Source organism: Myxocyprinus asiaticus, chromosome 30, assembly GCF_019703515.2.
Source record: "Myxocyprinus asiaticus isolate MX2 ecotype Aquarium Trade chromosome 30, UBuf_Myxa_2, whole genome shotgun sequence".
NCBI lineage: Eukaryota > Metazoa > Chordata > Actinopteri > Cypriniformes > Catostomidae > Myxocyprinus > Myxocyprinus asiaticus.
The window spans coordinates 39,632,863-39,697,047 of record NC_059373.1 but is presented as its reverse complement, the minus strand read 5'-3'; the positions used below and the strand labels follow the sequence as shown (position 1 = coordinate 39,697,047).

Genomic DNA, 64,185 nt, shown 5'->3' with positions numbered 1-64,185 from the left:
GTGGAAGGAGCACAAGATCAGGTGTTCAGCTTCAGGTGTTTCTGTTGAAAAGCAAATTAGACATGTTAAGATGCACCTTAAACCACTGAAACATTAGTGAAATCACAAATCCGTGAAAAAGTAACAACTATGGGGACTAGGACGAATGGCATCCTGTTGGTCACTGCAACTGGAGAGGGAGTTGCTTATGCTTATTTGTGGGGTAAAGCATACGGTAAAAGCTTCAGGGGCATGTGGCTAGAGAAGAGAAAAAAAAACATAAATTGCTGGATGACATGTTAAAGGTATGGCATACCTTAAACTCAGGCAACCACTTCTGTGAAAATCTATTAATTGAGACTCTTAGCATTAGTCATAAAACTCTGGAGATTTAAAAAAGATTGCTTTTAAAGATCTGACCACTGTAGACAGAATGCATGAAAAGTAAAAGCAATCAATCAAGGAGATAAACTTGGACGTGACGCCATGCGAGAGACAGACGTGTGAGACACGAGCTCTGCGAACTTTGCTAGTTTTTTAATTATTTTCATGTTGTGATCCGGTGAGATTAGATACACCCAGTTACATACTTGCTCTTTGAGGTAAACATGGCAAAGAAGTCAAAATTCTCAGACTCTGGAGACATTAAAAGACACTTACGTGTTCAAGCTGAGGCCTCTGATGGGACTGCGAGCCGGGGACTCGATTTGGATGGCGCGTCAGGAGAAGATATTCAGCGTCAGTTGTCCAACATGTCGGTGGCGTTGACGAAGGTTCTTGCTGACTTGGAGGATCTCGCTGTAATACGTCGATTGATTATGGTGATGGAAACAAATTATCTGAGTTGTTTACAAGAGTGACAGAAGTTGAAAAACGAATCGATTATCTTGAGTCATCAGAAAGGGAATTATCCGCTAATCTGTCCCCATCCAAAAAAGATTTGGAATTAATTTAGGAAAAACTGGAATATTTCGAAAATATGAGCCAAAGGAATAATATACGAATTGTTGGAATTCCTGAGCATGAAGAGGGCAGAGATATGGTGAAATTCCTGGACGAGCTTTTCTCGAGTCTGCTCGACATAACAGGCCACAAGCTGGAAATCGAGCAAGCTCACAGAGTCCCTGCTCGCAGATCTGCTGAGGGAGACAGGCCCCGATCCATTCTGGCCAAATTTCTGAAATCATCCGATAAAGATCTCGTGTTGCACCAGGCAGGGAGTAAAGGGAATCTTTCTTGGAAGAACCATAATATTTTCTTGTTCCCGGACTTTGCGAATTCGACAAGAGAGAAATGCGATCAGTTCAAGGAATGTAAGAAACTCTTACACCAACAGAAGATCACCTTTGTATTGATGTTCCCGGCCAAACTGAGAATAGAAACGAAGAATGGTCGCAAAGTATTTACTTGTCCAAAACAGGCACTCTCCTTTATAAATACATTGGAGTAAGCCATTTGATGTTTCTTATATTAGTGGACTGACTCGAGTTCAGGTACTCTATTATCTGAGGAAGCTGAGTGCCATTTTTGTTGCTTTTTGCGTTGACTCCGCCTAGCGGCTGGAGTTTGTTTTATGGCATGATTCCAAGAAACTTTTGCATTGACGGAAGATTTTTTTTACACTGAAGTTCCCGGCCAGATCAAGAATGGACACTTTGGACGACCACAAAATATCTACATGCTCACATAAATGACGTCTTTTATAAAGTTGACAGGCTGAGTAAGTTATGGTGTTTTTTTTTTTGTTTTTTTGCGCAGCCTCCGAGTTAGTTTGGCTCTTGATCATCCGAGGAACCGGGATGCCGGTTTTGTTTTTCGTGCTGGCTCTGCCTAGCGACTGGAGCTTGTTTTGTGGAATTACACTACTTCGGGACGGTTGTGGTTAAATATGTTTGTTCTTTGTGCTTATGCCTCCTAGTAGAATGATTACCTCATCTGCTGCACTCATAACAGTCAGCTCACTGAACAATTGTTTGTCTGTCCGAGGAAACTGAACAGCTTTATATCAGCTGGAGTTTATTTTGTGGAGGAACACACCTTCGAGACAGTTCTGTGAATGAATCTACATGTTTTTTCTGTTATTCTGCCTGTTGGCTGGGGTCTGTTTTACAAAGTATTTTCTGTTATGTAATTGTGCCTCACAAAATTTGTGCAGAAGCACCGGACTTGAATAATCCAATGGCAAAGTTGTCGCGGGGGTTCTCGCATGCGTGCATGGACTCTTTGAGTTTAGAGGGATTGTCGCCGGTTGGTGCTGTCGTGCACGGGGTTAATGTGCACATTTTTCTTTTTTATGTTTGTTTTGTTCGGGGTTTGATTGTTTCACTAATGGGGAATGTGGTCTGTGTAATCTTGTTTTTGACACACTCATTTTTTTTATTTTTTTTATTATATCAATATGTCAAATTTTAATATGAATAAGTTGTCTCTCTCCACATGGAATGTGAATGGGTTGGGGAACCCTATAAAAAGAAGGAAGGTTATTTCTCTTCTTAAGTGTAAGAAATATGATATAGTCTTTCTTCAAGAAACGCAACTTTCCCCGCAGAAAGCTGAATAATTTGGTAAGATATGGGGTGGACATGTTTTCTTTAGTGCTGGCTCAAGTAAGAGCAGGGGAGTTATTATATTGATAAATAAGCATCTACAATTCAAATGTTTCAAACAGATTAAAGATAAATTAGGAAAAGTCATTGTTGTTATAGGAGAAATTCAGGGGCAAAGGTTGATTTTGGCTAATATTTATGCACCTAACGCTGATGATCAGGGCTTTTTTATAGATCTTGATGGGATGTTGCAAGCCGCTGGCATCTCTCATGACATAATATTGGGAGGAGACTTTAATCTTTTGATGGACTCAGTCCTTGATCATAGTGAAGCAAAAGTGTGTAAGCCCCCTAGAGCAACACTGACGCTTCACAAGATCTGTAAAAATCTTGGTCTTGTAGATATCTGGCAACTTCTGAACCCATCTGGTAGGGATTATACATTTTTTTCATCAGTTCATAAGATTTACTCTAGAATAGATTTTTTTTTATATCTAAGTCCCATTTCATCTGTTGTTGATTGCTCAATTGGAAATATCTTAGCCTCAGATCACACCCTGGTGAACTTAGAGATGTTGCCACATACAGAGAAAAAGAAATCATATAGTTGGTGCTTTAATGTATCCCTTTTGCAAAATCCTGATTTCCAACAAATGTTAAAGACTGAAATCAATGTTTATATGGAGACCAACTGGTCCAAAGTATCCTCTGTGGGCATGGCTTGGGAGGCACTTAAGGCGGTTCTTAGGGATCGGATCATACAGTATGCCTCATTCACCAAAAAATCCAAAGCACGAGAACTTGTGGAGATGGAAGGAAATATTAAAAGTGCCGAGGCAGAGCTGAAGCACCGAATGTCATCTGATGGTCTCAGAGAATTGACCTGACTGAAATACAGATATAATACTATTTTTTGTGGAGTGGAGTTTTGGTTGTTCATGGCAAGACAGTTATACTTTGAGTCAGGGGACAAAGCAGGGAAGCTTTTGGCTAGATATATAAAGCAGAGAGTCTTTTTCTACCATTCCCTCAGTGAAATCTGCTGGTGGTGAAATATTTACCTCAGCCATTGATATTAATAATGCCTTTAAAGAATTCTATCTTGATCTCTATAGTTCCATGTCTTCGTCTACTGATGAAGATATTAGAACATTTGTGGAACCATTAGAACTCACTAAACTGACGATTGAGCAAAAAAACTCTCTTGATTCTGAGATAACCCTGGAGGAACTTGACAAGGTAATTAAGTCCTTACCTACAGGCAAGGCTCCGGGGCCAGATGGTTTTGCCGATGAATTTTTCAAATCTTATGCTACAGAACTGGCTCCACTTTTGTTAGAAGTTTATACAGAATCATTAAAGAATGGAAAGCTTCCTCCAACCATGACACAAGCCCGGAACAGTCTGATTCTTAAAAAGGACAAAGATCCAAGCGAGTGTAAAAGTTACCGTCCAATTTCCCTGATCCAGCTAGATGTAACAATTTTGGCTAAAATTTTGGCTAACTGATTAAGTAAAGTTATGACACCTCTTATACATATAGATCAGGTGGGGTTTATTCAGGGTCGTAGCTCTTCTGATAATATTAGGCGTTTCATCAATATCATGTGGTCGCTGCCATCTCACTTGATGCCGAAAATGCGTTTGATATGGTAGAATGGGATTATCTTTTTAAGATTTTGGAAATGTATGGGTTCGGGAGTACATTTATTGGTTGGATCAAGTTACTTTATAGACACCCTGTAGCAGCAGTACAAACAAATGGATTAATTTCAGATTATTTTACTCTGGTTAGGGGCACTAGTCATGGTTGCCCTCTTTCCCCATTATTGTTCTGTCTTGCCCTGGAACCATTAGCAGCCACGATAAGTAAGGAGGATGATTTTCCAGGGGTGATGGCAGGAGGCGTGGCGCATAAGCTTCTGCTTTATGCAGACAATATTTTATTATTCGTCTCTGACCCCACTAGATCTATGCCTTGCCTCCACAGAATTATTCATTCCTTTTCCAAGTTCTCAGGATACAAAGTCAACTGGTCTAAATCCAAAGCTTTGGCTTTGACAGCGTACTGTCCAGTAACGGCCTTCCAGCCAGGTGTCTTCCAGTGGCCCAAACAGGGCATTAAGTATTTGGGCATTTTATTCCCAGTTTTCGGGCGATTTCGGTTTTCGGGTGATGTGGACAGGTGGGCTTCATTGCATTTATCGATGATTGGGAAGGTTAATGTTATTGGGGTGAACTGTATTCCAGAATTTAACTGCTTGCTGCGGTCTCTCCCGGTAGATGTCCCCTCTCTTATTTCGAGCAGTTTGATGGCATGGCGGGGTCCTTCATTTGGAGTGGTGGGCGTGCCAGGTTGGATTTCTGTGGGTTGCATGGATCGGTTGGCGGAGGTGGGCTGGGCCTACCCAGGATTTTTTTTATTATTATGCATTCGGTCTCTGACGTTTGGCTCGTTGGTCGCTTCCGCCTGGGGGAGCCCTCCCCTGTTCTGCATTGAGCGGGAGCTTCTTGCCCCTATTTTGCCGTTGCGGGGCCTTTCCCTTGGACTGAGTAGAGGGGTTGGATTGCACCCCGTTGTTTCGCATTTGCACTCGGTGTGGGCAGGGGTGTCCAGAGTGTTTGATTCAAATGTTTGTCTGGATGTTGCCTCGAGCCTGTGGCTGGGCCCCGGGCTATGCATTGATGAGTCCCCTTTTTGTTGGTCAGAGTGGATTACGAGAGGGGTTAATTCACTCGGTGATCTTTGTGAGAGCGGTGTGATGAGATCCTTTGAAAATCTGGTTCAATATTTTGGGATCCCCAGATCTCAGTTTTTTGAGTATCTTCAGTTACGCCATTTGCTCTGTACTATTTTTGGGAGTGGCATGCACCCCCCTAGAGCGGCAGATGCTCTGGGAGAGGTGATTTCTGCTTTTGGAAGGGGCCATGGGGCATCAGTGTATTACTCCTTATTGGTTCGGAGTCTGGGGGACGGAGTCTCAGCCACTCTCAAGAGATTATGGGAGAAAGATTTGGGCCTGGGGTTGGAGGAGGGAGAATGGGCTAAGATTTTGAAGAACATGGGAACTGCGTCGGGAGATGCAGGGGTGCGCATTGTACGGTTCGGGATTTTGCATGGGTTCTGTTGGACCCCCTCTGAATTGTGTGGGCTTGGTCTTGAGGGCGCGCCCCCTGCTGGCGAAGCCAATCGGAGGAAGGAGACTTGGCCCATGTTTTTTGGTGGTGCGCTGAGATTCGGGAATTTTGGTTGAAGGTGCAGAGTGTTCTGTGTGACGTGTTGGGCATTCGGATTTCGTTTTGCCCCAGACTCTGTGTTTTGGGTGATGGGGCGGTCATCGATGTAGGTGACAAATACATAAACAATTGGGTCCTCACCAGTGCGATGATAGGCAGGCAGATTGTTTTAAGGGGTTGGAAGTCGGTGGGAGCACCCTCAATTCGGGAGTGGTGCGAGGAGATGGGAAGGGTGGCAGCCTTCGAAGAGGTAACATGTAGAAGGCTGGGGATATGGGATTCTTTTATTGGGAAATGGGGTAGATATTTGATGTTTTGGGGGGGCTCCCACAGTGGGTCTGTGGAGAGAGAGGTATAGTTTAGAGTTGTATGTTTATTATAGGTGTATGTGTATGTATGTATGTATATGTGTATGTAAATATATGTGTGTGTGTATGTATGTGTGTATGTATATGTGTATGTATGTGTATGTGTATTTATATATATATATATATATATATATATATATATATATATATATATATATATTTATTTATTTATTTATTATTATTTTATTCTATGTATATGTGTGTACTTATGTAAGACCACTGGGATGTTCGTTTGGGGTCGGGTGGGGTTCTTGATTGGGGAGGGGAAGTAGTGGGAGTTAATGTTGAATCATTGTATATATGTTTTGTTTTTCTTTGTTTTGAAAATTAATAAAAAATATTAATCACAAAAAAAGAGATAAACTTGGCTGGTATCTGAAGACTGAATTAAAATAATGATTTAAAATCTGTCCAGGAACTATTCTGAGTAAAAGGAAGTGTGTTCTGGAAAATAAATTAAGTCTGAGATGACTAATTTTGTCATCTCAGACTTCTGCAGGAATTCTGCACATTTTATTAGGTGTAACTTTCATTGTAACTCAGCGCAAGTGTTTGTGGTTATAAAGTGCGTGAAACGAGATCATAAAGGTCCTTATGGCTGGGTAACGTAACAGACATGGAAATAAACCAAATCATCTTCATATGAAATACTGCATCACATAGGTCATGTCAAGTATGCAACTTATTGTAATGTAATTTGGTGACCTTGTGTGCTTTTTCTTTTTGTATGAACTCTTATTTTGAATATACATGTACAGGAAGAATTGTCTGTGTGAGCAGAATTGAGATGGATTCGAAAGGTGTGTGCTTTAAGGGTTTGTTCAGAGCTGCGATGGGAGAGTTAAGTTTGTATTGTAAGAGGATATAAAATAGTTTGGAGAAAGAGACCCCAATGTATCTGAGTGGCATTTGTGTGGGAGAACCGGGTTTAGATTCAGGAATGTAAGGTTTTAGAATTACCAGAAATCTAAATTAGAATTCCATAATCATTGATATCCTTGTGTTAAAATAAGGACTGCCTGAGACCTCGGCTGCCTGACACTGCCTGAGTCCCCTAGTGCTTGGACCTCCGAGTCGCCTAGTGCCTTGGCCTCTGAGTCCCCAGCTGCTCTGGCCTCCGAGTCCCCAGCTGCCCTGACCTCTGAGTCCCCAGCAACCCTGACCTCACCCTCTGAGTCCTCCAGTGCCTGACCTCCAAGTCCCCTAGTGCCTCGCCATCTAAGTCCCCAGCTGCTCTGACCTTGCCCTCTGAGGCCCCAGCGTCTCTGCCCTCCAAGTCCCCAATGGCTCCAACCCTGCCAGAGCCCACTGTTTCCTCGATCTGGCCAGAGTCCCCTGTTGCCTTGCCTGGCCTGCTGGGGTCTCTCGGCCACCCACCGGAACCCAGTGGTCTCTTGTTAACTTGCCTGGTCTGCCCTGGTCTCCTTTATGGCTGTATTGTTAGTGATTGAATGTTCATTCTTGTTTAGTTTGTTATATTGTTGTTTCTTGGCTCTGTTTAATAAAATCTACTGCATTTGGATCCTAACGCCCTTCTCTCTGAGTACCCACATTACATATATATTATTTTAATAACATATTTATGTAAACATACAGTACTTGAGAGTGTTAAACACATTTATTTACAGTATGTGTACGTTTGGACATTTATATTTATTCCATAATGGCTATTTCACCTGAACACCAATCTGCATGACTCAAGTGTCTACAGGTGCATCTCAATAAATTAGAATGTCGTGGAAAAGTTCATTTATTTCAGTAATTCAACTCAAATTGTGAAACTCGTGAATTAAATAAATTCAATGCACACAGACTGAAGTAGTTTAAGTCTTTGGTTCTTTTAATTGTGATGATTTTGGCTCACATTTAACAAAAACCCACCAATTCAAATCTCAAAAAATTACAATATGGTGACATGCCAATCAGCTAATCAACTCAAAACACCTGCAAAGGTTTCCTGAGCCTTCAAAATGGTCTCTCAGTTTGGTTCACTAGGCTACACAATCATGGGGAAGACTGCTGATCTGACAGTTGTCCAGAAGACAGTCACTGACACCCTTCACAAGGAGGGTAAGCCACAAACATTCATTGCCAAAGAAGCTGGCTGTTCACAGAGTGCTGTATCCAAGCATGTTAACAGAAAGTTGAGTGGAAGGAAAAAGTGTGGAAGAAAAAGATGCACAACCAACCGAGAGAACCGCAGCCTTATGAGGATTGTCAAGCAAAATCGATTCAAGAATTTGGGTGAACTTCACAAGGAATGGACTGAGGCTGGGGTCAAGGCATCAAGAGCCACCACACACAGACATGTCAAGGAATTTGGCTACAGTTGTCGTATTCCTCTTGTTAAGCCACTCCTGAACCACAGACAACATCAGAGGCATCTTACCTGGGCTAAGGAGAAGAAGAACTGGACTGTTGCCCAGTGGTCCAAAGTCCTCTTTTCAGATGAGAGCAAGTTGAATACACATACAGGTGCATCTCAATAAATTAGAATGTCGTGGAAAAGTTCATTTATTTCAGTAATTCAACTCAAATTGTGAAACTCGTGTATTAAATAAATTCAGTGCACACAGACTGAAGTAGTTTAAGTCTTTGGTTCTTTTAATTGTGATGATTTCGGCTCACATTTAACAAAAACCCACCAATTCACTATCTCAAAAAATTAGAATACATCATAAGACCAATAAAAAAAACATTTTTAGTGAATTGTTGGCCTTCTGGAAAGTATGTTAATTTACTGTATATGTACTCAATACTTGGTAGGGGCTCCTTTTGCTTTAATTACTGCCTCAATTTGGCGTGGCATGGAGGTGATCAGTTTGTGGCACTGCTGAGGTGGTATGGAAGCCCAGGTTTCTTTGACAGTGGCCTTCAGCTCATCTGCATTTTTTGGTCTTTGTTTCTCATTTTCCTCTTGACAATACCCCATAGATTCTCTATGGGGTTCAGGTCTGGTGAGTTTGCTGGCCAGTCAAGCACACCAACACCATGGTCATTTAACCAACTTTTGGTGCTTTTGGCAGTGTGGGCAGGTGCCAAATCCTGCTGGAAAATGAAATCAGCATCTTTAAAAAGCTGGTCAGCAGAAGGAAGCATGAAGTGCTCCAAAATTTCTTGGTAAACGGGTGCAGTGACTTTGGTTTTCAAAAAACACAATGGACCAACACCAGCAGATGACATTGCACCCCAAATCATCACAGACTGTGGAAACTTAACACTGGACTTCAAGCAACTTGGGCTATGAGCTTCTCCACCCTTCCTCCAGACTCTAGGACCTTGGTTTCCAAATGAAATACAAAACTTGCTCTCATCTGAAAAGAGGACTTTGGACCACTGGGCAACAGTCCAGTTCTTCTTCTCCTTAGCCCAGGTAAGACACCTCTGACATTGTCTGTGGTTCAGGAGTGGCTTAACAAGAGGAATACGACAACTGTAGCCAAATTCCTTGACATGTCTGTATGTGGTGGCTCTTGATGCCTTGACCCCAGCCTCAGTCCATTCCTTGTGAGGTTCTCCCAAATTCTTGAATCGATTTTGCTTGACAATCATAAGGCTGCGGTTCTCTCAGTTGGTTGTGCATCTTTTTCTTCCACACTTTTTCCTTCCACTCAACTTTCTGTTAACATGCTTGGATACAGCACTCTGTGAACAGCCAGCTTCTTTGGCAATGAATGTTTGTGGCTTACCCTCCTTGTGAAGGGTGTCAATGATTGTCTTCTGGACAACTGTCAGATCAGCAGTCTTCCCCATGATTGTGTAGCCTAGTGAACCAAACTGAGAGACCATTTTGAAGGCTCAGGAAACCTTTGCAGGTGTTTTGAGTTGATTAGCTGATTGGCATGTCACCATATTGTAATTTTTTGAGATAGTGAATTGGTGGGTTTTTGTTAAATGTGAGCCAAAATCATCACAATTAAAAGAACCAAAGACTTAAACTACTTCAGTCTGTGTGCATTGAATTTATTTAATACACGAGTTTCACAATTTGAGTTGAATTACTGAAATAAATGAACTTTTCCACGACATTCTAATTTATTGAGATGCACCTGTACATTCATACCCACGCACTCCTATATTTTTACTAGGGTTTTAATACTCTCATATCCTAATTACCTATATCCTACCAATTAGGCCTGTACACTCCAGAAACTTGAACAATACTGTTATTATATTCCCTCCTATCTTCGGATTTAAATGATTTTTTAATGAAATATCTTGTTCCGCATTTCTCATCTCCTCTACTAGAATTACTCTTTCCTCAGTATATCTTCCACAATGCATAATGACATGTTCTACTGTTTAATTGATTCCACACCATTCACAAAGCCCTTCTGGATGCTTGGATATTAATTGCATTGTCTTATTTAGCCCTGTATGCCCCAGTCTGACAAAATAAAATATTTTCATATTTTAAAATATTAAAATATTTAAAGATAAAATATTTTCTTCTCTTTTATTTCTGCCAAAATGCCTTCCTTTCCCCACTTTTGGCTGTATTGAATACAAATGTCTTCCTTTAGTTTCAGTATCCCAATACTGCTGCCATCTTTGATACATTTCCTTTTTAACTATTGCTTTGATTACTGATCTACAATATGATATATCCATTTCCAATTTTGTATCCTGTACTGCTTGTTTTGCCAGCTTATCTGCTACCTCATTCCCTTTCACACCCACATGTGCTGGAACCCATAAGAACTGTACCCTCACCCTTATTTGTTACAACAAATATAATTCCTGGAGAATCTCAATTACTAAATCTTGTCTTGTGTCAGACTATTGAGCATTGATACTTCAGAGAGCCTCACTGGAATCTGAACATACTGTTACATCTTTTACGTCTGTATCATTAATCCATCTTAATGCCATCACAATTGCCATCATTTCCCCCGTGAACCCTGATAACTTATCTGATATCCTTACCTTCCGTGAAATTTGCAATTTTGGTATAACAAATGCTATACCTACTTGTCCACTACTTGGATTCTTTGATGCATCCGTAAATATTTGAGTAATATATCCATACTTTCTCCACAAATACTCCCTCACTCAGATTACCTCATGTTCACTCTGATTTTCTTTTTGTCTACATTCCAGTAGTGTTAAATCAACTAGTGGTTGAGGCAAAATCCACAACGGAACAGCTGGCAGGATCACTTTTGGTGTAATTCTAAAATCCTTTATACCCATCTCCTTTACTAGATCCCCTACCACCCATCCGAAACAATTTTTTTCTTCCATACTCCCAACACTGATCTAATAATTTTAAAGTGGGATGTGATTTGTCCTGTCCCTTAAGATTTTCCCAGTAGACCACTATCAACTGTTGTCTTCTTATTTGATGAGGCATTTCACCTACTTCTACTTGTAACGCTGAAACTGGAGATGATGGATATGCTCCACAACAAATCCTTAATGCTTGTGCTTGAATTCTATCTAATTTAGCTGTGTGATTAGTGAGTTTTAGCTGCAGATCCATAAACTATGCTTCCATAATCCATCACTGATCTAATTAGTGTTATGTACATGGTTTCTAATGTCAAACTGTCTGTCCCCCAGTCTTGACCTGACACACATCTCATTATATTCAAAACTATTTTACATTTACCTTCCATCTTCTCTATATGCCCCTTCCATGTGAGTCTGCTGTCTAACCATACTCCAAGAAACCTTACCTTATTTACCATTTCTAATGTCTGATTGTACAAATGTAATTTTAAATCGTTATCTATTCTTTTATCAGTGAAGAAAACTGACTGGGTCATTTTCCACTGAGAACTTAAATGACCATTTCTCCACTTAATTTAATGCCCTTTGCATTTTCTGGACAACAAACCTTATATTGGCACCTCTGTATCATAGAGGTCCATCATTCACAAACAATGATCTGCAAATACTTTTATCCACCCCCGAGAATACAACATTGATCATGATTATAAAAAGCAACGGACTTATTAACACTTCCCTGTGGGGTTCCATTTTCTAATACTCCATTAGATGACATACATTCTCCCACTCTCACCTTAATCTTTCTTTCTACCAGGAAATTTTTAACCCAATTAAACATTCACCCTCCTATTCCCAACTGTCCCAATTCCACCAGCAATCCTTCTTTCCATAACAAATCATAAGCTTTCTCTATATCAAAAAATACTGCCACTACTGTTTCTTTATTCATCAATGCTTTCCTTATGTCCAACTCTAGACATAATACCAGATCCATCGTTCCTCTACCCCACTAAATCCACTCTGATTTGGTGTAAAATTCTTCCCTTTTTCCAAATAATACATTAATCTGTCAGTTATCATTTTTTCCATTACCTTACATACAGTGCATCCGGAAAGTATTCACAGCGCTTCACTTTTTCCACATTTTGTTATGTTACAGCCTTATTCCAAAATGGATTAAATTCATCATTTTCCTCAATTCTACAAACAATACCCCATAATGACAACGTGAAAGAAGTTTGTTTGAAATCTTTGCAAATTTATTAAAAATAAAAAACGAAGAAAAATCACATGTACATAAGTATTCACAGCCTTTGCTCAATACTTTGTTGAAGCACCTTTGGCACCAATTACAGCCTCAAGTCTTTTTGAGTATGATGCTACAAGCTTGGCACACCTATTTTTGGGCAGTTTCTCCCATTCTTCTTTGCAGGACCTCTCAAGCTGGTTGGATGGGGAGCGTCGGTGCACAGCCATTTTCAGATCTCTCCAGAGATGTTAAATCGGGTTCAAGTCTGGGCTCTGGCTGGGCCACTCAAGGACATTCACAGAGTTGTCCCGGAGTCACTCCTTTGTTATCTTGGCTGTGTGCTTAGGGTTGTTGTCCTGTTGGAAGATGAACCTTTGCCCCAGTCTGAGGTCCAGAGCGCTCTGGAGCAGGTTTTCATCAAGGATGTCTCTGTACATTGCTGCATTCATCTTTCCCTCGATCCTGACTAGTTTCCCAGTTCCTCTTGCTGAAAAACATCCCCACAGCATGATGCTGCCACCACCATGCTTCACTGTAGGGATGGTATTGGCCAGGTGATGAGCGGTGCCTGCTTTCCTCCAGACATGACGCTTGCCATTCAGGCCAAAGAGTTCAATCTTTGTTTCTCATGGTCTGAGAGTCCTTCAGGTGCCTTTTGGCAAACTCCAGGTGGGCTGTCATGTGCCTTTTACTAAGGAGTGGCTTCCATCTGGCCACTCTACTATACAGGCCTGATTGGTGGAGTGCTGCAGAGATGGTTGTTCTTCTGGAAGGTTCTCCTCTCTCCACAGAGAAATGCTGGAGCTCTGTCAGAGTGACCATCGGGTTCTTGGTCACCTCCCTGACTAAGGGCCTTCTCCCCTGATCGCTCAGTTTGGCCGGGTGGCCAGCTCTAGGAAGAGTCCTGGTGGTTCCAAACTTCTTCCATTTACGGATGATGGAGGCCACTGTGCTCATTGGGACCTTCAATGCTGCAGAAATTTTTCTGTACCCTTCCCCAGATCTGTGCCTCGATACAATCCTGTCTCAGAGGTCTACAGACAATTCCTTGGACTTCATGGCTTGGTTTGTGCTCTGACATGCACTGTTAACTGTGGGACCTTATATAGACAGGTGTGCGCCTTTCCAAATCATGTCCAATCAACTGAATTTACCACAGGTGGACTCCAATCAAGTTGTAGAAACATCTCAAGGATGATCAGTGGAAACAGGATGCACCTGAGCTCAATTTTGAGTGTCATGGCAAAGGCTGTGAATACTTATGTACATGTGATTTTTTTGTTTTTTATTTGTAATAAATTTGCAAAGATTTCAAACAAACTTCTTTCACGTTGTCATTATGGGGTATTGTTTGTAGAATTTTGAGGAAAATAATGAATTTTAATCCATTTTGGAATAAGGCTGTAACATAACAAAATGTGGAAAAAGTGAAGCGCTGTGAATACTTTCCGGATGCACTGTAGATAAGATGTAAGAGATATTAGCCTATAGTTTAATGGAACACTTGGATCTTTCCCTGGTTTCCTTATAGGAAGTACCATTGCTTCTTTCCAGTTCTTAGGCAAAATCCCCTCTATCCAAATTCTATTTAAAAAATCTAAGACCACACCCAATGCATTTTCACTTAAATGTTTCATCATACTATAGCTTACTCCATCTTCTCCAGTTGCTGATTCATTCATTCTACTTAATGCTCGCTTTAATTCATTAACTCAAAAGGAACATACATCAAATTGTCCATAACCTCCCTTCTATCTTTTAACTGCGGATATGTTTTAAGAGTTTCTTCCCTTAATCTCCTACTCTCTTCTGACACATTTTCAGAGCAGTTTACCTTTACAAATGCCCCTCGAAACATTGCTGCCTTTTCTAATTCTTCTCTCATCTTTAAGACTGGATATTCAAACTCCTTTCGTATACCTTTCATCTTTTTAATCATACTCCATACCTCTTCTACTGGAATGTTTTTCCCTATTTCACTACAAAAAGATCTCCAAAAATATCATTTAGCACTTATTATAACCCTTCTAACTTCTGCTTGAGCCTTTTATATTCAATCAAATGTTGAAAATGATGTGTTCTTCTTACTGTTCTCATCACAATTTTTATTCCACCATGGGACTATTTTCATCTTCCTACTTATATATTTTCCTGCTGCTTCCTTTATAACAGAAATAATCTCACTATTTGTTTCCTCAATATTACCCCTATTTATATTCTCAATCCGACTCAATCCTTCTTCACTTTCTCTCATAAACTCTGCCCAATTGGCCTTTTCATAAACCCACTTCCCTGTACCTCCCCAATTTTTCCCCCTTTCCTCTCCACTACTCATAATATATATTTATATAGGATAATGATCACTTCCCACTGTGCATTTACTTAATATTTCCCACACAGATACTCCTCCTAACAATCTCGACACCAATGTTAAATCTAAGGCTAATCCTAATCCTGATGCCATATCCACCCTCATGCACCCTCCATCATTGAGACATACTAACTTCTTTTCGTCTATCAATTCTTCAATTATCTGACCATATCTATCTACTGTTGCCCCACACCAAAGAGTGCTATGCGCATTAAAGTCCCCACACCAAATTATTTTCTCATCTCCTTGACCTTATAGCTTCTAATTCACTTAACTCCAGTCTCTTACATGGATTATAAAAATGTATTATAACATATTTCTTACCTTGGTCCTATATCTCAACTACAACATATTCCATTGCTTTCCCTATTCCCACCAATCTATACGGAATTCCTGATCTTATGAAAGTAACACATCCCCCTCCATTACCCTCTACTCTATCCCTTCTTACTGCTGAATATCCCTTCAAAACAAAATCAAATCTAAGTTTAAGCCATGATTCTTGTATACATATCACATGTGGTTTAGCCTTCATTCAATTTACATACCCTTTGAACTCCAATCCATTTGCAAAAAGACTCCTGGCATTCCACTGTAATATTAGTATCATCATAATTAATGACCAGACCATATTTCCTGACTTGGCTGTAATTCTGTTAGGCCATCCTTAACTATCTCCCATGCCATTCCTTTCACGTCTAAAAATCTCTCAGCTGCCCTCATAATAATTTGTATCCTGTCTGTTCTTTTTTCAGTCTGAGCTGTGCAATTAATAACTTCCACCACAAACAGCACAACGTTTTTCTTACTTACACTTAACTCATTTTCCCTGATCTTACATTCTTCTCCCACTCTTATTGGCGCTCTTGTTGCCCTTATGTTCTGCCCTCTATCATTACCATCTTCTGACTTCTCCTTGCTCCTTAATTCTACTACTTTCACTGCCTCAACATATGACAATCTACTTTTGTCTACCCTCTCTTTCTGTACCTCCACTTCTTTCTTCCTAACTTCATAGCCCCCATATGTGACATTATGTGCTCCACCACAATTGCAGCACCTAACCTCAGCACCTGCTTCACACCTACCATAATCATGCTCACCTCCACAACAAACACATCTCTTTTTTGCTTTACAGACTTTAGCGATGTGTCCATATCTCTGGCAATTGTAACATCTTACTGGTGCTTTCATGTATGCTCTTACTGGATAACTAATATAACCTACTTTTACCCGATCTGGTAATATCCCATCTTCAAACTTTAGCATTACAGAAAAACTATCCACTCTACTTCCCTCTCTATTCACCTGCAAACGTCTGGCATCACCAACTTTCCCTTCCTCAATATTCCTCTTTATCTCTTCCATTGATACCTCCAAGGGTACTCCAGTAATTACACCACTAACCCATAGCTTTCCTCCTACTGGCCAACAACTCATTACCTCTTGCTTACACACCATTTTTAATCTCATCACTTTATTCCTCTGTTCATCATTGCTGCATGTCACCAACATTGCTCCATCTTGCATCATTCTAACACTCATAATTTCCCTTATTAACCTTCTCAACTCTTTTGTCAAAGCAATAGGACTAATCCCTATCATACCACTATTATCTTTAAACCTGACCATAATTTTAAACTCACCCCTTCTCCCCTCTACCACACCCTCTCCTCCACTCTCCCCTGTGCTTCTTGCTAACCCTTCCCTACTATTCTTTTTCCTCTACTTTGTCCCATTATTTGTAGATTTACCTCTTCCTTCTCCTACCTGTGCCCATCCTACCTCCATCTCATCTCCTTCTCCTTCCTCCGACTTCTCTACACCGCCCTTAATCTCTGGTTCAGCCACACTCTTCTTTATTTGTGATCGAGTCATCTCTCCCCTTCCCGAACTGATCTCCGAGCCGACGTTTTCACCACCAATGCCCTATACTTCCTCTCTTGTCATGTCCGAACTGTCATCCTGATTCTACCGGCACAAAATGAACACAACCGAAAAGAGATCGTCACAACCGGTCACAAGACACGAGAGAGCCAATGGTAAAATCTCAATTTGATGTCAAACCAACGCTTGAGGCAGCAATTTTTGAATGTATTAGAACGAAACTTGTGCAGGATATGTTATGGTGATCGGTGACTAAAAACTTACATTTGGGTTTGTTTTTCACATAATATGAATGTAAGACTCGGAATACACATGGAATGAAACAGGCCACTTCAGCAGTGCAGGATGTTTAAAGACAGGTTAAATATTAACCACTGTGAATAAATTTTGCTGATTTAAAATAAAATGAAAATCATTCCCCCAACATATATCACGGTAAGAAAATTGTACCCCAACGTATAATTAAACAATGCTAAAATTCTGATGCCCTTCGCGTCAGTCAGTTGACATCAAAGGTTTCTCATTGAAAAGAACTCACTTGCCGGTTGTGCTGGAAACTGATGCCAGAGGGCACTTTTTGTGTCTGTAGATTGATGCGCTGGGCTCTTGCATAAGCATCAGTTTTTGATGCCTTGGGAGTAAGAATGGGTTGGAATAAGGCAATGCAAAGGAGATAAAAATTGCAAAGTTATTACTTGAATTGCATTAATTTTAATTGTGAAAGGAAAACATTTATGCAATGGAGTAGGAATAACGGCTGCAAACTTCTTTTGATTAATGTCTTGTACGCAGTCACGAGGAGTAAAAACATTTCTGTAAATGACATGCAAGCTCAATGCCGAGCCGCCTGGAGGTAGATTAGTATGTAAATTAAGAGAACAGTTACGACGGCCTGATTAGACATCACTTACAAATTCAGCAATTTGTCTCTCAGCTCCACTAATTTGAAATACCTGCCAATAATAATTCAGCTGAGGGAGTGCGTTTTCCTCTGGCTGTACAATACATGATAAAGCCAATTTTATTTAGCTATATACAAGTACAGGAAGAATTGTCTGTGCAAGCAGAATTGAGATGGATTCGAAAGGCATGTCCTTCAAGGGTTTGTTCAGAGCTGCGATGGGAGAGTTAAGTTATATGGATTGAGTGGAGTCAAGCTGGAGCAGAAACCGTTGAAGAGGCAGCCTCATTGAGCTTAAGACTGCTCTGGGAAAAGATATGAGGAGAGAAGCTGAACAAAGAAAAGTAACTGTAGCACAGGTAGAAAGCCCAGAGGAGCTGGCAGGTGCAGAGGAAGCCTGAACTATGGGCTGCTCTGGGATAAGAAAGACTGAGATGTCAAAATCAGTGGTCGCTAAAACTGAAATAATTTTAACTGTGAGCTGCTTCAACAGCAATGTTACTTGAGATAAGGAACAGCTTGAGTGTTGAGTAGAGAGCCATGAAAGCGTGCAGCAAGTAAGTGGGCGGGGGAAGAATTGTCAGTGGAAGAAATAGCAGAAGATTCATCGCTGATGCGAGGGAAGCAGCTGCTTAATATATTCTTGAAATATGATTGGCAAGCCTATATGAACAAACTCCTCCCAAACATATGTTTCGAATTTTATAATGTTTAATTCTTTTGGCTATACTTTAAAAACATTGCGCATAATCAATGACGAGCGCGATTCTGAGGTTAAATGTTTGTTTTTTCAAGAAGATTATATTTTTAATCCACTAACGGTTAGGTTTAGGGTTGGAATTTGGGTTTTGGGGTAGAGTTATTAAAATATGCATTCCTCTTCACTGTATTAAATAATTTACAACTATTTCAACTCAGTTTACAACTCGCTATTGGTGCCACACTGTAGACATTTCACGTGGAAACTGGTTAAAATAAAAAAGTAAGGAGTTAAGCACTTGAATAAGTAATGTTATGCAGCCGATATTAGGCTATATTAATTTTACGTAAATTGAAAATGTATTAAAATATAAGCGGTAAAAAGGAAAGATTGCTAATGGATGTGCTGCTTTTATAAGACTTTTAATGACAGCAATAATTCCTTGGCTCGTGATATTTTTATGATTCCCAAAGGCCATCCACTTGAAATTGTGTTCTACAACCCCAATTCCAAAAAAGTTAGGAGAGTATGAAAAATGCTAATAAAAACAAAATGAGGGATTTGTAAATTGTATTCACCCTTTGCTGTATTGAAAGCACTACAGCTACACATTATATGATGTTTTTTTTTTTTTTTTTTTTTTAAATATACAGTAATTTCAAATCAGATGATTGCAACACACTCCAAAAAAGTTGGCACAGTCGAGTGTTTACCACTGTGAAACATCACTTAATAACACTTATTAAGCATTTGGGCACTAGAAAGTGGAATTTTCCCCTATTCATCCATTATGCAGGTCTTCAGCTGCACAATTGTACGGGTCTTCGTTGCCGTATGGTGTGCTTCATAATGCACCACACATTCTCAACTGGAGAGAGGTCAGGACTGTAGGCAGGACAATCTAGCACCCACATCCTCTGCTTACACAGCCATGCACTTGAAATCTGGACAGATGTGCGAGTTACCCATACCATGGTCACTGATACACCCCTGGTCCATGCAGACACTGGCTTTTGGACCTGACGCTAATAACATCTTGGATGGCCCTTTTCATCTTTGACCCAGAGAACACGACGGCTTTGTTTTTCAAAACTTTTTTAAATGTGGACGAAAACATGGTTCCACTGTTCTACTTTCCACCTAAGATGAGATCGAGCCCAGAGAAGTCAGCAGCACTTCTTGATGTATGGCTTCTGCTTTGAATAGTAAAGTTTTAACTTGCATCTGTGGATGCAGTGGTGAGTGATGTTGACTAACAAAGGTTTACTAAAGTTATCCCAAGCCCATGTTCATGATATCCATTACAGATGAATGCCATTTTTCAAGACAGTGACGTCTGAGGTATCAGAGATCACGTGCATTCAGAAATGGTTTTCGTCTTGCCCTTTACGTACCGAGATTTGACCAGATTCCTTGAATCTTTTAACTATATTGTACAATGTAGAGGGTGAAATGTCCAAAATCCTTCCAACTTGTCTTTGGGGAACATTGTTTTCAAAGTGCTGGATTATTTGCTGAAGTATCTGTTGGCAAATTGATAAGTCTTGAATGATCTTTGCTCTTGAAGGACTAGGCTGTTTTTGGAGGTTTCTTATATAATATGACACAATTGCCTCACCTGTTTAACATCTCCTGTTTCACATCGCCTTGCTATTTCAACTCGTCAAATTGTTATTAGTCTTAAATTGCCCCGTCTCAATGTTTTTGGAGTGTGTTGTAATCATCTGATTTGAAATTACTGTACATTAAAAAAAAAAAAAAAAAATGGAATTCACAAGGTAAATCATATAATGTTTAGTTGTAGTGCTTTCAATGTAACAAAGGGTGAATATAATTTACAAATCACTCCTTTTTGTTTTTATTGTCATTTTGCATTCTGTCCCAACTTTTTTTGGAATTGGGGTTTTATTACAGAAATCACTTTTTGAGGTAAAATACAACATTCAGATAAGATGATCTTTGATGCGCACTTGACTCTGACTCAGGTAGAATGGCCTAGTAAAACAGATGTATTCAGAAGTCAAACTGACCATTGCAAAGACTGGTGGTCAGCTTGACTGGCGCTGTACAGCCGTACACAGGTGCAGCACTGGACAACATTGGCATAGCATGTCCTGCCTTTCCCACTAACTGGGGCAGCATTTACTAGTAATCCCAATGCGAAACAAAATGACAACCCCATCTGTGGTGAAAAACTTTATGATAAGATTACACATTGCACATTTTATTTATTTAAAAAAGGCTGTGATCTGATGATGTCCGATTGTGTTACACTGCAAAAATATTTTTCTAAATGACTATCTTTATTTTGCTTCCAGAAAAAAAACAAAAATCTAACTTTTAAGGATCTATAAAAATATCCAAAAAAAGATTTATTTTTTTAAATGACATGACAAGCAAAGTTGCATAAGTACCCTAAGGTTTTATGCTTAATACAATAAAAAAATAATTTCCCAATGGTGTGAGAATAAGACACTTAAATAATAATAATAATATATAAGATATATTCTCTACAAACATGCTTCACAGGTAAATCTATTTTGCTTAAAGGACGTTTTAACGTATTTTTACAATAAAACAAGACAAAGATTAAAAAAAAATATATTTTTAACACCAGTGTCTTTACATGCAACATGTACCCATCAGTGTGTATTCTTTCTCTTAATAAACGAGCCAGTATCATGTGTCTGGATGGCAATATGCAAATGGTAACTATATGTAGATGAGGTTATGCATAGTAAAAACAGGTGTATGCTCCATATATGGTTATATAAGGGAGGAGACGGGGTGGGGAATAAAGCATGTGCATGTACGCACAATATTCCGCTAAGCTATTTATAAAGGGATTTTGCGCAGTTTCTGGTGTACGTATGTTTTTATACATCTGAAAGCTTTTGTGCGTATGCAAAATCTGAATTTTGTGTGTACGCACACTTTTAGAATTAAATCTATGCCAAATTTTATATATGATGATGAGGCCCCTGGACTTTCTTTTTGGCACAGAAATGTTCTCTTTCAAATCAAAAGCTCTTTTTAAAGAAAGCAGTTGATTTTTTTCTACAAGAAAAGGAGAAAACTAATTGAAGGATTTTTTCATGAGTCACATTCTACCTGCATTGATTTCACAGACACCCACACATAGTGAAGGCCAAACAGGCCTGTTAACAAAGGCAATGCATGAATATAGAGATGACTCTGTCAATGGACAAACTGAAATTACCTCTAAACACAATAACTGTCACGAAAGTACATCACAGCATAAAAGAGAGACACCACACAAACATCACAGAGACAGGGATAACTCCAGAATATCACAGCAAGATGTTAGTACATGTTGTACTTTTAGTTTAATTCCTCCAAAATACAAAATGTACAGAAAATATTTGGACTAGGGCTGTCAATCAATTAATTTTTTTAATACAATTAATTACACAATGTGCTGATTAATTAATCAAATTATTCACATATCAATATTTACTGAAAAAGGACCCAAATAAAAATTATTTAGCATATAATAATTAAAATAGTTATAAATGTAAAATAAAATATTATAACTCAGATAATGCAAATATGTTACATCACATACATTATTGTGGCAGTAAAGCATTTAGAATTTAGACAATACAAAAAGGCCTACTTCGCCCTGCACTATTTTAAATTGTTGGTCTATGTACTCATTAGTCAGACGAGCGCTTTGGTACGTCTCACTTTGGTTGCATTACTCTTCAGCATCTCTTCATAAACACTTTGTTTTTAGGGCGCTGTGTCAAGTAGGAACTTGCCGAGTAAATGGTTAATCGAGTACTCATTCAGCTTTAAATGTTTGACTAGTAAAAACACTACTCAAATCAGGGTTTCTGTTAATGTGTAGATACCGTTTTTTGACTATTAAACGCCCCAATGTCCAACAAATTAAATTAAATCCCAGGAACTTGAATTAAAGAGGAGAGTCATTCAGCCGTTACCACTTACACAATACAGTAAAATATCTTCTTTCTGTGGCCCCACATGTTATTCTCTGCAGCATGCAGTGGGCGCTGCAATGATAAATTAATTATCATGCCTGGAGATTTAGTAATTGTCAGACATAAGGTTCACCAAAAGGGATGTTTGAGAGGAAAGTCAAGTTGGTAATTCCCTCTTTCTCCAAGAAAGGTACAAAACTAATGGAAGAAGAAATAACTGCCACTCAAAGAATTGCGAATGTTAAGGCTCCACGTTAGGGTTGACACCTGTCCCGTAAAATATGGGATCGTCCTGTATTTAAAGACGAAATGAAGTTTGCAATATCGAATCAATATGAGATGAGATTTGTCCAGTTTCTAAGCTGGTCAGATCGATCAAGAGGGACCACCCCATCAGGGTAATGGTCATTTAACTTATAAATTCATTGGAAATTTTGCCTACGGTGGGTAAGGCAATCTCCCCTTTCTCTCCTGTTTTTACAAGTATGAATGTGAAAAATAATTTATAAAACACTGTAAAGCTGATGGATACTTTACATATCTCACTGTATTAAGTGTGCAGACCATTTTATTTGTGACAAAGGTGGAAATATGATTAATTTTCTTGGTATTGGTGATTCATGTGCACTCCCAAATGTTTCAGTGTACTTATAAAGCTCCAGTTGCCATTAGATGATGTTTCTAACCCTATATCAATCCTCCGGTCATGTGGTATAGTTAATAGAACAGTCTGAAATGTTTAATACAGATGTATTTTGTGTTACAGTGTATTATATGCATATTAATTGTAAGTTATTACCTATTTAAAGGTAAATAATCTAAATTCTAGAATATAATCTAGAATTTACATGTAGATGGTTTAAAGAACATCATTGGACTCAAGCAGAAAATCCTCTTTGCTGCCAAGCAGACATACGGTGATGTAAAATATCGTCCAGTCACCATTTAAGATGTGTTCCTGCACACCATATATCAGGGTCTAGGACACAAACATAAAGAAATTAGCTTTGAATTAAAACCTTTGCTTACCAACAACAATTTCACTGATGAGGCAATATCACAAAATGAAAAATCACAAAAGGAGTGATGGGTCCAGTCATTCTTAGCAAGCCTGGCATGTTGCGCTCAGCTGAATGGGGAACCTGTAACAGGAATAAATGCTGTGAACAAAACTCCCAAACAGAAAAGCAAAAATGCTTTGCTCACTGCTAGAATTGAAGTACTCACCAGTATGTAAGACTGCTTGAGAGCCTCAGCACCATCATCAACACAGTCATCGCAAACCGAACACAGCTGTAAGTGCTCTATTAGTAAGTCAGCTTCACGGAGGGGAGTAAAACCCCATGGCTGTCCAAATGTGTTGAAAAGGGGCTACAGAATTGTAAGCATTTTTTCCTCTGCTTTGGAGAAAGGCATCTGGGCTTTGGATCCATCCAAAAACAAAAGCATCAGGGAAATGGGAAGTGGACTGCAGAGGGACAACCAGTGACCAAACCACTACTTTCCCAGCCACAGATTGAGTGTGCACAGAACACTAAGTGTGACAGTGAGAAAAGTAAGCCCACAAGAACATGCTCACATGTTCGAGCATCTGGTGACAAAAGAAAACAAACATACAGAGATTCCCACTCTAACTCCACATAGGGTCAAAAATGAGTTTATTGTCAAACTCATAGAAAGAAAAGCTTTGACTCAATAGAACTTAAATGGCCTTGATGTAAGCACCCTGCTTGACACAGGAACTCAAATCAGCATAATTGATCAAGCTTGGAAAGACAAGTACTTTTCAAATGCAGACATAAGGCCACTAGCTTAACATATTGGAAATGCAGATAGATTATGCAGATAGCATATGCAGTGTATGCATTCATAAGCATTCCATTTGACAGATGGGCCATTACAACAGTTAACTTACTAGGAAATGATTATCCTAACATATATATCCATGTTCCTTTCCTTGTAAGCCAAGTCTGCCAATTGAAAGGCAGCTGCTGTGGTTTAATATAGTGGAAGAACTGTTCCAAGGGCAGCCAGAGCACCTTCTGCCAAATCTGATCTCTCTGCTCTCTGTGACCATTGCTGTTCCCAGTAAGAAAGTTCAAACCCTTGTGTCGCTTTGTGCTGGTATATGTGTTGCCTTGTGTCTGCTGAAGAGGTGCAGATAGATCTGAAAGACCTTGAAGTGGTGCTGTTACTCAAAAGAAGGACTCCACAGACAGTTGGTGATGTAAGGAGTCTCCTGGGCTTCTTGAGTTACTATCATGCTTTCATGCTTTCATCCAGGATTTCTCTTGTGTAGCTGAACCAATCTATGAACTATTCAAGGTACAGCCTGGGTTATTACCAACTCATTCCAGTAGAAGGAAGACGAAGGGTCCTCAGATGTCCTCCAGGAATCCTGGAGGAGCCCCAGAGAACACTCGAAATATGCATGCTGGGAAACCCATCAGTTTTCAATCTGCCATTCATGCTTCACACTGATGCACCTGAAATGGGCCTTGTGGCTATCCTCTATTTAGTATAAGAATGGGAAGATGGGGAGCCTAGCATCAAACTCAACTCTTGCACTTGTTTGTGTAGACTGCCTGCACCTAGAACCAAGCAGTGGTGTAATAGTAGCCATGGATCACTCCACCAGGTTTGCTCAAGCTTATCCTATTATTTGCCTAAACCTATCCATCTAACACTCTACACTCGTTAGCAGCATCATTCCACAAAGATTCTGAAATGACAAAACTGTACACACAATACACAGAAAAAGCCATTGAAAATAATGAAAGGAACTTAATGGAAAGATTATAAACTGTAGTGATTTCTACTCAATAGTGATTTTTGATCACATGTCACTTAAGGTGTGGTTATGAGTGTATCAGATGACCCCCTCCAATATGGGGGCACCAGTTAAGAATACTATCTTAACAATTTAAGAACACTCCCAAAAGAGCTGTTCGATAATTTAGAATTAATGTAAACTAGAGGGAGTTGGTCAGCTGATTTATCTGAAGGATTTGTGAGAGTCTGGACAACTAGTAGAGTCTTTGATCATCAACACAATGAAAACACAGTTGTAATAACATTAATGAAATTTATTAACAATAGATATGCAAGAGTAAATACCACAACGATTAATAATGCTAATAATGAATATGTACTGCTAAAGGATAATAAACTAATAACCAAAAAGGAAAGTACTGAATTAAACAATAAAACAAATAAATGATTTGAACACAGAGTGGATAAATGCAATGCTGTTGAACTGAATGTAGCAATGGGAGAGAATTGTATGGGAATGCTCCTTATGGGAAACCACCTAATGGCTCTGGCAAAATGGTGATAAATAATGCTTATTTATCATTAAACAAATAATATACCTATTATTTGTAACAAGATGACCCCAGGTATCTGTTATCTAAGCAAGTTAGAAAAACATATGCTGCAGGTATAAACTAATGCCAAGGTCTCTAGAAAGAGGTTTGGTAAGTTTATATTTACGTTCCACACAGTCGGGTGATCAGTCCGGCAATAGAGACGTCTTCCACTGGCGATGCGGATAGCATGCAGTGGGAAGGGCGCAGAGCTGCGATCCAGTAGTCGTTGCCATGCTGGGCTGGAGGAGGCTGAACTTTGGTTGTGCCAAGAGGGTCCTTAAAGAGTGGACTGAGAAGCTGGGTCAGTTGAATCTTCACAGGGTCCTTTACAGGCTGGCTGCGTCACTGAGGAGCCGTGTGGGACAGGCAATGTCTGCCGATGCAGAGGTCCTTTGTGGAATGGGCTGCGCTGCTGGAAGGGCCGTAAGGGTCAGATAAGGTCCCTCAATGCATATTTATCCCTTTCTGATGAGGAGGAGACTGAAATCTGGCGCCTACCCGATCCTGGAGTGTGACTGGCCACTGGTGTCTGAAGTAGCCACGGTGTTGCCCGCCCTAGTATGGAACTCATTTGCATAGCATAAAGTACAGTGTTATCGTCCATGTATTCGTTTATCTGTTAATAGGTCTGTCCCGTGAACTGTTGTGTTAACAGTCAATAAACATTAACATAAACTGTGCTTTGCATGAAGATGGAGTGGATGTGTTGCAGTTTATATTAATTTTAGGCCTCCAAACCTATGGAATAGATCTCTGTGTCTCTTCAATGCTGCTGCATCCGGAAGGTCCTGAAGGAATTTATGGCAGTTCTTGCCTAAACCTAAGAAATGAGATTGGTTGGGCAGAAGGTCCCCCTTTCTGCCCTGTAAGAGGTGTCTGGTTGTTGTCTTAGCATCTTATCTGATGTTGCTGAACATTTGTTTATGTTCATTCACCAAGGATCCAATCACAGTGAGGTACAACTTCTTCCACACCAACAGTTAAAGAGGGGCCCTGCCATAAACTGGTCCCTGGAATGCCATCTTAACTGATTTTCACCACATCTCCCCCTGCTCAGACTGATCGAGGACCTAATGCCGTTGATCTGAGCGATGTATTAAAAGGGGAACAGCAGGAACCAAACACAAACCTCACCTCATCCTTCGACCATTGGCAGTTTGAGTAACTATAATTCAATAGCTCATATACTAAATTTAGTGAGTATACTAATGATATCCTGTATCAGTACTACTAAACAGGTTACACATGAACCTACATGTAAAGAAAGGGAAACTATGGATAGTCAAAAAGAGAACTATAAAGACTATTCAGTGAGTGGTGTCTAGAGAATAAACTACTTCTAAACTACTCCTGCTACTTCCGTCTAGTCAGTGTTGCTTGTTATAGCAGGAGAAAGCTCAGGGAGTTGTCTACACATATTAGATTTGAGCTCAAGAGCTTCGCTAAGTCTCACCCTTTTCTGCTCTGACAGGCTAGCCTGCAGTTTGTGGATTCGCTGGTACAGTATCCACACCAGGGGGACCATTGTGGCCCACCCACATAGTGTGAAGATAAGTAATAGGCTGTCACTGATATCCCACCCCCAAGCGAATGGCACCTTGTTAGGTTTTGGCTCCACAGGTGTAGCTCGGAGGCTACTTAGCTGGAGACTGATCTTTGCTAATTTAGGTCCTTCAAACAGAATTTGATCCCTGAGTGACTTATCTACTTCAAGAGTGTGTCCTTTAAAGGCATCCACTATTTCAAACTCCACATCATGCACATCAGCATCAAGATGGTGTAGAACTAAATGTTTTATGTGGAGAACTGCTCCTACTGGGATTTGAATTAGCATAGTTTCATTAGGGAGGTGTATTGGAGTAGCTGTATCATGGCGGTTATACTGTATGTCATTATGGCTTCGCTGACAGGTGTATTAACTAGCCACTTATTTCTTGCTCTCTCAATTTGGGTGGTAATCGCATCCTCCCTGTGTGTAGCAACAGCATTGCATTTGTCTTCCGTAATTAACCTTTTAATGCCACATAGGCCTTCAATGAGGTCTCTTACGAAAGGTTTACTGGGGCATAGCCAGTGCATACCTTTGACAATTGTACACATATGTAGGTTAGGTGTCAGATACATGTCAGGATTTTCATCTTGATAAGCTATGATTGAGGGTTTCTCAATTTTTATGTGTATATCTTGAGACCAAAACCCTACTTTTAACACTGATTTCAACCTGTATATGTTTTTAGTGTCAATTAACGGGAGGTTCAACAGGAAACCAATTTCTTTAGCCTCTGGGTTAACAAGAATTAGTATAGCACTTCCCAGGCTGTAAGCTAAATGTACCTGCATTGTTTGCATGGTTCCCTGCAATACCAGACTCAAGATATTCTTCACCCCCCTGTGGCCTCCACAAGGTTCATCATGGGCATGCAGGAGCATAACCCCCCTGTGGGCTGTAGGGACCACCCATCAAGGTGGTGTATTCTTATCAGGAGAGTATACTAGCAAACGCTTCTCTAACTTTAAATGATGTCTGATAAGGTACCGAGTGTTCAGGTCACTTGACTCTGCCAGATTTTGCTCAGTTATCGGATGTTCTACTGGGTTAGAAATGAATAGGTAAACAGCGCTTATCACAGGGTCTTGTTTTTGCATGGCAATAAGGTCAGTATCTTCTAGCTGTGTGCCTATCATTACAGTCTGAGGAGTGTCACCAAGGGTTGTCCCTGCTACCTTTGCTTGCCTACGTGTGACAGCATTAACACCTACAAGAGTAGGCTCTGATGTTGGAAGCCACTCCTCCTGGAACTACCAGGGGGTGCCTGCTATGGCACCTGCTTTGGCTAGTTGTTGTTGAACTTCTGACTCGAAGCCAGGATATGGTTCAGTGCACTTTTCTGCATCTTTCTCACAGTTTACTGGTGCATGTAACTCTTGGGCCATCACAGTATGTTTCACTATCTCACCGTCACTTTCAAAGTCTACTCTACACATAGCTCCCTCAAATGCCCCTGGGTGGGTTATGATGGAAATCATCTTGGTAGGGTAGGTGAGATACACTTGCTCACAGTTGTCTCTCTCAATAGGCAAGTCAGGAAGCTCTCCTATGACAGGAATAGTTCATTCAAAATCATGAAAGGAGCTATCAATCAGGTATCCTAGAGTAGTGTGTGGAGGAATGCGAATATTTCCTCTGGTGAGAATTTGTACAAGTAGGTAAGTTGAGCGGTTGTACAATTCAAGCTGTGGGTTATCACTGATTGTGAGTCCCAAACTGCAAAACTGAGCAGACGGCTGGAAGAAGGCTAGTACTATCTGGTTCATTTCTTGACCCCTTTTTTATGACTAGTCTGACCGGGACCTCTGCAGTTTGGGCAGGGACCACTGTGTCAAACTCATTCATAACCTGACATGCTTGGGGAACTGTCTGACCAGAACGCATGTTGCTAGGATCACATGATAGTACATTAGGGCCAATATCTGCTCTGGACCACAACAGATTGTTGCCTGTGTCTAACTGCACCCCTAGTCTCACTAATACATCAGAACCAATGTATACTGAGTGAGTCAGGTCAGGTACCACAAGAATGTAGTGCTTGAACAGTTTATGGCCAAGCTTAAGGGAGACAGAGAAAACTCCAACACTTTTAACTGTTGTTTGGGGGCAACTAGCAAGCCAAAATTTCTGTTTATTTTCTACCATGGGAATTATGTAAGGTTTCTCTTGTAACAGTTGATACAGTTCCTGACTTATTGCTGACTTCTCTGAGCAGAGTGAAACCACAACATCCTCAACCAGTACTTCATTAACATGTATGTTCTCCACCACCTGCGGATTATATACCTGGGTGTTAAGAAGTTCCAGGGCACACAAAAATGCATTTTTCTTCTCTAACAGCTCTAGGGGGATCTTGTTCTCTTGAGCTGTGTCTGCTGACTGGAGGCTGATGATTTGCATTTCCCTCACAGAGGGTGTCTCATCATTAAGGTGGGAATCCTTCATTGTCAGCTGACTAGAGTCAGATGTCCTCTCTACCTCCACTGCCTTGCATAGCTTCTGACTTGAACTAGTCTCTTTGTTGGGCCGTGGGATTCTGACCTGTGCCCACAATTGACAGCTGTGATAGTCGATTAATGGTGTGAGCCTATTCAACAAATCCTGCACCAATAAGAAGTTGTTCTGTGTCAAAACCAACAGCATAGAGAGGGTGAACTATCTTCATCTCACCAAAGGTTAACTCCACCCACACCCATTGGTTAATAGGGGCCTGATCCTGTGTGTAGCTAGTTATTTGACCTGACAACTCTCTATCTTGAGCCACTTACCTAGTGAGTGGGTTACTTGGGTGAGTTTTTTAAACAACCCAGGAGACACCAAAGAAATTCCTGAGCCAGTGTCTAGCAGTGCATCACGTTAATACACCTTCAATGGACACAGAAATGTAAATCCTTCTGGCCCTGCCTCTCTGTGTCAAGTCACCAAGGAACTGACATGGACTGGGGTTAGGTCTGCTGACATCTTATTGGTTTGGCCTCACAATCTGTTGCATGGTTCCCCCTTCCCTTGGCTCTTCTGAGGAGGGGAGGGGTCCCAGCCTAGTCATTGCTTAGTAGGAGGGTCCTTTTCTTTCTGGGATGTGTGTCCCTCTGACTTAAGGTCTTTGAGGGCTTTAGCAAGTATTTTCTGTATTTGCTTCAAGTTTTCACGATCCCTTTCTTCAGTCCCTTTGAACTCCTTTTTCTTCTGACTGCCCTGTTTGTGACTGTCCCTTGATTTATCTCTGAACCTCCTGTGCCTTTCTTCTCTGTGTGTATGTCTGCCACCCTTGTATCCTCCATTGCTTGAGGATTTATGACCCTGTGTGTCCTGTTGGAACTCACAGGACTTTGGCCAAGAGGGGCGGCTAGTAAGGACTGGTCCACTTTGAGGAAACTCTGACTCTTCTAGTTCAAGAGGAGGCTCCCTGTCATGTCGGAGTTCAAGCACATGGGTACCTGGGTCCCTGTCCTTCTTGTCTGTGTGTAACTTCTCACTCTCCCAGGCCCTCATTGCAAACTGTCTTAACTCTGCTGTAGTCATGTGATCAACATCTACCAGCAGTGAAAGGATTTCCTAATTGTTGGATGCAAATTACTCACAAACAGACTTTTAAACATCACATCCTCTTCTGCCCTAGGAGAATCAGCACCAGCAAAATACACTCTGCGTAAGTGTTCATAATACTCTCTGGGTGATTCATAGCGATTTTGCTTAGTCTGCAAGGCAGAAAGCCTGGAGACAGACGGGTTTTGATATATTGTGTATTCTGCTCTCAGGGCCGTACACAGTTCATTGTAATTACCAGCAATGGCTGGACTTTGTCTCTCCATGAAACCATGGACAGTTTGCACTGTTGTTTTCCTCAGAATGAGGAGTTATGTGCCATAGTGGCCTCAGGGATGTATGACTATGTGCATAGTTTACATCTTTAAGGTACAACTCTATGTTGCTTCCAATATAAGTTTTTTTTGTACAATATAAGTACAATATAAGTAAAAAATAATAATAATAATAATAATAATAATAATAATAAACATTTTGTTAAATAGCAAAAAACATAATAATAAACCAAAACTCCAATAAATATACTTTAGGAGAAAAAAAAAGTCCTTTAATAAATAAAAATAATTAGTACTTTTTCACAATTTTTTTCCTCTTGTTCTGTTCTATGTTTTATTTACTATTGTAATACACAGGACACAATACCATGTAGATTGTTTTTCTGGGACACTATATGATTTCAGACAACAGTCATGAAACCAGTCTTCACAGCTTTCACACTGAATCTGAAACAAACAAAACACATAGAAAAACAAGGGACAATAGTTAATACATGCAAAGGGAGAATATAGCACACAGGTAAACTAAAAGTCTAAGAATTCCAAAACTACAATTGTACTTGAAATGATCAAAATAGTATCACAACAATTTTTTACTCCTTAACAACAGTGATGCCAAGAGCTCATTAACATTTACGTTAAGTAGATATGTTTCAAGTAATCAAAATCAGATGCTTTTATCTAACACCAGTTAGTGTACATTTACTGGAGGAACAGTCCCATTACAGCAACCATAGGTTATTTGTCTAGCTCAAGACCAGAATGAGGATGGCTCATAGCTCACTCACTATGCAAATTTGAACCAGCAATCTTATGGATACCAGTCCTGAGCTTTAGATGCTGTCACATTAACACCCTGAAATTTACCCAGTCAATGACTGCTGCTCCTCTCCCCCTGCTTCAAGGAGGTTCTTGTAGTCCACCAACAGCACAGTATTCCTCTTTCGAATCTAACAAGAAAATGCTGTTATGTGAAAAAAATTATACATTTTATCATCGCATTACCTAAGCAATTACCTCAAAGCAAACTCTGAGATATTTCTGTCCGGAGATTTGAAATGGATTTTTTTGAGGGATTTATGCAAAAGGCCTCAGGAATATGTGGAAATTAAACAATAGTTTGTTTTGCCATCTGAAGGATTTTAATAGATTTATAAGGACAATTGAATCTGTATAAAAAGTACTGAACATTTACTCCCACAAACAAGCCTTGTGCTATATGAAGAATAATATTCTGAGTGTTTTACAGTTGGTTTTATGTCTCTAGGTCAAACGGTCATTGAGTTTAATAGATTTATACACTCTAAAAAATGCTGGGTTATTTTTTCTACCCATTCGCTGGGTTAAGTATTTTAACCTATTTTGCTGGTTTATATTCGCGGTAATGGCTCATATTGACCCAGCGTTTGGGTTCCTTGGTTGACACAAAGTGCACGTGGAATATTTGACCCAGCACTTGGGTTATCCCCTCGTCTCCTCGCTCTGTTCAAAGCCAAAATGTAACGGTCGAGAGGAGGATGACGTTGGACAGTATATGAGTAAAGGTGAGTGATGATATTTGTTTTGCTATAAATCTATAAAACTAGCTTTATTTCAACTAGTGAGAAGTATGACATTTTTGGGATTTACATAATTAAGGAAAAAGTGACCATTCAAAAATTATTAACACTCTGAGGTTGTAATCGTGGCCGTTACTCTTCGGGTGCCCGTTAATGACAATAATTCAATTGGCCGGCGTCAATTATTCAGTTTAATCCATGGTTACTGCATTTCAAGACTTAGTTTTTTATTTATTTATTTATTTATTATTTATTTAGACATATTCATTTTTTCGTCTTAAATGCTCTAGTGGTTGTATAAAACAGGTTATTTCCATATTGCATTTTTCAGCCTTATCAAACGATGAAATTATATGATGATAAGATGAAAAAATATCAGACCACAAAGAAACCGTTGAGTAAACCAAGGAAAGAGGATTCAGAAAGGTAAGGTTTAGGCAGAGGACTCACTACAACCAAAGTGCAATACCCGCCCCCGTAACCTAGCAACCCCGGCACCTGCTGTGTAACAACCAATGACCAGCATACACGTCATATCATCATCAACATAAAAGGGGTGCAATATGTTTTATTAAACATGAAATAGTACACTTAAAAACCCTTACAATGTTGAATTGTTAAGCATATTACAACCTTATGTGTTTGAGGATAGCTGAAATAGACTAAAAGACAACAACTAGCTAGCAAGACACACAACAGTGCTATCTAGGTTTGGTTAGCAGTAGCTAGCTAACCTAGTCAAGATATTGCTAATCAGATGTTTCCTTGTGTTTTTGCACAGCAATGGTCATTTTTGTGAAACAAAAACTCACCAACTGGAATCTTGAGTGCCTCGTTGAAAAATTTGCAGGTAACCATTCACAAACATCTTTTTCAATTTCAATAGAATGTATATAATGTAATCCATGCCTGCTATTACTGTTTGTTATCTTCCAGGTGAGCAGATAGATGATGACAGTTTCTTGTTATTGGATGAGAACACAATTGCAGCACTCATCCCAAAAATTGACCTCCGACTAAAATTTTTAAAACATTTCCAAGAACTAAAATTAGTAAGTTAGACATGCAATATATCTGTTTTCGTTGCCAAGCCAGCATAGCTGACTTGAAACAATTGTTTACACACTTAAGGGCAGTCCACAGCATTAACAGTGCTTCTACACATTTTGAATGCAATCTGAATGGTTGTCAAAGGACTTTTTATATATGAGATCATACAGAAGGCACCTAGTTCAACACAATAATGACCATGACACCAACAGCTCAGCTAGGTGTGATTCTGACCAGGCTCCCAGTTTGATATTTGAGGCACTTGATGCTCAAGAACATTCTTGTAAGGAAGTGTCTGACATTAGTTGGGTTTGTGATTTGGATGATTTAGAAGAAGAGCATATGACAGATCGGATAGCTCTTTTCCTGGCTAAACTGCAATCGAAGTCTTCACAGACTTTCACTGCTGTTAATTTTACAGTGCAGGAAACATCAAGTCTGTTGTCTGATATTGTCTCCAAGCTTCAGGAAAGAACAATGTCTTTGCTTAAAGATCTTGGACAAGACAAAAGTATATAAGCACAAGAATTGAACAGTCAATTCGAGGTAGCTTCTGAGACTTTCAAAGGCCTAGAAACTGAATATAGGCAAATTAAGTATTTTATGCAGTCTGGCAACTTCATTCAGCCAGTTGAGGAGGCTTTCCCTGGCATTTCCTATGTTCAGCACACAGATCCCAACAGTGGTACAGTTAAGCAAATTTCAGTGCGTGACACGTTTCAGCGCATTCCACTTAGACCTCTCCTAAAAAAGATACTTGAACTACCAGGCATCATGTCTAAGGTTGTTGCATGGCAGAAGCAAGACAGTGGTGCTCTGCAAGACTTTGTAATGGTGAGCTCTGCAAATTCCATGCCCTGTTCTCCCATGAAGTCTCTATTCCTCTTCTTCTTTACATTGATGATGTAGAGACAGTGAATCCCCTTGGCTCAAAGACATCTGTCCACAAATTAGGATTTATGTATTTTGCTATCAAATGTTTACCAAAAGAGCTGTTTTCCAGCCTTACCTCCCTATTTTTGCTGGCAGTCCACAAAACGGATGAAGCCAAAACCTATGGCATTGATGCCGTTTTAAAGCCCATAGTGGAGGACATGAAATCATTAGAGAAAGAGGGTGTTGATATCAAAACATCATCCTTTGAGGGAACAGTAAAAGTCAGCATCTGCCAGGTTGTTGGTGATAATTTGGGTCTGAATGCAGTTCTTGGATTTACTGAAAGTTTTGCAAGCAATTATGCTTGCTGGTGGTGCCGTGTTCCAAAAGAAGTCCTTAGGGTACAGGTAAAAGAAGACTGTGGCATGCTCCGAACTGCTGAGTCCAATGAGAGAGACTTCGGTCTTGATAGTGTCTCAGACACTGGCCTAAAACATGCAAGTGCCCTCAATGATCTCCACTTTTTTGATGTCAGCAAAAACATGGCGCCAGACATTATGCATGACATCTTAGAAGGTGTAGGGAGTTATGAGATGAAGCTGATCATAAACTCACTGATTGAGGAAGGACACTTCACTGTAGACACACTAAATTACAGGATCACAAGCTTTGACTATGGCTTTAGTGATGTCCACAACATGCCCACTTTGATTACAAAGCATTACCTGCATAAAAAAGATGGGGTCATGAAGCAGACAGCAGCACAGATGTGGTGCCTTTTGAGACTGCTTCCTTTAATGGTTGGAGATCTAGTCCCAGAGTCAAATAGGTTCTGGGAGCTACTGCTTCTCCTTCTTTCCTGCATGGAATTGATTTTTTCTCCATCTCTCACTGTTGAGAGCACAATCTACTTGAAGTGGCTAATAGAGGAACACCATACTCTCTTTCTTGAGTTGTACCCACATCAACATCTGAAACCTAAACACCACTTCATGTTGCATTATCCAAGAGCCATAAGACAGCTTGGGCCATTGGTGCAGTTTTGGATTATGCGATTTGAAGCGAAGCATGGCTTCTTTAAACGCATAAGCCATATCATGTGCAACTTCAGGAATATCTGTAAGACAATGGCCATTAGACATCAAGTAATGTTGTGTTACAATTTCTTTTCTGGAGGTGTCTTTGATCACAATGTTGAAGTGGGCCAAGGTCACAGCAATATTCTCGCTGATCTTGAGAGATGTGATGAAATCCAAGGAGGCTTGGAAAATATTCCATCCTACACAGAGGTGTATGTGCCAGCATGGGTAAAACTTAAGGGAACAACATATAGGCCAGGTATGACAGTGTTTGTGTCTTACTGTTCAAGTGGTGACCCACAATTTGGATGTATAAGACACTGCTTAGCTTTTAACTCCAAATTCATATTAGTGATTGAGAAGTTAGTCACTGTTGGATTTGAAAGGCATTTATTTGCCTTTGCTGTGCAACACACTCGTGCCATCACATGTACTGATGTCACTGATCTGACTGATCATCATCCTGTTCATACAGTTCAGTCATTCAGAATGAATGATGACTGTTTTTATGTGTCTCTCCGATACAGGGTGTTGTAATGGTCTGAAAAATACTGAAATCAGTTATTGTTTAAAATGGTCAAATATAATGTCATTTAATTCCATGTAATCTAACCATATCTGGTTTAATCCAAATAAAGTTTTCTTAGAGTTAAGTGTTATTGAAGGCTTTTCAAAAATTATTTAGAAAATCAGTTTACATTTTGTCAAACAAATACAGTCTAGGTAGGGGAAGATATTTTTTGTTGGAGGCAAGCTTCATCATTATCTAGCTCCAAGCATGCATAGAGTTCTGTGAAACCAGAGGCGCCTATGTCCACAAGCCAGCTATGGAGACGGGTCAGGACCAGTAGACCTTTGACATAGAATTTGTGCACATTTCAGGCTTGGCAGTTGTGTGAGTCAAAAAGTGCAATATGACATATGATTTGTATTTCCAAGTATTCCTTATCAATTTCTCAGTTCATTTTAAATGCATTAAGTTAACTTATATTTTTTATATAGAATACTGTATATCGTATTTGCCTAAACACTGTTTTTTCTTTGTTCTTTTTTTTTTTTTTTTTGTTCTGTAGAACAGTATCCCACCACAGCACAGCACTGCATATGAAAACGCGCAGGCCACCATTGCATCTGAAATTGTACAGCCAAACACTGCATCGGAAAATACACAGCCAACATTTGTTCTTAATCTTTTTCCAGATGACACGTTTGTATGTTTCCTGACAACTAGGAAAAGCATGACTACTGACAACTATTTTTAATTTGTTGTCAGTACCTTTTTGTTAAATAACATTTCCTATTTGCATTCAGTAAGATAGTAGTTTACTGACAACTCTGCTATGTACCAGGATATCCGTGCAATACTGATGAAAGCACCACATGGACCCTCCATTGTGGAGAGTCTAGAGAGTAATAAAATTACCACCAAGCAAAGGCGTGCAATGGTGCGAATTACTGTTTCTTATCTTATTGAGAAATACGGCTTTGTGAGTATATTCATCTTATTTTATTCTGCTGACCAACATTATCTATCTCAACTGTCATTTAACTTTTCTGTTATATTGAGTTATACTGGACAACTTTTCGTTCCCTTTTATGATTTTTTTTATTTTTATGTGAGTCCACCATTACTGGTGTTTTTTGCACATTGGTGATTTAAGGTTGCAAATGATACTATGTAGATTTTGAAACATTATATAACAACAACAACAACAACAAACATTATCTTTCAGGAGGCCTGGTTCAGTCAGGGGCGAAAACACAGGCCTTCCACAGGATTTCTTGGGGAGCGCCTTCACAATATAAGAAAGAGGATGTGGAGATTAAGAACACAGCCCTCCGTAGTGCCTGTCTGTGAGGAGAGGTTGACTTTCATTCCTAGTAAGACTTCTGCTTATAAACAACTACAGCACCCTTGGTAAATATAAGGAAATCAAGCTGTGGAAACATGTCTTTCCTGTCTATATTCTTAGTCTTTCATTAAAATATTTAAAATATAACCTTTAAGTAATTTAAGGAATAATTGATAATGATCCATTGAAGTATTGAAAAAAAAAAAAGCACAACCAGAGGTGGTAGACAACAAAAGTATTGTTTTTTTTAATTTTTTTCTTCAAGTAAACATTCCTAAACATTCTTATAACAACATAAATTTACTTGACAAGAAAAATGCCATAAGATATTATGTTTTGTTATGAGAGAAAATCTAAATTTTAGTAAGATTTGTTTAAAACAATGAAAAACTATTTGCTAATGGGGTAAGAAAAATCAACTTAAATTCATTGGGAAAACAAGTTTATTTTTCTTAACCCCATTGGCAGATTATTTTTCTTGTTGTAAGAATAAAGTCAGATTTCTCTGAAAACAAGACTTAATATCTTATGCCATTTTGCTTGACAAGAAAATTAGTTTTAAGAATGTTTAGATATTTTTACAGTAAAACAGGACAAAAATACTGGGTAAAAAAAAATGTTGCTGTGTAATGTGGCACAAGTCTGCATAGCTAGTTGATAGTGTCACTTTAGAAATAATAATGGTGCTTTTAATTAGTTATTGGGGTAACAAGGGTGCGTGTGTGTGAGAGATCGAGAGAGCGAGCGAATGAACGGGCTTGTGTGATTACCTGCTTCTGCCATGACTCTCGTCTTGGAGATTATTTAGCCACTCAAACTATTCTCCTCACTATGTATGGGGTCAATACTGACACATGTCCTTTTCCATTCTCATTATTAACATTACCATTAGATAAAAACTTCTTACTTATTCTTACTCAGAGATGTCCTGATTTGTGCAGCTCAGCAACCTTTTTTTGCACATCAATACTGTATTCTATGACTGTAGAAATTTGGCCTTTGTGTCACCTCATATTTATACTCCAGTAAAATTATATTGTGGATTTTTCCCTCACATTTATTTACTTTGATTTTTCAATCATTTTACTTGACTTAAAGGTTAGATTTTTGTGAATATTTGAATGAAAGAACAAGAGGATAAACAGCCTGTTTTGTTCATATTTACCAAGGGTGGCAATATTTGTGGAGGGCACTGTACATATACAGCTGATGTAAATGAACCAGTATGACTTTTCACTTAGCAACTTACCTCTCAACAGCATCAACTTTGTCTACTGAGAGAGCAATTCAATTAAAAGAATGGCTAAAAAACAATACCAGACCACAGGACCAGGTTGAGCAGTATATGAAAGCAACTGCTCTTTTTAGTGCTCACTGAATTCACCAGAACAGCTCCAAACCAATATCTGAGATTTTATCAGAGTTCCCTCGTCTAATGGATACCCCAGGCATGGTAAATGCAATATAACCTCAGTGTCTTTTTCGCTCTGTTACCCAGTAGATTGAAGCAGATGAATTTACATTTTTATTTAATAATAACTGTAATAACATTAATCATGTGATAAAGTGCCAGCCTCACTTTCATCTCACTTTAAAAAACTGAGTGAAATAAAAATACAATAAAAAAATAAATTGAATTTATCACTAAAATTCTATGACGTTATAATCATAATTGTCATAATCATAATTTCCAACTACAGATATCTCAAGACTTTAGTGTACTTCACCCTGATGCTGCTGACAAATTGTGCTCATCCTGGTTGCCTGACTTTGCTGACAAGATCCTGGCCTTTGCTATAAGAGATGGACGACAAATGGATTTACTGAATTTAGACAACATGTCTGCAGGTTAGTAATTATGTAAAATCAAATGCAGAAGAAACAGTTGCATTAAAAGTACTTTCCCCTACTTGATCTTCTCTTTTCTCACTTTTTAAAAACACTAAAACGCTGTTTAACGCAAACTCAAACTCAAATAACTTTCATTCCTCTGCAAAACACAAATTATTGTTGATGTGTGCGAAACTATATCAAAATTGTCACACCAGTTGAAAAATGTTGTTGCAATCTGGAGCCCTGGAAAAAAGAAGTTACATTTTGGTCTGTCTCTTACACAAAGCTATCGAATCAGAAGACAAGGATTAAACCACTGGACTCTGGAAGGTATGGATTACCTTCATGTTGCCTTTAGGGCAATTTTGGAACTTGAATGTTTCGGACCCCATTGACTTGTATTAAAAGGACAAACAGACATCTCCTTCAAAATATCTTTGTTTGTGTTCTGCAGAAGTAAGAAAGTCATATGAGTTTTGAGATGGCATGAGAATGAGAAATTTGGTGAACTATTCCTTTAAAGCCACACAAAACCAGCAACGTTTAAAATTCTTATTAGTGCAGTGGTTGTTTAGGAGCTGAGAGGTGTATTTTAGCTACTGTCCAGGATGCATTGAGGATGGACTAGTGTTTACACCTAAAATGTGATGTGGTCACTTGTGTTTTTGATGACCTCCATATAGTATATGCTTTTTGTGATCCAGTTACAAAACATTTTGGGCCGCATTTACACCTGTATTTAGTGCTGATCGCTTGTGATCGGATCACTGAAATTAACTTTTATCTCCTTTTAGATACCAAAGGCACCATGGCACTGAAAATTTGACCTCAGATCATTCCGCCATCAGTGTACAAGATTGGCAACAAAACCTTCCGGCCAACTATTGAGGAAGCCAGAACCCCTTTCATTGATGTACAACCAGTAAGTAGAACATGTGAAAACAACACCAGAGCAGGCTCACTTATTTATTTTAAATTACAGCTGTTCATCAAGTGCACTAAACCTGTAACAATTTTTTGGTAAGGAGTACTTGCACTTTAATGTTTGATGTTATTTTCTTCTTTAGTCTGGAACCAACATGGTGCAGTACCTACAAAAACAGAGGGAGGAGAAGCCCTTCCCATTTGTCTTAGAACTTGGAGTTGGTGGACAGTTTTTCGTGGTGGTGAATGGGGAAGCCCTAGAAGAGCAGACTCTCCTCAAGGCAGTAGATGTTTGTTTTAAGTCCTTTTTTTGCTTTGACACCCACTTTCCAAAACAATGTGCCCCTGCCTGGGAGTTTTTGCAGCAGGTAGTTTATGAGATGCCTGGTTCCGAAAATTCAACAATTTGCTTTTTGCGTGCCTCCATTTCTGCTGCTGAGGACTAAATTGTTTATTAAACTAACTAATGCAGGTATTTTGTATCCATATACGTATCTATTTTTATTTATTTATTTATTTGGTGTATTGTGAATTGATTTGCTACAATTTAGTAATTCATGTACATTCTTAATAATTAAAGCACTGCCTTGTTTCGAAAATTAATTTAAACATTGTTTGAATTATTTGATGCTGGACTAAATAAATTAAATGTTAAATTAAAATATTGATAGTATTTATTTAATTTGATATTCTGTAAAATAACTATTTGCTATTATTTTGTCATCCAAAAGTTTTTTAATAGTTTTTTAATTTTCTGCCTGGTTCAGAATAAAATTATCATTTTTTCTGGCCATTTACTAATTAAATGAAATACTTTCATGTTGTACATATATACTGTTGTTTATTTGAATTTTTGTGAAACTTTTTTTTTTTTTTTTTTTAAATAAGCATAACATGCTTATTACTATTTTTAGTAGTAGATTATCTAAAATAAAGAACCTCGTGTCAAGAAACAACCCAGCACACTGGTTAAAATAAATAACCCAGCAAGCTGAGTCAAAAATAACCCAGCGTGTTTTCTGTCCAATATTTACCCAGCATAGGGTTACCAAATAACCCAGCAATGGTTATTTTTAACCCAGCATTTTTTAGAAATATCTGTATAAAAAGTACTGAACATTTACTCCCACAAACAAGAATGTAAAACATATAGAATGTAAATTCCACAAACAGAGCCTTGTGTCATGAAAGGGATATTTTTAACAACATTTCATATTTGCTGTGATGTCATAATGTCAAGTGGTTAAATTGTTTAATTGATTTATAAGGCTAATAAAATTGATATGAAAACAAAATTGTCCTTTTTTAAAATTTAGCTATTTCCTGCAAAATTCAGCCTATTCATGTATTTCCAAGTTGGTTTGGCTTAAAAATGTGATAGGCACGGAGAGTTTAATGGGTATTGTCGCGAATGTCAAATATAAAACTAACTTTACCGCACTTAAAACTTGTTGGTAAACATACATACACATACACTACTGGTCAAAAGTTTTGAAACACTTACTCATTCTTTATTATAATTTTTTTTCTTCACATTTTAGAATAATAGTAAAGTCATCAAAACTATGGAATAACATAAATGGAACTATGGAAATTATGTTGTGACTAAACAAAATCCAAAATAAATCAAAACTGTGTTATATTTTAGCATCTTCAAAGTAGTCACCCTTTGCCTAGAATTTGCAGACATGTACTCTTGACATTTTCTCAACCAACTTCTTGAGGTATCACCCTGAGATGCTTTTTAAACAGTATTGAAGGAGTTCCCATCTATGTTGGGCACTCATTGGCTGCTTTTCTTTATTATTTGGTCCAAGTCATCAATTTCAAAAACGTTTTTTTTTATTTTTATTTTTTTTATTTTTTTTTAGTTTTATAATGAAATAAATTAATATGGTGGCACAATTATATTTTTGTCTACAAAAATAATTTCAAACATTTAAGCATACGCCTTCAGATCAAACGATTTTTAAGATCATGAGAAACATTTCAGTGAAGTGTTTCAAAACTTTTTACTGGTAGTGTTTTTGGACAGCAAGACTAACGTTGTGAATTTTTAAGTAATACCAAGCAATAGAAAGTTATTTTTTAATTTATTTTTTAAATTGTTTATAATGTTTCCAGGAGTGTTGGTTATTAATGTTTTTGAGATGTTACAGACATTACAGCTGATGTGTATTGGGAAAAGCACAAATAAAAATGATTTTACTTGATTTTACTTTTGTTACAAAATCTCAATGTTCTCTGTCGGTACTGGTCTCAGAACAGTTCGAAATGCACTATATTTTCATCCTAAATCCATAAATAGCCTCTGAAAGCAACATTTCTCAGCTTTTGGATGAACTCATTGATTCTTAGTATAAAAATGCACAGTAAATATTGGATTTCAAAGGAGATAAAAAAAAAAAAAGGCCTACAGTCCACTATAATAGTGTTCATTGTGTTTAAAGCCTGCCGTTTCATGATTAATTGCTTACATTTTCAAAATGGCATATTGGATGAAACTAGAGACTCTAATCTTTTGTCTCAAACAGGTTTCGATGTAATAACTTAATGAGGTTTCTTACCAGAAGCAGTTTTGTTGATGTTTCTCCCAAAAGACAAACTCTGCTGTGATCGGCACTATGTTATTTTGTCACATGACTTTAATGATAGCTCAGAGTCTTCTGAACTGAAATCAGTCGGTTTAACTGAATTTAAATGATGTGTCGCATATAGCGAAGCCAAATGTTCAACATCCACAGATGTGTATGTGGGGTCGCACGAGGTTAAGTGGCAATTATTGCCTCCTGCAAATGATTCAAATGCATTTTTAACATTTTTAGAGTGTTTTTTCTAATAATAATAATAAAAAAAAAACACATTCAGTGATTTTTAAAATGTCAAATGGTGCAACCATCAAGTAAAAAATAAAAACATTTCCTTTATAGTACATCAGTGTACACATCTTAATCATTATTTTCCTCAAACATTTTCTACCATTTTTTAAGTAATACATTTTTTTTTTTTTTTTTTTTTTTACCAATATGCATTGTTGAATCATGAACATCATGGAGTTTTCTTGAGGATTTTAACATTTAACAATTGACAACCTAATCCTTCCTTTCCATGTCATAAAAAGATCATATTATCTAACATTTTAAAGAGAATTATTGACCTTGTTTTATGGTTTTATTAAAATGACAAGATGACTGTCTGCATGTTGGTTATACCACGCTGACTTTGATTTGGTAAACAAAGTTTTTAAAGTATTAATATAATATACTTTGTTACTTAAATTTTAATAACTTTAATATTACTTATAATCTTAGCATGATATTGAAATTTATTTAAATGCATGGATTATTAAAAACAATTTAATCATCTTAATCAATTTAAGTTACTGCCTTAATAAAAAATCTTCTCCCCTTTTCTCCCCAATTTAGAATGCCCAATTCCCAATGCGCTCTAAGTCCTCATGGTGGCGTAGTGACTCACCTCAATCTGGGTGGTGGAGGATGAATCTCAGTTGCCTCCGCGTCTTGTTGAGTGCATTACCGCAGAGACATAGTGCGTGTGGAGGCTTCACGCTATTCTCCGCGGAATCCACGTGCAACTCGCCACGCACCCCACTGCGAGCGAACCACATTATTGCGACCAAGAGGAGGTTACCCCATTTGACTCAACCCTCCCTAGCAACCGGGTCAATTTGGTTGCTTAGGAGACCTGGCTGGAGTCACTCAGCACACCCTGGATTCAAACTTGCGACTCCAGGGGTGGTAGTCTGCATCAATACTCGCTGAGCTACCCAGGCCCCCCAATAAACTGCATTTTTAATGTTTTTAATATATTTAACATATCACACACACACACACAAAAATCACATCATTGACTATATATATATATATATATATATATATATATATATATATATATATGTATATGTGTGTGTGTATATATCAAAGATATATGTTACAAAAATTTTACATTACAGATGTTAAAGAAAGCAACAACAACTACAACAAAAAAAAAAAAAAAAAAAAAAAAATGTCACCATATTTTAAATATCAGGGACATTTTTGTCACTTGTGATAACATTTTTACCCCAGCATTCAGTGTAATGATTGAAATATATAATTGTTTAGGCCTCAGTGTTAAACAGCAGACTATTTTGTGAACAGATTCCTGGTTTCTGTGAAGGAGGTTCGTCTGTTCCTGGCATCGAGGGGAAAGTGAACTGTGAGATCAGTGTTGGCTATAAATCGGTCTACAGGATGTGTTTCGCCATGGCCTGTTTCTTCTTCCTGTTCTCCATCATCATGATCCATGTGAGGAGCAGCAAAGATCCACGAGCTGCACTTAAAAACAGGGGAGGGGGGGTGTTTTTACTGTTTTAGCTGTTACAGTTGTAACCTTAGGTAAAAAAAAAAAAAAAAAAAAACACTTTTCTACTGAAATCATGGACAGATGGGATTTTTTTTTTTTTTTTTTTTAAATCAGTCACGCCCTCTTCTGGTGGAAGTTGGAATTTTTTTTCTAAATGTGGAAAATCTGTTCACACAAGTTGTCCTGGAATCCTTATGTAATGACTCATGCCAATGTGACTGTGTGTTTTTCAGTTTCTGGTTCTTCAAGTTCTTGATACTGGTCGCTTTCACTGTGGGAGCATTCTTCATTCCAGATGGAACATTCAATTCAGGTACATTGCTGTACTTCAGCAAGACATGAAAATAAGAAATAACTCAATCAAAAACTATTTTTGATTTTGATATCTTCTTTTGGTTTACTCATTTTAAAAAAATGTCTTTAAACCTTTAGAAGTTATAGAGCGCAATAGGACCTGCCCACTTTTTTTTTAGCTGTATTGGTTCCAGAAGTCTTTTTTCCATTAATTTCTTTCATAAGGTTTTCATTATTTAGAGTTGTAAGCCATAAACCAACCAGACCACAACTGTTTGTCTCGCTCTCCCGCTAATCAGCTGATTCAGCACAGGCCATGCATCATCATGGCCTGGCCACGCCCTCCTCTTCGTCACAAATATATTTTAGGTTGACTGCAAAATACTCAAATAAATACAAATATACTAGTAGTTTGAGAGTGTAGGAAGACAGACTCAGTTGCATCATTCACATGGAGTCGCTGCAGAGCTTTTTTGCCGTTCTCCGTTTGCTGCGATTCTCTGATTGGTGGATTGTTTCCCTTCAGGATCATGGGTAGTAGAGTTCTTCACCAGAAATTCTGTTATTAAACAAAAATATTTTTTAATGAACTTCAAATAATGCAGACTAATGACTTCAACAAAAGCATATAGCATTGATTAACAACCTAGGTGTGTCTTTAAAGGTTTAAAAGTTATCATTTAAAATCTGTTGAACTGGCCAGTATGTGACTGTACTATAATGAATTCTGAGATGTTTATGTTGGTTGTTTGTCAGGACAGTGTGGTTCCCAGGAGAAATGGTACTTTCTCAAGTAAAAACTAATCAACATTAGGCCTTGTTTACAGCTAGTCTCTGGTGAAGTGGCCTGTGATAAATACAGGTGTAAACGGTTATCCAAAACGTTTTGTGTTCCTATGACTGAAACCACATTTTGGTTTAGTCAAAAATACATGCGACCACATTGGTAGTGTCAACACTAATGCATTTTGATATGTCCAGGACAACAATGAAGGAGCTTCTTCTCACAAGATTTGAAGTCACTGCAGCAAAAAAAGGCAGCCATCTAATCAGAAACATTTTCAAAAGCTCATACAAACACTAGGCTTCCCTCAATTTTGGAAAACTGCTTTATGGAATTTTAAAATTTATGATTTTCAGAACTGGAACAGTTGTGGAAATGAATACATTCTTAAAAGCAATGGAAATGTCTGTAGTGAATAGAGTTTGTTTTTCTAGTATACCTCTAATACATTGAATTGGCAGTAAGTTGCCTTTTATGAACGCAATCTCTGTAGAAAAAATTTGAAAAATTTGTATCCAGTCAGTTATCACGAATGACTGGAAAAATTTAAGGAGTGAGAACCTTGATATACATTCACATAACTTAATGGAACTTCTTCAGTATGCCTGACATTATCTTATAATGACAAAGAACATGTGCCGCACGCACATGCAAATTTCACTTAAAGTGATAGTTCACCCAAAAATAAAAATTCACTCATTATTAACTCACCCTCATGCCATTCCAGATGTGTATGACTTTCTTTCTTCTGCAGAACACAAACAGAGATTTTAGGAGAATATCTCAGCTATGTAGGTCCATACAATGCAAGTGAATGGTGACCAGAACTTTGAAGGTCCAAAAAGCACATAAAGGCAGTATAAAAGTAATCCATACAACTCCAGTGGTTAAATCCATGTCTTCAGAAGTGATATGATAGGTGTGGGTGAGAAATAGATAAATATTTAGACCCTTTTTTACTATAAATCTACTTTCACACAGCCCTCATATGCACGCTCAAGAGAGTTCTTCTGTTTTCGGTAATCTGTGAATCTTTGTGCATATCGCCACCTACTGGGCAGGGAGGAGAAAGAAAAAAAGGAAGGGATAAAGGAAAGGAAATTAATAAATAAATCATATATGTGTAACAGCCCAGTAGGTAGCGATATGCACAAAGATTCACAGATTACCGATATGGTGGCCGATATAGTTAATTTTTGAGCCGGAATGGAAACAGACATTTTCTACGTGAATTGTGCACCCATTTTGCACAGATATGACTATGCAAAGGTACTCAGAAGGCTGCTTTCTTAAATATTTTTATCAAAGAATATTTGACATTATTATTATACATTGTCAACCAATTCTAGAAATGAACACTGAGAAAATAAAGAATAAATAAAAATACAATAAATAGCTAAATGAACATCAGTACTGTATGTTAGGTATCAGTCAGTTGCTGACAATTTAAATAAAGAATAAATTAAAATTATAGCTAAATAAAAATCAGTACTGTATGTTAGGTATCAGTCAATTGCTGACCATTAAAATAAAGAATAAATTCAAATAAAATAAATAGATAAATAAACATCAGTACTCTTTAGTATCAGTCAATTGCTGACCATTTAAATAAAGAATACATTCAAATAAAATAAATAGCTAAATAAACATCAGTACTCTTTAGTATCAATTAATTGCTGACAATTTAAATAAATAATAAATAAAATAAATAGCTAAATAAACATCAGTAGTACTGTTTAGTATCAGTCAAATGCTGACTATATTACTACTGCCAGTCAGTTAGGGGCAGGTTGTAAAACAAGAAGCATTTACACCTGCCAAGTCAAGAGAAAAACAGCTGCAGCGGTGTTACACTGTATTCTGCTATACAAGTTCAGGGGAAACTTTCAACTGTGGAAAACCAGACTTTTAAATATTACATTTTATAAATGCAGTGACTGGAATTGTTTGGTTGAAGGGGGTACCAAACTGTGAATCCTGAACCAAACAGTTTGGTGAATACATGTTTACACATTAGCTTCCACTCAGCTGACAAGGTATGTAAGTAGCTACGTGGTTAGCTGGTTAGTTATGAGCTCGTTGTCATGGAGAGTAAAAGACGGAAGTTGTTTATTTACTTTACAGCATTGCATCTCACCAACTAGGTAACAACGTAGTGTGAAATCAACACTCAACAGACACACTCCACCACCACACCGTTGTCTGCTGAGCTGCAAAAAGATGCTCTGATGCTTACTTTTCAATCTGCTACATTACTGACTGCACTGACAAACTATATCTGGCTAACATAGCAAACAGATGTGATAAACATGAGTGACATGGTTGTCAGGGACAGGGTTAGTGTTATATTAGTTATGTTGAAAAGGGAAATTGATGGGGTCAGTGTTTATTAACTTTCCAATATGTATTTCACAAACTAGTTACCAACTTACTGTGAAGACACCGCTTATCTCCACACTGTCAGCAGAACTAGTGTCAACTCAGCTCTGTAAACAATGGAGTCGGAGCGCGCTCTGCTGGACAAACTACATTATGACACCAATTCTAAATCACCCCAAGCATTGTTTTCTACATTATATGTTCTGAAAAAAAAAAAAGTTTTCTTCATATCTGTGCATATCGGAAAACATATACGCTGATACCTATATATCTGCGAAAGGATAATATCGGCCAACCTATAAATTGGCCAGGCACTAATCTGCATGGCCACTTCCAACATTTGATACATTTCTAAGCTTGGTCTAAATTTTGTCCATTGCAGAGTGGTACTACTTTGGTGTGGTTGGGTCATTCATCTCCATCTTGATCCAGCTCATTCTGCTGGTGAACTTCGCTCACACCTGGAACCAGAAGTGGGTGGAGAATGCAGAAAACGGGAACAATAAATGTTGGTATGCAGGTACGCTCAACAATAGCACACCAGCACCGTAACCTTTAAAACTGACAGAGGTAAGAGCGGATGGCATCAGAAGCATGCAAGTCATTTGGAAAATCATGATTGATTCTTAAGATTGTTAATCAGTGTCCTAACTAGGTGTGATGCAATGAAATCTATCTCAAGTTAATCTGAGTTTATGTCCTAACCAGCCACAACCATGACAGGACATTCTGTTAACTGCTTGGTTTCCATTTCTGTCACGACACTGTTTATTACAAATGAAATGCGATTGCTTTTTCACTTTCAGCATGTATAGAAAAATTACATGTCACTCTCTAGTTTTGAATATTTCCCATTTTTTTATAGTTTATTGCTGTTTATGTTTTCTGGTAATGTGTCTAGATTATTTCTTTGATAAGGGGCATTCATTGTTATTACGTTTTTCAGTATCAGACAATAGTTTGTAATGCTTATTGAATGCTTTCTCTTGAATATTATTGTGTTTTGTCCACAGCCCTGCGCGTTTGTGCACTATATATGTGCCTTTGCTGCTGTGGTTTTGTTCTATATATTCTACACACAGCCGGATGACTGCACTGAGCACAAGGTCTTCATCAGTCTCAACCTCATCTTCTGCATCATCACCTCAGTGGTGGCCATGCTCCCCAAAGTGCAGGTTATTCCTACACTCATGCTCTGTGCTCATCTTTAGCACCCTCTAAGAATGCTTTTTACATCTTCAGCAACACACTGATAACCAGGCCCAGACAGAATCTGCAGACTGATTTTGGGGGAACATAATTATGTGAGATGGATTTAAATGTGGTATCCTACTCGTTGCTGAAGGCTAAACAAACATGCAAGGGGCAGGAGAAACCTGTATTAAGGGTCTATATGTAAATCATTAAAGCGGTTTACAAAACAGTGAGATCTTGAGATTATCAGGTATTCTTCAGTCTTGATTACAAACATAAATATCTGTGTGTCATCAGACATGTGCACACTGATTAAGCTGACATGCAATACAAATTTGGGTAATTGGTTTTTGCTTAAACCAGAGCTTGTGGCCTTTACCCCGATAAAAGAGCATTGTTTAAGTTTTTTGCTTGACCTTACACATTACACATTGCTGTCTTATAGGGAAAGTTCATCCAAAAATAAAAATTCTTTAATCATTTACTCACCCTCAAGCTATCTCAGATCTGTATGACTTTCTTCTGCTGAACACAAATTAAGATTTTTAGAAGAATATTTCAGCTCTGTAGGTCCATACAATGCAAGTGAATGACCAAAATGAACAGTTCAAAATACTTTTTCAATGTACATCTTGCCATTGCACTCTCTAGGCACGAGCATGATTTCAAGCTTCAATTACAATTGGAGTGGTGGTGGTGTAGTGGGCTAAAGCACATAACTGGTAAGGTTGCTGGTTCAATCCCCACAGCCATCACATTTGTGTCCTTGAGCAAGGCACTTAACTCCAGGTTGCTCCAGGTGGATTGTCCCTGTAATAAGTGCACTGTAAGTCGCTTTGGATAAAAGCGTCTGCCAAATGCATAAATGTAAATGTAATGTAATGTAAATGTAATACAGTTCCTAGTCCTTGACATATGAGCAGAGCACTAGATGGAACTATAGGAAGTGTAATCGAGCTTGAAATCATGATCGCCAAGGAGACTGCTGTCAAGATTTATGGTGAAAGAGGAGTTGTATTTTGGTCTGTTCTCACCCAAAATTTGGATCACTTCAGAAGACATGGATTAAACCACTGGAGTTACATTTAATTACTTTTATGCTGACTTTAAGTGCTTTTTTGAACTTCAAAAATGAGGACCTACAGAGCTGAAATATACTTCTAAAATCCTTGTTTGTGTTCTGCAGAAGAAAGACAGTCATACACATCTGGGATGGCATGAGGATAAGTAAATCATGAGATAATTAACATTTTTGGGTGAACTATCCCTTCAATCATAATTGCTACCATACATTAGAATGGCATTAATGTGTGATTTTGTTGAGCAGATGGATAATGTCTATTAAATTCATGATTAATACTCACTCAGCATTTTTATTATTGTTGTTATTAATATTAATATGATTTAATAGTTGTTATTATTATGATAATAACAATAATAATAATTCAGCATATAGTACAAATGCATACATATGATTTAAATATCAAAGTTTTGCATATACAGAAACAAGTATGTATTTGCACTGTTAATGACAATTTTTTCTTTTGTCATAACCGTCCAACCTACCGAAGTTGCAGGCGTTTAGAATAACATTCAGGACAAAAACTGCTGATTAGTCTTACTATGCACTCTCATCCAGACTGGCGGTCTTGTGTTGTCGCACAAGTTTAAATATTTCAACATTTCAAATCAGATCTGTAAATTCAGCATCCGAAGATGGTCAGAATACCATGCAGCCCCCATGCAACTCCATTAGAAACGAATGACTTATGGTCTGTCTTTTGCTGAATGCAGTGAAAAGGCGGCGTTGGTCCTTAGTTTTAGTCATGACTATATTCTAATTAAAACCTCCATTAAAACAAAATAACCCTTTTAAATATGATATACATTATATACATATTAACATATGTTTGTAAATATATATTGCATGTATTTTTGTTACAGGAAGCTCAACCGAGCTCTGGTCTGCTGCAGGCATCTCTCATCTCTCTCTACACAATGTATCTCACATGGTCTGCTATGAGTAACAACCCTAGTTAGTCTCAAACAAACAACCAGATTACACATCCATGGTGCCATTATATAAATCAAATCAAATCAAATCAAATCACTTTATTGTCACACAGCCATATACACAAGTGCAATGGTGTGTGAAATTCTTGGGTGCAGTTCCGATCAACATAGCAGTCGTGACAGTGATGAGACATATACCAATTTACAATAACATCAAATTAACACAGCACAATTTAAACATCTGTTATACATAATTACACTCAACTTAAAACATCACATTAACACAACACAATTTAAGCATCTGTTATACACATAATTACACTCAACAATATACAAATAATAACATACACTGTACAGTATACAATATGCTGTTTTTGTTTTTGTTTTTTTGTTTTTTACTATATAGATACACATTATTCAATAAAAATTAAAATATATATATAAAAAAAAAGTATATATATATATATATAGAATGTACAGTATTGTACTGTATTGACATTCAGGCTGTCGGTTGATAGTCAGTTGTTAAGAGAGACATAATATAATAATAGTAATATAATTTATGACAGTCCGGTGTGAGATAAAAGAGTAATAAAGTGCAGGGCTGATGTATTTTGATCATGGGAGATCAAAAGTTCAAAAGTCTGATTGCTTGGGGGAAGAAGCTATCATGGAGTCGGCTGGTGTGGGTCCTGATGCTGCGATACCGCCTACCTGATGGTAGCAGTGAGAACAGCCCATGGCTCGGGTGGCTGGAGTCTCTGATGATCCTCCGAGCTTTTTTCACACACCGCCTTGTATATATTTCCTGGAGGGAGGGAAGCTCACCTCCGATGATGTGTTTGGCAGTTCGCCAAACTGCCAAACTGCCGAACATATACACTGAGGAGCTAAAATATTATGACCACTCACAGGTGAAGTGAATAACGTTGATCATCTTCTAACAAGGCCACATGTCAAGGTCTAGGTAGTTAGATGGTAAGCGAACAGTCAGTTCTCGTAGTCAACATAATAGATGCAGGAGAAATGTGCAGAAGTAAAGACCTGAGCGACTTTGACAAGGGCCAAATTGTTATGGCCAGACGACTGGGTCAGAGCATCTCTGAAACGGCAAGGCTTGTGGGGTGCTCCCGATCAGCAGTGGTGAGTACCTACCAACAGTGGTCCGAAGACGGACAAAACACAAACCGGCGACAGGTTGTTGGGCGGCCAAGGCTCATCAATGCGCGAGGGTAACAAAGGCAATCCTTTCAAGTCACGAAAAAGTTTAATGATAGTTACAGGAGGAATGTGTCACAACACACAATGCATCTCACCCTGCTGCATATGGGGCTGCGTAGCCGCAGACCGGTCAGAGTGCCCATGATGACCCATGTCCACCGTGGAAAGTGTCTACAGCAGGCACGTGAGTGTCAGAACTTGACCTTGGAGCAGTGGAAGAAGGTCACCTGGTCCAATGGGTCCCGTTTCCTTTTACATCACATAGACAGCTGTGTATGTGTGTGCCGTTTAGCTGGGGAAGTGATGGCACCAGGATGCACTGTGGAAAGATGACAAGCCAGTGGAGGGAGTGTAATGCTCAGGGCAATGTTCTACTGGGAAACCCTAGGTCCGGCTATTCATGTGGATGTCAATTTGACACGTGCCACCTACCTAAACATCGTTGCACACCAGGTACACCCCTTCATGGCAATGGTATTCCCTGATGGCAGTGGCCTCTTTCAGCAGGATAATGCACCCTGCCACACTACACACATTGTTCAGGAATGGTTTGAGGAACATGAAGAGTTGAAGGTGTTGCCCTGGCCTCCAAATTCCCATGATCTCAATCCGATTGAGCATCTGTGGGATGTGCTGGACTAACAAGTCCGATCCACAGCGGCTCCACCTCGCAACTTACAGGACTTGAAAAATCTGCTGCTAATGTCTTGCTGCCAGATACCAAAGGACACCTTCACCTTCTTGTAGAGTCCATGCCTCAGCGGGTCGGTGCTGTTTTAGCGGCACGCGGAGGACCAACTGCATATTAGACAGATGGTCATAATGTTTTGGCTCATCAGTGTATAATTAGTGTATAATTGTGCATGTAAACAGACTAACTGAGAACAAACAATTTGTCTTGTCTAACATATTGTTTGTTAACCATATATTTGATGTATTACCTTAGTTGATGGTCTGGCAAAAACTACACAATCATCACCAAATCATCACCGCTCCCACTCCCACCAGTGCCCCCGGGATCCATACTCAGTGGTGGGATGCCCAGAGCAATGTGGGGTTGGTTATCTTCCTCCTGTGCACTCTATATGCCAGGTGAGCTGTGTTACCATCATCATCAGAGACATGTCACAGACAGAGAAACATTTAATATCAAAACTTGCATGAATGCAAATGAATTATCCACATAAACTCTGAGTGGAGCCAGGAGTGTGAAATAACTAAAGTCTAATGTGGTACTATTTGAAGCATAAAATCTGCAGTTTTAACAGGACTCCAAAGTTATGTCTCAGATGGCCAGAAAAAATATATGCAGTCCAGCAAAAACAGCATGTTAAACAAATTATCGCCAACATTTGTTGAGTATTGATGAAATATACATCATCCCAAAGTTTAGGATCTCAGTTTTCTAATGACACCTAGACTATTTGTGATGTTTGACAAAAGAGTTGGGAAGGTGTGTGAGATCACAGAATAGACTGGATGTCTATGGACGAACACATGATGAGTGCTCAGTTGAGTTAGTGCGCCACCTGCATTTCACATCTGTATATTGTAATGTAAAGTGATAAAGGAAAATTTCTATTTCCTAGTACTTGCTGCCATCTAGTGGAACGAACAAGCACTTTTAACAGGGACGTAGTGCAAACAGAGCCTGAATTGCAGGCTTTCGAAAACAGGATTTTTTTTTTTTACCATTATCATAATATTGGAAACATATACAATATTATGCACTGTATAAATTATTAGAATATATATATATATATATATATATATATATATATATATATATATATATATATATATATATATTTAATTGATTCACTATATATAAAATATATATAAATTATACAAATCTTCAGCCTTTTAACGATATCACAATATAAATGTATTTGCTCTAAAAATGGCCTAATAAGTTTTTGTTTGTTAGTTTGTTCAGAGAAACCACCATTTCAACCAAACACTTATAGATGCAAAGTATATTATAGTAAAAGTATATATATATATATATATATATATATATATATATATATATATATATATATATATATATATATATATATATATAGGGGTGGGCGATATGATATGAGTAATTTTATATCACGATAACGATATATATCGCAATATAGTAATTTTTTTCGGGAAAACCAATAAAAATCGGTTAACATAATAAATAACCATATTGTAAAGCCTATTTTTGGAAAATGAAGTTAAATACTTTTTAAATGAAAACTACTTCCTCTTATTTAATTTTCTCCTTATTTAGAACTTGACAAACAGTCAAAGTTTTAAAACACTTGCTTTTAAATCAACCTTACCATAAAACTCAATTTCTCATTATGACACATTTCGGTCTGATACAGTGCATCCGGAAAGTATTCACAGCGCTTCACTTTTTCCACATTTTGTTATGTTACAGCCTTATTCCAAAATGGATTAAATTCATTATTTTCCTCAAAATTCTACAAACAATACCCCATAATGACAATGTGAAAGAAGTTTGTTTGAAATCTTTGCAAATTTATTACAAATAAAAAATGAAAAAAAAATCACATGTACATAAGTATTCACAGCCTTTGCCATGACACTCAAAATTGAGCTCAGGTGCATCCTGTTTCCACTGATCATCCTTGAGATGTTTCTACAACTTGATTGGACATGATTTGGAAAGGCACACACCTGTCTATATAAGGTTCCACAGTTAACAGTGCATGTCAGAGCACAAACCAAGCCATGAAGTCCAAGGAATTGTCTGTAGACCTCCGAGACAGGATTGTATCGAGGCACAGATCTGGGGAAGGGTACAGAAAAATGTCTGCAGCATTGAAGGTCCCAATGAGCACAGTGGCCTCCATCATCCGTAAATGGAAGAAGTTTGGAACCACCAGGACTCTTCCTAGAGCTGGCCGCCTGGCCAAACTGAGCGATCGGGGGAGAAGGGCCTTAGTCAGGGAGGTGACCAAGAACCCGATGGTCACTCTGACAGAGCTCCAGCATTTCTCTGTGGAGAGAGGAGAACCTTCCAGAAGAACAACCATCTCTGCAGCACTCCACCAATCAGGCCCGTATGGTAGAGTGGCCAGACGGAAGACACTCCTCAGTAAAAGGCACATGACAGCCTGCCTGGAGTTTGCCAAAAGGCACCTGAAGGACTCTCAGACCATGAGAAACAAAGATTGAACTCTTTGGCCTGAATGGTAAGCGTCATGTCTGGAGGAAATCAGGGACCGCTCATCACCTGGACAATACCATCCCTACAGTGAAGCACGGTGGTGGCAGCATCATGCTGTGGGGATGTTTTTCAGTGGCAGGAACTGGGAGACTAGTCAGAATCGAGGGAAAGATGAATGCAGCAATGTACAGAGACATCCTTGATGAAAACCTGCTCCAGAGCACTCTGGACCTCAGACTGGGGCAAAGGTTCATCTTCCAACAGGACAACGACCCTAAGCACACAGCCAAGATAACAAAGGAGTGGCTCCGGGACAACTCTGTGAATGTCCTTGAGTGGCCCAGCCAGAGCCCAGACTTGAACCTGATTGAACATCTCTGGAGAGATCTGAAAATGGCTGTGCACCGACGCTCCCCATCCAACCTGATGGAGCTTGAGAGGTCCTGCAAAGAAGAATGGGAGAAACTGCCCAAAAATAGGTGTGTCAAGCTTGTAGCATCATACTCAAAAAGACTTGAGGCTGTAATTGGTGCCAAAGGTGCTTCAACAAAGTATTGAGCAAAGGCTGTGAATACTTATGTACATGTGATTTTTTTCGTTTTTTATTTTTAATAAATTTGCAAAGATTTCAAACAAACTACTTTCACATTGTCATTATGGGGTATTGTTTGTAGAATTTTGAGGAAAATAGTGAATTTAATTCATTTTGGAATAAGGCTGTAACATAACAAAATGTGGAAAAAGTGAAGCGCTGAGAATACTTTCCGGATGCACTGTATGTTGTTGATCAATATTATTATAAACTTTCCTCAAGAAACTCCAGATCTTTTCAAAGCAAAGTAACAAAGAAAATATTACATAATTTTAGTAAAACATCTACAACTAAAATAACACATCTTGCAGAAAATACATTTCAAAACTATTTAAAAACACATCTTGCTACAAAAAAAAAAAAAAAAGACAGAATTAATGCGAAGCACATCTTTTCTCTTTCATAACGTTCTTTAGCGTGCTTCATTTTGAGGTGGTAAAACAGATTGTTTGTATTACCCTCAAGTGATTATCATTGCGCGACACATTTTGCAGATTACATTTTTATACATCTGTATCAGCTTTTGTGAACCTACAACACATATGTCACAACTGTTTTAATAACAAGCTCCCCTTCATTTTCTTGACTTATCTATTGATCATATCAGCAATAATTCATCAAATGATGGAGAAGTATATATGCACAGTGTAGTCAAGCAAACCTCTACATGTTAAAGAGATGATTCAGGTGTCTGGATCACAGTGACACTGTCCCGGTAGAGTGTGTCTCGGTGGACTGCTGCATCCTCAGCTATAGAGTGCTTTTAATTGGCCCACAAAATCAGAATTACAAAGAATCAGCAACAAGTTTGTTGGCGCGTTTGGGCCGTTGCCTGATCTGCATAATTCCTTTAGTGAATCTGCTGCTAAACCAGCGCACAAATTGTACTGCCAGCAACTCATTCCCCGCTCAAGTCTGGTTTCAGTCTCACGTGAAGCACGGCCACTGATAGATACGCACGTGCTGCGCACATGGACATTTACGCGATATACACGCTATAGCAATATCTCTATCAGTTGATACTTTATATCATCACCATGATATATATCATCATATCAGCCAGCCCTATATATACATATATATATATATATATATATATATATACACAACAGTTAGTTCTGGTCCTCGAATCTGATTGGACGAGAGACGTTCCATGAGCACCGATGGTCTGACACCATCAGCAATTGGATGCTTCACTGTGTGTGTATCACTCCACTTGTGTTCGTGCCGTTCTAAACTAAAGTGTAAGAGCAGTGCAGATGTGATAAGAGCTACGGTTTGTCTTTTTTTTACATGTATTTTTTTGACATTACATATGTTAGCCAGCAGGTGGTGGCAAAAGATCATTTTTATGTGTAATGTGAGCCAGTTAGGTGATGTGAAGTGAATCCACGTCAGCCAGTGTTTACATACAGCACTATATGATTGCTTATATTACTACTACTAAAGCTAGGAAATAGCTTTAAACGGCTTTAAACGAACAACTTCAGCATTGCGGCTCATCACAGCTGAGAGACACAACAGACTGATTAATTACACAAACTGAAGGTGCTTACCTCTTATCGGATTTTCCACATTGGATACACACTGTTTAAAATAGAGGACATTGTGGTTTCTTTAGTGATTGACCCTTGCGCACCGGCTACCGCAAAATAGGTAGATTTACCCCCGCTTGGACCGCTACTTTTCCACTGAGAAAGCTGATCTTCAGAAAGCTGACAGCATCTCTGCTTGGGTGTGGCAACAGGCGATAGCACACGCTCCATCTCTCTCTTTCTCTCTCTCTCTCTCTCTCTCTATCTCACTCACACTCACACACACACACACATCCATCCATCCTTGTTTATCCAATAACTTGTTAGAAACAGCACAAGCCGTGATACTATTTCTGAAGTGACATTTTTGAATTACTAACAAAGGCTTGAACGCATAATTTGGCAGCAACGGCAGATTCTGATCCGCCGCGTAAGAAAGTAGTTCCATGCACAAATGCGTTTTTTTGTGACCGTACTCAGTTTTTCCAATTTTTTTTAAATGTACTTGTTCATTGAACTGTTGTATGTAAGCAATATCACATGAGCAAGAGTGCTATATGGCCCTAAATCAGCGCTGCTGTAATTACCTACGGCACTCGGCCTGTGGCCGAATCACAGCAGTGCTGATGTAGGGCCATATCGCACTCTTGCTCGTGTGATATTGCTTAAATATATATAAGTACATAGTATATATTGCAAAATATTTGAATGTTGAAAATGTAAATGTGTAAAAATCTAGTAAAAATAAATAAATAAATAAATTTAAAAAAAATTTTTTTTACTAAAACATTTTAATACATGAGAAATGGATTTCTGTAAAAAAAATTACTTAATAGACCTTATTCACAGCTGCGCCATCTTTGAAGGGTATAGAGCTGTAAAAAAAAAAAAAAAAACTCTTGTTGTCTCAAGTTTTTTGTCTACTGAGTGTTCTTGAAAAGGTTTTTTCTTTGTTTTGTCTGCAGAATGATCCAAAAACCGTTTAAACTTCAGTACAGACCACTGAAGAGACTGCAAGTCTATCCTATAGCCTCATTGTCATAACTGTCAAAAATCAAAGATGGCGCTAGCGTGAATAAGGTCTATAACACAACAATTGAATCAGTGACCACATTTACATGCACTTAAGAAAACGGTTCACTCCTGGGTTTTAGCTGAAAGCAGCGTTCTGAAACATCATGTAAACTAGAACGCTGATTTCCTTACGGCATTTATGGCATTAAGAGAAAGCGGTTTAACAGACCTAGGTTTCTCTCAGACACCGCAGCTTAATGTGGTCATGTAAACACATAAGCGCCGTTCTGATGGGTGTTTGAAGGGTGCACGTTCGTGGAACAGACTGGATAACAAACGTCATAAAATGGAGCCCAACAACAAGTCAACACAGCGGAAAGAATTCAGCATTTCAAATCAAATCAAATCAAAAATCAAATCACTTTATTGTCACACAGCCATATACACAAGTGCAATGGTGTGTGAAATTCTTGGGTGCAGTTCCGATCAACATAGCAGTCGTGACAGTGATGAGACAGTACCAATTTACAATAACATCAAATGAACACAGCAACATTTCTGGGAGTACAGTGGGAAAATCACATACACACCAATGTAAAATACTGACTGCCCTCATGTCTGCGTATAAGTGCTTGTACATTGGGGCAATCCAGGAGATTTAAATAAGAGGGAAACCCCAATACTACATCGCAATTCAGCTGCAGGTCATGATAGAAAGTGAAGGAAACAAACACAGCAACAACTCTGGGATATCTGTAAATAAAGCAGAGCAACTGAGAATAAAATAGCAAAGTTTTCCTTGGATCCCATGTTTATTTACACAAGCGTCGCAGGGAAATTACTTAGCTGTGGAGTAGGGCTGAAACGATTAGATGACATTATCGACAACATCGACAATAATAAATTGGGGACAAAAATTTTCATTGCAGAATAGTCGTTTGATGTCATTTAACGTAACATGAGATCATATGAAGATGATGCGTGAGAGCAGCACTGCAGATCGCGCCTGACTGAGGAGAGGAAGAATTACACTGCTTACAGTCCAGACGCACTCTAAACTTTCACAGCTTCAGGTGATGTAGATCACAAAATATGAGGGAATTATACAAAAATACCAAATAAGTAAATACAGAAGCACTCTCATTGTGGAATAAGCGGAGCCGGAGCTCTTTAAAGGAAACACCCCGCCGTTACATCTTTAATGCAGTTATTGCTTTTTTAAAGTTCAAATAATACAGAAGCAGACCATGTAAATAACTACAAACTCCGAAACTGCCATTTCTCTATGCGGTCAGCGCCTCTTCTATGAGTTGCGCGAAGTGTCCCGATCTAAGGGGGAGAGATTGAAACTGCACCTGGCTGATGCACACTTTTTCTTCAGCTAGATTATAACGTGATGGCTCGTGACTTATTGAATCAAAATAAGTACTGTGCAAAAGTATTAGGCACATAAGATGTTTCACTAAAACATTTTTCTTAAGTTGGTTTTTTTATATCTTCAGCTTTGGTGTGTCAATAGGAATGATACATTTTAGACTCCCAAACACTCCTTTTGCAAGTAGAATAGAATAGAAGTACAGGGAGCCCTGCAAAAGATGGTATGGCCCCCACAGAGCCTCAACTGAACATCAAGTCAGTCTAGGATTACATGAAGAGAAAGAAGCAATTGAGAGAGCCTAAATAGATAGAAGAACTGTGGCAAACTGTGTTTTCCAATATAAATATCTGAAACTCCTTTAAAACAACGCACATTTACTTTAGCAGCTATACTGCAGAATATTTTTTTTTTTTAATCTGAGAATGATGAATATAATATTAAAAATACAAATATTTTAAAATATCTAAAAATCCTTTAAAAAAAGATGCATTCACCTGAGAAGCAGCATATAAGATATTTAGACTTGCTTTTAGAGAATAGATCTTGAATATAAGTATATTTAATACTTTACTGCACTAGCAGAAGTATAACCAAGTGAAAAAATACACTTCTATTTGTCTCTTAAAGCAAGTCTAAATATCTTATATGTTGCTTCTCAAGTAAATGTATCTTGTTTTAAGGATTTTTAGACAACTGTAAATGGAAAACAAGACTAAAACTTATGTACATGTGATTTTTCTCGTTTTTTATTTTTAATAAATTTGCAAAGATTTCAACCAAACTTCTTTCACATTGTCATTATGGGGTATTGTTTGTAGAATTTTGAGGAAAATAACGAATTTAATCCATTTTGGAATAAGGCTGTAACATAACAAAATGTGGAAAAAGTGAAGCGCTGTGAACTCTTTCCGGATGCACTGTACAGTAGCTCAGGCCTTTTGCTTCTCTCTTTGTAGTATCCGCTCCTCTATCAACAGTCAGGTGAATAAGCTCATGCAGACAGAGGAAGTTCAGGGTCTGGCGGCTGCTGACCCCAACTATGGCTTCTTGGAGGATGGCGTGAGACGAGCGGTGGATAATGAAGAGGATGGAGTGACATACAGCTACTCATTCTTCCATTTCTCACTCTTCCTTGCCTCCCTCTACATGATGATGACCCTGACCAGCTGGTACCAGTGAGTGTCTGAATGTCAAAATAGAGCGCCACAGTGGCCGCGCAATTGTTCAGCCACATTGGTTCTTGGTTTTTCCTATTTATTTTCTCTATAGGGATTTAAAGAAGCTCTTCTATCTAAGGACCAAACATTAAAATTACACACAAAATTTGATTTGAGGCAAAAAACTATTTAGGTCTCTTCAAGTCTCTTATAAAGCAGTGCAAGTGATGTAATCAAATCCAAAATGACAATATTGAAGTCTATTATAAGATTTAAAGTATACTGTATTTCTGTGGCAACAGTGACTTTCTGATCATTGGATCTCTCTTCAGCAGTTTTTTACAGGTTATTTGGCATTTTATTGTTGTTACAGGTATTAATTTAGCCAGTAGGGCTGCACAATTATGACAAAAATCACAACTGTAATTATGTCCCTTTATATTGTAATTGCGATTGGTTTTGATGAATAAACTTTACATTAAAATACTTATTTTGTGTGAAGCATCTTCATGCCAAATTCTTCATGTAGGCTATTAGTTAATAGCCCTAATTAGGCTATGTTCAGACTGCAGGCAAATCTGATTTTTTCTCAGATCAGATCTTTTCAGGCAAGTGATCAAATCAGATATGCGTGTTCAGACATAACCAACCTATCTGCATGGGTTGCTTTGGTAACAACATACAGTAGGCGTACCCACGTGACGATGCTTTCAAAACAGATGCGGGAAAAATGGAGGTGCATCATCTCGCTGTCCAAATAAGCGCCCTGTCCAGTCGCGGTGCAGAACTCTGGTAAATATTGTGACGTTCCGTGCTGCAGTCACTGATTTTTGACGTCATCGCTGTTTGTCACATTAAGAGTGACGCAAAAGACTATTTGAAATCCGATTTGAGCAGCCAGAGCATCTGAAAAAATCCGATTTCAATCGCATTTGAAACCACCTCCCGATGTGGTTTGAATCAGATTCAGAAAAATCAGATTTCGTGTGGTGTTTTGCTGTCCAGACTATCAAAAACTCATCTGGATACAATCTGGATATGCAAAAAATCGGATTTTTGGTGGCAGTCTGAACAAGGCCTTTGCTACAATTAGTTAGATGTGACAGTTGTAATTGTTATTTTATTTATTCAATAAATTGTGCTGCTCTAATGGCCAATAAATGTTTTTTTTTATTCCACCATGTACAATGAATATTTCTTTGTCTTTTTTCCCCTCCCCTTTTCTCTTACCCTCTCAGACCTGAAACTGACTACGCTGCCATGAAAACCAGTATGCCATCAGTGTGGGTGAAGATTTGCTCAAGCTGGCTGGGACTAGGGCTGTACCTATGGACTCTTGTGGCTCCACTCATCCTGACTGACCGAGGCTTCAGCTAAATGCCAGTAAGCCTCCATGAGGGGTCTTATTTTGAAGGAAGCAACCCAAGTTTCTGTCATATACTGAGCTTGTTCATACAGCACATTACAGCAGTTATTGTTATTCTTCTATGAACACTAGTAAGCCTTCACAAGACACTTTTTATATATTTTTCATTTTGCTATAAAGTCTTAAACTCTGAGCCCACATCATTGGATCTACCCACAATTCACACCAGAAAGCCTTCAATATACAATGTAATAAGTTAGAAAATTGCGTATATTCAGGACACTTCTTTTGTGTGTTTTCTTTTTTTTTTAATCCTTTAGTATTCTCTGGGAATTGGTTTGTACACTTTACTTAACATGTGCTGACATCAAACACACTAGCTCACATCAGTTTCTGGAAATTTTATGACATTTTATTACTGTCTGGGGTCCAGTTTTGTTACAAATTGCACTATGTTTGATAAAATCAATATTAATTGTTCAGTGGAAATTGATGAAGATTTCCTTATTCGTATCCTCAATATATTTATTTTGATAAAGATATAACTGTATACATTTGCCATTTTGAAGCTTTGTTTTTGGAGCTTTACTATGACACTCTAGACCAAAAAAGACACTTTTTAGTTTTATCTGTTAGCATCAGAAAATGACAATCTTTTGTACTTGTACTTTTATTAATTCTTCTAAAAATGATTATTAAACATTTTACACAAGTTTTGTGGCAACGTTTTATTTATTCATTAATTGTTGCATCAAACTTTTCTTAGCTTGCTACAAGGACTTATGGACCATTTACTGTTTAGGTGGAAGTCTTGTTTACAGGATTATACTGTCCATGTCTGAGGATAGATTACATATTTAGAGGTGCTTTATATAGCAAGCATCACTACATCTATTGCTCATAATTAGGGTTAAAGGAATATTCCGGGTTCAATACAAGTTAAGCTCAATTGACAGCACTTGTGGCATAATGTTGATTACCACAAAAAAAAAAAAAAAAAAAAAAAAAATTGACTCGTCCCTCCTTTTCTTTAAGAAAAGCTAAAATCTGGGTTACAGTGACTGCGAGGCACTTGCAATGGAAGTGAATCACAGAGAATTCACAGCAGCGCCATCTTTGATTTATTTTACGGGAAAGATAATGAGGCTGTGAGGGATAGACGCTAGTCTCTTCAATGGGCTGTTCTGCAGTTTGAAGTGTTTTTTTTTAACCCAGACAAAGCATTGAAAAAACATCTTTTCAAGAACATTCATTATACAAAGAACTCCAGACAACATGAGTTGTGGAAAATCAGATCTGATCAAGGAGCTTTATGGAGCTAAATTCATGACTAAAGTCTTTGAAGCATAAAAACATGTTGAATTGCTCTAATCGAAA

General features: G+C 38.4%; 1 protein-coding gene across 1 annotated transcript; it reads left to right on the top strand.

Moving 5' to 3' along the window:
- Positions 1 to 39,428: 39,428 nt before the first annotated feature.
- LOC127421044 (serine incorporator 1-like) lies at positions 39,429 to 63,332 on the top strand. The gene is made up of 12 exons (XM_051663752.1): positions 39,429 to 39,438; positions 40,272 to 40,345; positions 40,491 to 40,637; positions 44,508 to 44,707; positions 44,946 to 45,025; positions 48,552 to 48,710; positions 49,196 to 49,344; positions 51,308 to 51,398; positions 52,226 to 52,290; positions 53,544 to 53,689; positions 61,242 to 61,460; positions 62,681 to 63,332. The coding sequence occupies exons 1-12, from the start codon at positions 39,429 to 39,431 to the stop codon at positions 62,817 to 62,819; spliced, it is 1,479 nt and encodes a 492-aa protein (XP_051519712.1). The 3' UTR covers positions 62,820 to 63,332.
- Positions 63,333 to 64,185: the final 853 nt, after the last annotated feature.

Coding starts and splice junctions, on each gene's coding strand:
- LOC127421044 (XM_051663752.1), top strand. Junction 40,346..40,490: donor CTTTCATTGATGTACAACCA/GTAAGTAGAACA, acceptor TTTCTTCTTTAG/TCTGGAACCAACATGGTGCA. Junction 49,345..51,307: donor CCATGCTCCCCAAAGTGCAG/GTTATTCCTACA, acceptor TTTTTGTTACAG/GAAGCTCAACCGAGCTCTGG.